Source organism: Pseudophryne corroboree, chromosome 7 (genome assembly GCF_028390025.1).
Source record: "Pseudophryne corroboree isolate aPseCor3 chromosome 7, aPseCor3.hap2, whole genome shotgun sequence".
NCBI lineage: Eukaryota > Metazoa > Chordata > Amphibia > Anura > Myobatrachidae > Pseudophryne > Pseudophryne corroboree.
Genome location: NC_086450.1, coordinates 311045548 through 311117636, shown reverse-complemented (window position 1 = coordinate 311117636; position 72089 = coordinate 311045548). Strand labels below are relative to the sequence as shown.

At 44.2% G+C, this 72089-nt stretch overlaps 3 pseudogenes; 1 reads left to right on the top strand and 2 right to left on the bottom strand.

The window, feature by feature from the left end:
- Positions 1-22264: 22264 nt before the first annotated feature.
- On the bottom strand, positions 22265-22382 carry LOC134946118 (5S ribosomal RNA; annotated as a pseudogene).
- A 157-nt stretch (positions 22383-22539) lies between these two features.
- On the bottom strand, positions 22540-22657 carry LOC134947210 (5S ribosomal RNA; annotated as a pseudogene).
- Positions 22658-45490: 22833 nt separating this feature from the next.
- On the top strand, positions 45491-45609 carry LOC134947001 (5S ribosomal RNA; annotated as a pseudogene).
- Positions 45610-72089: the final 26480 nt, after the last annotated feature.

The following is a 72089-nucleotide window of genomic DNA, read 5'->3' as shown; positions in this document are numbered from 1 at the left end:
AAAGCACCGCAAAGAACTGTGCGTTCTTTGAAATCCCAAATCCACAAGGAGAGTCCAATTGTGTCGGTTGCGATGCCTGACCTTCCCAACACTGGACGTGAAGAGCATGCGCCTTCCACTATTTGCATGCCCCCTGCAAGTGCTGGAAGGAGCACCCGCAGTCCAGTTCCTGATAGTCAGATTGAAGATGTCAGTGTTGAAGTACACCAGGATGAGGAGGATATGGGTGTTGCTGGCGCTGGGGAGGAAATTGACCAGAAGGATTCTGATGGTGAGGTGGTTTGTTTAAGTCAGGCACCCGGGGAGACACCTGTTGTCCGTGGGAGGAATATGGCCGTTGACATGCCAGGTGAAAATACCAAAAAAATCAGCTCTTCGGTGTGGAGGTATTTCACCAGAAATGCGGACAACAGGTGTCAAGCCGTGTGTTCCCTTTGTCAAGCTGTAATAAGTAGGGGTAAGGACGTTAACCACCTCGGAACATCCTCCCTTATACGTCACCTGCAGCGCATTCATAATAAGTCAGTGACAAGTTCAAAAACTTTGGGTGACAGCGGAAGCAGTCCACTGACCAGTAAATCCCTTCCTCTTGTAACCAAGCTCACGCAAACCACCCCACCAACTCCCTCAGTGTCAATTTCCTCCTTCCCCAGGAATGCCAATAGTCCTGCAGGCCATGTCACTGGCAAGTCTGACGAGTCCTCTCCTGCCTGGGATTCCTCCGATGCATCCTTGCGTGTAACGCCTACTGCTGCTGGCGCTGCTGTTGTTGCCGCTGGGAGTCGATGGTCATCCCAGAGGGGAAGTCGTAAGCCCACTTGTACTACTTCCAGTAAGCAATTGACTGTTCAACAGTCCTTTGCGAGGAAGATGAAATATCACAGCAGTCATCCTACTGCAAAGCGGATAACTGAGTCCTTGACAACTATGTTGGTGTTAGACGTGCGTCCGGTATCCGCCGTTAGTTCACAGGGAACTAGACAATTTATTGAGGCAGTGTGCCCCCGTTACCAAATACCATCTAGGTTCCACTTCTCTAGGCAGGCGATACCGAGAATGTACACGGACGTCAGAAAAAGACTCACCAGTGTCCTAAAAAATGCAGTTGTACCCAATGTCCACTTAACCACGGACATGTGGACAAGTGGAGCAGGGCAGGGTCAGGACTATATGACTGTGACAGCCCACTGGGTAGATGTATGGACTCCCGCCGCAAGAACAGCAGCGGCGGCACCAGTAGCAGCATCTCGCAAACGCCAACTCTTTCCTAGGCAGGCTACGCTTTGTATCACCGCTTTCCAGAATACGCACACAGCTGAAAACCTCTTACGGCAACTGAGGAAGATCATCGCGGAATGGCTTACCCCAATTGGACTCTCCTGTGGATTTGTGGCATCGGACAACGCCAGCAATATTGTGTGTGCATTAAATATGGGCAAATTCCAGCACGTCCCATGTTTTGCACATACCTTGAATTTGGTGGTGCAGAATTTTTTAAAAAACGACAGGGGCGTGCAAGAGATGCTGTCGGTGGCCAGAAAAATTGCGGGACACTTTCGGCGTACAGGCACCACGTACAGAAGACTGGAGCACCACCAAAAACTACTGAACCTGCCCTGCCATCATCTGAAGCAAGAAGTGGTAACGAGGTGGAATTCAACCCTCTATATGCTTCAGAGGTTGGAGGAGCAGCAAAAGGCCATTCAAGCCTATACAATTGAGCACGATATAGGAGATGGAATGCACCTGTCTCAAGTGCAGTGGAGAATGATTTCAACGTTGTGCAAGGTTCTGATGCCCTTTGAACTTGCCACACGTGAAGTCAGTTCAGACACTGCCAGCCTGAGTCAGGTCATTCCCCTCATCAGGCTTTTGCAGAAGAAGCTGGAGGCATTGAAGAAGGAGCTAACACGGAGCGATTCCGCTAGGCATGTGGGACTTGTGGATGCAGCCCTTAATTCGCTTAACAAGGATTCACGGGTGGTCAATCTGTTGAAATCAGAGCACTACATTTTGGCCACCGTGCTCGATCCTAGATTTAAAGCCTACCTTGGATCTCTCTTTCCGGCAGACACAGGTCTGCTGGGGTTGAAAGACCTGCTGGTGACAAAATTGTCAAGTCAAGCGGAACGCGACCTGTCAACATCTCCTCCTTCACATTCTCCCGCAACTGGGGGTGCGAGGAAAAGGCTCAGAATTCCGAGCCCACCCGCTGGCGGTGATGCAGGGCAGTCTGGAGCGACTGCTGATGCTGACATCTGGTCCGGACTGAAGGACCTGCCAACGATTACGGACATGTCGTCTACTGTCACTGCATATGATTCTCTCAACATTGATAGAATGGTGGAGGATTATATGAGTGACCGCATCCAAGTAGGCACGTCACACAGTCTGTACTTATACTGGCAGGAAAAAGAGGCAATTTGGAGGCCCTTGCACAAACTGGCTTTATTCTACCTAAGTTGCCCTCCCACAAGTGTGTACTCCGAAAGAGTGTTTAGTGCCGCCGCTCACCTTGTCAGCAATCGGCGTACGAGGTTACATCCAGAAAATGTGGAGAAGATGATGTTCATTAAAATGAATTATAATCAATTCCTCCGCGGAGACATTGACCAGCAGCAATTGCCTCCACAAAGTACACAGGGAGCTGAGATGGTGGATTCCAGTGGGGACGAATTGATAATCTGTGAGGAGGGGGATGTACACGGTGATATATCGGAGGGTGAAGATGAGGTGGACATCTTGCCTCTGTAGAGCCAGTTTGTGCAAGGAGAGATTAATTGCTTCTTTTTTGGGGGGGGTCCAAACCAACCCGTCATATCAGTCACAGTCGTGTGGCAGACCCTGTCACTGAAATGATGGGTTGGTTAAAGTGTGCATGTCCTGTTTTGTTTATACAACATAAGGGTGGGTGGGAGGGCCCAAGGATAATTCCATCTTGCACCTCTTTTTTCTTTTCTTTTTCTTTGCATCATGTGCTGATTGGGGAGGGTTTTTTGGAAGGGACATCCTGCGTGACACTGCAGTGCCACTCCTAGATGGGCCCGGTGTTTGTGTCGGCCACTAGGGTCGCTAATCTTACTCACACAGCTACCTCATTGCGCCTCTTTTTTTCTTTGCGTCATGTGCTGTTTGGGGAGGGTTTTTTGGAAGGGACATCCTGCGTGACACTGCAGTGCCACTCCTAGATGGGCCCGGTGTTTGTGTCGGCCACTAGGGTCGCTAATCTTACTCACACAGTCAGCTACCTCATTGCGCCTCTTTTTTTCTTTGCGTCATGTGCTGTTTGGGGAGGGTTTTTTGGAAGGGCCATCCTGCGTGACACTGCAGTGCCACTCCTAGATGGGCCCGGTGTTTGTGTCGGCCACTAGGGTCGCTAATCTTACTCACACAGCTACCTCATTGCGCCTCTTTTTTTCTTTGCGTCATGTGCTGTTTGGGGAGGGTTTTTTGGAAGGGCCATCCTGCGTGACACTGCAGTGCCACTCCTAGATGGGCCCGGTGTTTGTGTCGGCCACTAGGGTCGCTAATCTTACTCACACAGCTACCTCATTGCGCCTCTTTTTTTCTTTGCGTCATGTGCTGTTTGGGGAGGGTTTTTTGGAAGGGACATCCTGCGTGACACTGCAGTGCCACTCCTAGATGGGCCCGGTGTTTGTGTCGGCCACTAGGGTCGCTTATCTTACTCACACAGCGACCTCGGTGCAAATTTTAGGACTAAAAATAATATTGTGAGGTGTGAGGTATTCAGAATAGACTGAAAATGAGTGTAAATTATGGTTTTTGAGGTTAATAATACTTTGGGATCAAAATGACCCCCAAATTCTATGATTTAAGCTGTTTTTTAGTGTTTTTGGAAAAAAACACCCGAATCCAAAACACACCCGAATCCGACAAAAATAATTCGGTGAGGTTTTGCCAAAACGCGTTCGAACCCAAAACACGGCCGCGGAACCGAACCCAAAACCAAAACACAAAACCCGAAAAATTTCAGGCGCTCATCTCTAATATTCTCCCCATTGTAACAGTAATAATGGTAAGAATTTTTACTTATATTTGCAATCGTTAGATCTGCTGACAGTTCAGAACATTATGTTTATGTGTTAATAGTCAGTACATTATTACACTGTGCAGTTTCTCATGCATGTATTTCATGTTGTTTGCATACATTGCAATACATTATACAGTGCTGTATGGATTGCATGTTTTTATATTTGCATTGCATGAAGTGCATATTGTAGTCATATTTCATTGCTTATTTTACTAATTCAATTCATTTCATGAATCCTATTAGTACAATAGAAAGGCATTCTTCAGATTTTCACATCTAGTTTGGATTTATTGAAAAGTAGGATTAGTTATGCTGTCTGTGAACTTATAATCGACAGTTCAGCCAGTCTAGCTGCTGTCCGTGCCGCACACGGTGTTATTCTGACTATTAGCTGGTGGTCATAATAATGTGACTTGACCATGTATAATTTAATTTAAAACCCTACTTCCAGTGTTATTCCAGTGTCCATTGGCAAGTATTTTAAATTTAGTTTTAGTCTGTTTTTTTTAACTTTGTTTTAGTTAAGATTTATTCAGTGGATCTTCGTTTTCATTTTAGTCTTATTTTAGAAATAAACTGTGGTTGCTGAATAATTTTAGTAACATTTGTCGACAAAATTAACACTGCTATCTATCTATCTATCTATCTATCTATCTATCTATCTATCTATCTATCTATCTATCATTCCTGTATACTGATTTTGTACTCAAGATTAAAATAACCATTTAAGACCTGATTAAAGCTGGATACACACTAGATGATTTCAGCCTAAAAAAATAAACAACAACATAAATGTCATTATCATTTATTTTTAGGCTTATATCGTTCGGTGTGTGTGAGGGTATTATTGGTGAACGATGAAAGATGCACGCTCTCACAGCGATCACCAGTACTGAGCTGACATGCAGCTCACCCCATAATGTTGGGCTGAATTGCATGTCCGGGAATGCCGGCAGTGACGTCACTGATCGTTATCGTTGAACTGTAAAAATTCACTATGCTATACTTACATGCTGTAAAACAAAATCATTTTAAACAAACAATGCACACCATAGGGGTCCAGCAATGTCAGAAAAAACAAGTAGGTTTGAGCACATGTAATACCCCTTTCACATCACCAATATATCCCAGGTTATTGCCGTGTTGGCCCGGGTCATGGCTCAGTGTCAAAAGGTACCCGAAAAATAACCTGAGTCCAGTGACCCAGGAATCAAACCCGGTAAGCGAGCATGTTTGGTCACGGAGAGAAACCCGGGTAATGGGAAAATGCAAATGGGTATCCCAGATCATCAGGTGCAGGGCCCATTTACAGCACAGGAAAAGCCAAATCACCAGCACTTTGAGATAATGTCATCTTTAAGCACTGGCAGAACAGTTAACACTGCACCCATGTGCAATGTAACCAGGGCCGACCCAGGAATAGCCAGGTGTAAAGCCTCTTTGTAAACGGGGTCTGTCCTAGGTCTATGGTAGCAGCAGAAGATACACCTATTCTGAGGCATACCTTTAGATTCACTTTACACTAAATAGGCCATACAGTATCTCCAGAGTGCATGCTAGACTTAAATGTACATGTTCCTACTAACGTTTGCCAACTTCTGACTCATTTCTCCAGGTGCAGGTATCCACAAGTTAAAATTATGGAGCAGGACTTCCATCCTACCTCTAATCAGTTTACATTTACATAGTGGAATGTTTGTAACCAGTGGCAGATTTTACCTATAGGCTGCAGGACTGCAGCCCCACCCGGTAAAATCTGCCACTTAAGTGAGCTCTGCTTAGCCAGTTGCAGTCACAGACTGCATTGACTTCACAGTGACTGGCAGTAACTTCCTATTGGAAATCCTACCTGTCAGTCACCCGCAGGACAGGCAGTTCCATTGGAAGGTGTTTTCTAACTCTGGGACTATCAGACCTATCTGTGATTATCAAAGAGCATGCTTCCAGTAGGAAGCCACTCCCTGCCTGATCGTCAGTACTAGCTGGCTTCTATGGGCTGCAGCTGATGCAGTCATTAGAAGCTGGGGTTTTGCACATGCGCAGTCAAGCCGCCTCTAGTTCAAGTGGATGCAGTACCATTGCGCCGATAACCAGACGCAGGGTCGTAACTAGGTGTGTGCGAAAGGGGCACCGCATATAGCGCTGCAGGGTTGGGGGTGCTGTTGGCAGCACTTATCAATTATATGTTTTAATTATTTTCACTTGCAGCTTCCCCCTTTTTGAAGCCCAGCATCTCCTGACTGCCCCTGTCTCCTTTCCCAACCCTTCTGTCGCTAACACCTATACAACATTCATGAACTCAACTTGAGATTTCTTTGTTATTCAGTCACACTGTCCTTTATTCATTTCAAGATGCTGACATACCCGGGATCTGAACCCTTTGCCTGTGGCATTGCAGTCAGAATCTATTCATTGAGCTAATTACCCTTGCATAGAAAGATGGATAATTCTAAGATAGAAAATTCTAACTGTTTGAAGTTTACCTTGTACTTTGTGAAAAAATGATCAGCATTGCAGCTGAGCAGATCTATGTAGTGTGTAGCTGCAAGAGATTGGATGTGTGGCTACACACTACATAGATCTGCTCAACTGCAATGCTGATTATTATTTTTACAAAGTGCCAGTAGCTTCATATACAATAGTGTTCATAGTTTTTATACAGGATCAAATAGCTCAATGAATCATGTGTTTGATTAGAATTCAACAGGTTATAGATTTGATGACTGGGTATGGCAGTATATTGAAATGTGTTATTTAATAAAGGGTATTGTAACTAATAACAAGCTCTCAAGTTAAGTGCATGAATGTGGTATAAAGAGGATTTGTATCCAAATCCATTTTATTGCAGTGGTCTATGTGTGTGTGTGTGTGTGTGTGTGTGTGTGTGTGTGTGTGTTTAAATCCCTGTCAGTGCAATTAGACCAATTCCCAGCTGTGGCTGGGTAGGATCCAAAACTGGACCAGAGCCATGTGGTTGAGAGCCCACCCTTCTCTCCCTCAACCACACCTCAGAGCCCCATCCAGGCTTTGCACTGAACCAGGTTCTTTTACCTGGCTGCAAAGCACTTTCTCTGAGGCTGGATGGCTTTTCTTTAACCCTCTACAGGGAAGTTGTGACCAGGGAAATACTGCATCCCCTGGTTAAACTAACGCTGTCTCATCACAACCCCCCCCCCCTTTCGTTTCTCCACAAGTGGGGAAGTGCCTTGCTCCTTTTGTAGTTTATCGAGATGACTCTCCCAGTCAGCACTGTAAATTACAATATCGTCGAGATATGCGACAGCATACCCTGCGTGGGGTCTCAGAAGGCAGTCCATAGCCCACTGAAATATTGCCGATGCTCCATGAAGTCCAAATGGCAGTACCAGGCACTGTCCAATGGCAGTACCGCCACAGGTATCTGAAGTCATTGCAGAACCTCAATGTCCCATTGGGTTTGGGTACTAGGACTATCGAACTAGACCAGTCACTTTTCGATTCCTCGATTATACCCAACTTTAACATTTCTTGCCTCTGGGATGTGGTAGGGCCTTTGCTCTACCACTACCTCTTCAGGGGTGTGAATTTCATGTTCCACTAAGGTGGTCTGCCTAGAAATGGCTGAGAAGACAACTTGATTCTTTCGTACTAGGGCTTCGGCCTCCTACCTCTGAGTAGATGACAATGTCTCTGCTAATAGGAAGTCCGAACTACCTAATGCACTGGCGAGGAGGGTTGGAGTAGGTTCCTCCTGCCAAGGTTTCAGCAGATAAACATGATATATCTGTTCAGTGTGACGTCTCCCTGGTTGTCTAACTCAATAGCACACTGGGCCTACAGCCACCACGACTTCATACGGACCTCTCCAGTTAGCAAACAGCTTACTCTCCTGAGTGGGGACAAGAACTAATACTTTGTCCCCTGTTTGTAATTTTTGAATTTCCGCCGTGGCGTCATAGGCTCGCTTTTGTCTGGGTTGAGCTTTTATGAGTTTTTCGTGGACATTTGGGCCAATTTGGTGAAGTTGCTGGTAAAGTTTATTTACAAACTCCACAGAGTTGGATTCCTCGGACTGCTGCCATCCCCAGCCCTCATTTAATATGTCCAGAACTCCATGGGATTGTCTCCCATACAACAGCTCAAAGGGGCTGAAGCCAGGTGACGACTGAGGGACCTCTTGAATGGCAAACATCAGGTATGGAAGTACATAATCCCACTCCCACTTGCTGTCCAAGACGGCCCTTTGGATCATTGTTTTAAGAGTCCGATTAAAGCGCTCTACCAATCCATCCGTTTGTGGATGATAGACGGAGGTGTGGAGGCAAGAAATTCCTATCTAGCGGCAGAGTTCTGTAGAAATATGAAACATTAAGGGGGTCCCCTGGTCCACTAGGCTCTCCTTAGGAAACCCCAAATGAGTAAACAGCAACAACAGCTCTTTAGCAATAGTTGTGGTTTTTATGTTTCACAGTGGGATAGCCTCTGGGTAGCGAGTGCCATAATCCATTATGACTAGCGCATACTGGTTGCCCTTCTTTGACTTGTCCAGAGGCCTACCATATCCAAAGCAATCCTGTTGAAAGTTACCCCAATGACAGGCATTAGAACAAGGGGGGCCCTGAGGTGAGGCTTTGGACAGGTTCTCTGGCAAACTGAGCAATGTTGACAGAACCTTTTTACTTCAGCAGTTACCCCTGCCCAATAGAAAATCAGAAGTACCCTCTCATGGTTTTTCTCTTCTCTGAGGTGGGCACCCCAAGGATAAGTATGGGCAGCACGTAGGACCAATGGTACATGTACTTGAGGCACTAAAAGCTGTTCCAGCCTATGCCCTTATGTTTCCATCACCCTATACATTAGCTAATTTTTTTGAATGAAAAAAGGAGTCCCATCTGGAGGATAAGTGGATTTAGCGACCCCGTTCACCTCAACAACCTGTAATCGAATGTTAGCAAGGGCAGCGTCCTTTAATTGATCCCGACCAAAGTTTTGCAAATTGGTGTCAAACGGCAAATTCTCCCAGTCCCACTCAGGAGTGCTCTCAGGATCATGGCAATGCCCAGTAGAAGGACTCCCCACAAGAACTGTAGCTTTAGCTAGCGGGAGGGCCAACCCTTCAGATAGCAGTTTCAACAAATCCCCGAAGCCTGGGAAATCACGCCCCAATATTAAGGGGTATGGAAGTTTCGGGCCGACGGCTGCTATTACTTCATGACAGCTGCCCCTTAAGCCAATCCTGATCAAACTCTTGGAAACCTCTAGGTGGAACCATGGACGCACAATATTTCTACAGAGCATGGAACTGGGTAACACAGCATAAGACTCGTGTGTCATTTCACTGCCTGTATCTACTAGGGCAGGAAATTTGTGACCCCCTAATACAACTGGTTCCCACAACAGGGGAGGCTGCTTAGCCAGTTGAACCATGGTACAAAAAACTGGGTAAGCTGGCCTCAAACTGGCAGAGCTACAGTCCACTGGCTTAGCTTTTTTAGGACAATCTCATCTTACATGTCCCGGTTTGCCACATTCATAACAATTTATGGGGCTTTCTTTTATACCCATATACATGACTGAGCCATTCAAGAGGAGGCAAGCACCAGCAAGGTGCCAGCTTCACCATCTGTGGGGCCCTAGGCTCCTTTTTAGGGGTTCTAGCAATATTGACCACAGCTTCATACCCTTCTATAGAGAGGGCCAACGCATCCAGCGACTGGGGATTGTGGTGAAGTACCCAGCACTGCATCTCTCATTCCAGTGAACGTACACATTGATCTATGGCTATAATCTCTACCACCTGCATAGCAGTATGAGCTTCTGGCTGCATCCAGCTACTGCCATAGTGGGAGAGCTCAGCCAGCTGCTTCCAGACTGACACCCCTGGAAACAGTGTCCAGTCCCTGAAGCTCTGTGCTTTACCAGCTGCCATAAGACCACTACAGGCCAGAATGGCCCTTTTGACTTTCTCATAGTTAGCGGTTTCATTATTTGGCAAGTCTGCGTACGCTTTTTGTGACTCCCCAGTAAGGTAAGGTGCTAGTTTGTCTGCCCAGCAGGCTTACGGCCACTTTAAATATTGTGCAACTCATTTAAAAATAAGGAGATATGCCTCTGGGTCATCACCAACAGAGTTTTTATTTTTAACTGACCAGAGGTAGATTCCTCGTTTTTGTACTTAAGAAAACTTACCAATTGCTCCTGTGTGGTCTGGTTCGCAGCCAACAAGGAGGTTATTGTCCTGTTATATTTCTTCCATCTTGCTGTTAGAGGAGGTGTAGTGTATTGTGGCTGGTTTAATATATGCACAATGATAAGCCAGTATTTACAAGCTGCAAACACATCAACATCACTTGCGGTACTGTCACTTTAAAACATAAAAGTACAAAAGTTTCTCTGGCCCATCGGCCTACTCGCGGTTACCATTGTATTACCTGTCACCGTGAGGTTCCCACTATGCCAGCGGCATCTGGTGTAGTTCAAGCAGCGAAGTCCCCGTATGGCAGCCACCACATTGTAACAGGGTAGAATTTAGTCAGGATGCAGCAGGCAGTATACAGAGTTTGTGCAAGTATTTAATGGCATACAGGCAGCAAACAAACTTCAAATCAAACAAAAGAAATACATTTTCCAATCTGCATACCGTATGCATGTTCTCTCAGTGCCTCCAGGCACTGATGGTCCACGTCCCTAGCACTAGGGGAAACATTGCATGCTCGCTGGCCATTTATCAGCACCAGTGTGTTGAGCAGTAAACTTAGCAGGGTTTAAATCCTTGCCAGTACAATTAGACCATTCCCAGGTTAAAAAACCTGGAGCAGAGCTGTGTGGTTGAGAGCCCGGTTGAGAGCCCACCCTTCTCTCCCTCAACCACACCTCAGAGTCCCTATCCAGGATTTGCACTGAACCAGGTTCTTTTACCTGGCTGCAAAGCACTTTCTCTGAGGCTGGATGGCTTTTCTTTAACCCTCTACAGGGAAGTTGTGACCAGGCAAATACTGCATTCCCTGGTAAAACTAGAGATGTGCGGGTTCGGTTCCCAGAGAACCAAACCCCCCCATCCCCGAACTAACTGCTCCGAGCTAGGATCTGAGCCTGGCTCGGGACTTCCTGCCAGACTCGGAAACCAGAACGAGGCATAACATCATCCGGCTGTCGGATTCTCACGGGTTTTGGATTCCATATAAACAGTTGCACATCACCACCATTTTCACTCCAGACTTGGAGAGTGAGGGAGACAGACCTCTGTCTCTTTATGGGTGGTGGGGTCAGTGTGTTCTCTGTAGGGGTGCTGCTTCTGTCACTGTGGTGTACCTGTGCTGTTAGGGGTGTTGTCCTGGCTGTCCCTGGTGATTCATGTGCTGTTAGGGGTGCTGCAGCTGTACATAGGTGCAACAGATGGAAAATACCAAAAACGGTGCTCGGGCGCAATATGGGCTGTTGTTCTAATGCTGCTGCTATATAACAGGATTAGTCAATCCTGATACCTAAGCATACACAAAAAGAAAACCAATAATAGCAGCGCTGAATTCAATTAATACTAAAAATTAAAAAATTAGATGGATTGAATGAAAACAGATTAAAAAATGTATTAATAACTCTGATTAATAACCAATTAAAAGTCAATGTGACCACCGGCAGAATAAGTGAACCAGAAATGTCCGTTCCTTTTAAATAACTGGACACCAGTTTAGGCAGAATATACAGGCTTAGGAGCTGATTGTACATAGTATCCACCCTGAGGGACTGAATGACTCAGTGGAACTAAATACAGTTATTTGATACATCCTGTTTTTTCTATACTACATAATGATATAAAAGAATAAGGTAGAGAAATAAAGGGGTTCTTCTCCATTAGGCACTAAGTGCATAATAGGCCATGAGAGATCTTGACAGTTCTTTTTTAACCATCTGTGGGATAGCAATATCATCTTTAAGGGTAGGTTTAGGGGGGACATTCTCATCGTGGAATGAGTCTTAACCACTACCTTTAATAATATAAAAGCTATTCTTGAATTGCTTTTGTAGATTGAAGATATATGCATTTGTTTTTGTCTGTATTTGTATATAAATCACGAAACAGAGTTGCAATTATGTTACTAACTATGTATACATTAATTTATCTGTGTGCTATAAATTTCAGATGTGCTGTAGCATCATTAAGCCAAATGTAATTTTCTGACAAATTAAACATCTGTATATCAGTGCACTGTGTTACTAGGTAATAGGATGTAAATGTTCAGGGGAGCTGTTGTTAAAATAAAAGCATACTGGTCCTTTATGCTGTGAAAATATAGGGGTGCTGGCCCAGTCTTGTATGCAATAAAAATGATGGGGTGCTGCTGTTATTAAAATAATAGCACACTGGTCCTGCATACTGTAAAAATTCAGGGGTGCAGTTGTTAAAATAAAAGCACACTGGTCCTGTATGCTGTAAAACTACAGGGGTACTGCTGTTAAAATAAAAGCACACTGGTCCTGCATGCTGTTAAAATTCAGGGGTGCTGGCCCAGTCTTGTATGCTATAAAAATTATGGGGTGCTGCTGTTAAAATAAAAGCACACTGGCCCTTTATGTTGTAAAAATTCAGGGGTCCTGTTGTTCAGTTAAAAGCACACTGGTCCTGTAGGCTGTAAATATTCAGGGGTGCTGGTCCTGTCTTATATGCTGCAAAAATTCAGGGGTGCTGCTGTTAAAAAAAAAAGCACAACACTAGTCCAGTATGCTGTTAAAATACAGGGGTGCTGCTGTTAAAATAAAAGTACACTGGTCCTGTATGCTGTAAGAATACAGAGGTGCTGTCAAAATAAAGGGGCACTGTTCTGTGTACTGTAATAATACAGGGGTGCTGTCCTGTGAAATGGAGAACAACAATTTTGAGGAAAAAATATTGGAAGATCTGGAACCACTTCCAGTTCCTAGTACTAGTGCTGAAGCGGATGCTGCCACCAGTCGTGACATTGACGATGCAATTCCATCAATGTCATCTGCTAAGGCCGATGCCCAATGTCATAAACGGCATGTAAAATCCAAGAAGCAAAAATTAATATCAGGAAAAAAAAGAAATGATCTGATGAGAAACGAAAAAATTGGCAATATGCCATTCACGCCTTGGCCTGTGTTCATGACTGGTGGCTCAGCTTCTCATGAGTATGGAAGCCCTCTTCCCTCTCAAAAATAAAATAAAATAAGCTTGTTAAAGCACAAGAAAAAACAACTGCGTTCAGAGATATCACAAATCCCCAAGGAGAGTCCAAGTGTGACCGCGGTTGCAATATCTAGTCCTGACCTTCACAATACTATATGGAAGGAGGATAATCTTACCACCATATGCACACCCCCTGCAAGTGCTGGGAGGAGCACCGCCTGTCCAGTTGCTGATATTGAGATTGAGGATGTCACTGTAGATGTACACCAGGATGAGGAGGATATTGGCGTAGCTAGTGCTTACATGTCAGTATATGATTGCAGGTGACACGTTCCAACATCCCCACTCTGGACGCACTCTGTATATCAAGTACAGGTTGACATGTTCTTCTAAATATGTGGTTTATCAGGTGATATGCCCCTGTGGGCTGTCATACGTTGTTAAAACTGAACGCATGTTCAAGGAACGCATGGCAGCCCACAGATCAGCTAATAAAGCGGCAATCGCTAAAAGGGAAAGTGAGCAACGGGTGGCAAGGCATATCTGCCAGGCACACCACCCTTTGGTATCTCTTCCATACCGAATGATAAATAAGGCACAACTCCTACCTAGGGGTAGGGACCATGCAACACAATTACTCCAGTTAGTACCCAATCGAAAAATCCATTGGGTTTCTATGTATCTCAAAGGCCTTAATGACCACCTTGGTCTTAGCTGCTATCTTTGAGCACCTGAACCTTCTGTTGTGACGGATATCTGGGGTGTTTTTTTTATTGCCGCTTGGTATGTTATTTGGAAACCAATGCTATTAGTTAGGTGATATTTATCTCTTAGTGCTGTCGCGTGTGCTGCATTATGACTACGCGTGCGCTGCATTATGATTTCTGCATTATGACTGCGGGCGCTCTTCACACCGTCGCAAGGGGCTACGCCCCCTTAACCCTTGCACGCCTTTCTGGGTTTCAATATTTATATTATATGGAGTATTCCCTGCATTCATTTGTTAGTGGTTAAATATTGCACAATGAAGGGGCGTGCAATGGTGAAGGAGGCGCAGCCCCTTGCGACAGCGTGAACAGCGCTACAGGGCATGATGTACAGAATGTAGCGGGTGCGGGGGGACTGCGGATGGAGGAGGGTGTCTGTAGATGCTGCGGGTGGAGGGGGGGCTGACGTGGGGGGGGGGGCGGATGGGGAAGGGTCGGGAGGTGCTGCGGGTGGGGGAGGGGCAGAGGAGTGGGGCTGCAGATAGGGGGGTCCGGAGGCACTGCAGGTGGGGGAGGGGCAGGGGTGCCACGGGTGTGGGAGGGGCAGGTGCGGGGATGTTGCGGATGGGTGAAGGGTTCCGGAGGTGCTGTGAGATGGCAAGGGGCGGGGGTGCCAGGGGTGGGGTAGGGGGTCTGGAGGCACCACGTGTGGGGGAGGGGCAGGTGCGGGTGGTGCGGCAGATGGGGAAGGGGGTCTGGAGGCGCTGCAGGTGGTGGAGGGGCTGGTGCGGGGGTGCAGTGGGTGGGGGGGACCGCGGATGGGGGACGGTGTCTGCAGATGCTGCGGGTGGAGGGGGGCAGGTGTGGGGGGAGACATATATGGGGGGTGGATGGTGGAGGGGGTCTGGAGGGGCTAGGGAGTGGGAGCCGAGGGTGGTTTAGGGGGTCTGGAGGCACAGCGTGTGGGGGAGGGGTGGGGTGCCGCATGTGGTGGAGGGGAAGGTGCGGAGGTGTGGTGCATTGCGGAGGGGCCTGGAGGAGCTGCAGGTACTGTACCTGCCAAAAAGGTAGTTGGGGGGTACGCAGTAACAGGGCCAGGACAGGGGTGACAGGGTCAGAACAGGGGTGACGGGGCCAGGACAGGGGTGATGGGGCAAGGACACAGGTGACAGGGCAATGACAGGGGTGATGGGGCCAGGACAGAGGTGACGGGGCCAGGACAGGGGCGACGGGGCCAGGACAGAAATTACAGGGACAGGATAGGGGTGACAGGGTCAGGGTAGGGGCTGCAGGACAAGGACAGGGGTGACAGGGCCAGGATAGGGGTGAAAGGGCCAGGATAAGGGTGACAGGGCAAGGCCAGGGGTGACAGGGCAAGGCCAGGGGTGACAGGGACATGACAGAACACAGGGCACGGGAAAGATTGGTATTAGGGACAAAACAGTGGTGACAGACAGATGTGTCTAACCGGAGTCACTGTTGCTGGCTGCTGCTGTTCCACTCCAACTTGTTGGGATCTGCTGCTGCTGGAGACTTGGCATGGTTGACTCTCTCAGGCTGGAGTCCTGCTTCCTCTGCCTGCCCGCATCCCTCCCCCCACTCCTCAGTCACACAGCGTGGACCTCGTGCGGCTTCCGCGCACTCTGGTAAGGGGAGACTGGGAGTGACTGGTTAGCCCCCAGGAGAAGCTGTGGCTGGAGGGAGGAGGGGGTCATAGCATGCACGTGGCGTGGACCTTGCAGCTGCCAGGCACTGTATTACGGGGAGACTGTGAGTGACTGGTTAGCCCCCAGGAGACGCTGCGGCTGGAGGGAGGAGGGGGTCGGAGCCTGCAAGCAGTGCGGACTTCTGCAGCGCTGCCCACAGCTAAAGTGTGAGAAGGAGCTTGACGCACCTCACTGCGGGTGGCAGCGCTGCAGCTAGCGGTGGGGTTGCCGGGGCTGGAGATAACAGAGGCGGTACGGAATCTGCACATCGGCAGGTGCCCCACAAAACTGCAGCTAAGAAGTGTGGAGTGTGCCAGAAAGTGACGCTCCTACGCGCCAGAGAGCCCCTGCTGAATATGCTGATGTGGGGGGTCAAGCACACAGTGAGCCGGTGCCCATCTGTCTGTACGGTATACCCCCTCACACACACCCATACCTGCCCACTGTCTCCCGTTTTTTGGGGTCTTTCCCGCTGTCCCACCTGCGGGCCGCAGTGTCCCGCGCTGGGGGGGGGGGCAGTTGGGAGGTTCCTGTACTCGCTGTTTTGCTTAGCAGAGCAGCGGTGAATAGACGCTGTGCGCATGCGCACAGCATCTATTCAGTGGAGGCAGGAGAAGAGGGGGCATGGTCACAGCTCACAGAGCGCCTGGCATGCCCCATCACTGACGCAAATGGGGCGTGGCTCGCGATCTCGGTCCACCCGTGAAGACATGCCCCCTTTCCATTGGCAACAACCCCTTTTTGCCGCGCGTGTGCCCCTCCTTCTACCTGAAGAAAGTTGGGAGGTATGCACCCCTGTCTGCCTGAAGAAAGTTGGGAGGTATGCACCACTGCCTGTGCTATGCCCATACCAACTGCTTCTGCTCCTAGTCTCCTATAGATTTGCCCAGATCTGTGACTCATTTGACTAACTCCGCCCAGCGTTAGCAAATGAGGCACAAAGTCACAGATCTGGGCTAATATATAGGATATATATGTTCTTATTTAGCCTTAACTGTATTCCTGATACTAGCAATATACCCAGATCTGTCGCATGCAGATCACTGGTGCAGTACCAGTACGAGTGAGCGTAGAGCATAGAATTGCTGATATATGTCGTTATGTAAATATAACATTAGACGATTGTTGCCATTGCAGTTAGAAGCGTCTTGTTTCCATGGTGATGGGGAGCACCTGTATGATGTAGCGGTTGTATGCGTCACTGTTCATGCGCCAGCCGGAGCGGGCGGGTGACCTGCGTCCTGGAAGAGGTGAGTCACTTGGTGTTTGTGGTTGATATAAGGTAAGATGTCTGTTTTATTATTTTGACATGATGAAAATGCCACAATAAAGGCAATGAAACATTGTCTAATCATCTGCCGCATTTTGTGTGTTATTAGTCACAAGGAGTGCCGTACTACCCAAGCTTGCTGTAATTTGATTGTATAGGCACCCGGTGCTATTGCATTACAGTAATGGGAAAGCCGGACCAATAGGGACGTATGTATGGAGTTATTGAAACTGGCCCCTCATTTAACTCATGTCAAGGCTCCCCTGCTAATGTATACCTGGATACTTTAAGTGACTGATAATGCCGTTTTATATGCAGGAATGAAAAGCTATACCTTATACACACTTCAAATACACTTTACCATGAAGCCGCTAAACTTAATACACACCCTACGTACATTGTACACTGTTTGCGTACAGAGTCCCATACAGTGTACGGACTTTGCGTACACACGCCGCGCTGACGGTACAAAGTACACGCAGCGCGTACACACCCAGATATACATTTTAAACCTTTTAATGCAATGCAATGCGATAGTAATACACTTTAAACCTTAGCAGGGAAAGGAAGACACGACACCAGTTTGTAGTTAAACCACTGGGTTCCGACACCACAGCGTATTATTGCTGAAAGGGGGTTACAATATAAACAATACAACACAACAGAATAATGGCTACAATCAATGGTACATACGTGAGTGGATTCTCCGCGCTACCCAGTCTGGTCCTCCATCATCTGATAGATAACATTGTGAGTCTTGTGTCTGACCAGGCCTGCTGCAGGCTCTCTTTATACAATTCATCCAAAACATAACACAATGGATACTGTAATCTTTTTGTCCACTGGACACAGAGATGGTCATTTACAGTACAGGAGAGGTCATAGGTCGGTTTGAATAGGTGGGCGATGTCTGTTCCAACTGCTCTTGTGGATGGTCTCCTCTGGATTCCCGCCGCATACATAATGTACAGTATATACAGTTTATATCTATATTCTGCTCCTGCACATAACTATCCGCAGGAACATGCGATCTTTCTCAAACCAACACCGGAATGTTACCCTTAAAATACCCTTCAGCTGGATACCAAAACCACCTTATAACCTTGTTCTGTCCCCTCCTATCCTGTAAAGGTGAATCCCTTTGTTCTATTACCATTTAAACTGCTGTTACTTTCTGATGTGGTGCAGGGAGACTATGTGTACATTGTGCACTATTTGGATTAAATATGTCATGTGTTTTGATAGCCTTCCATGCGTTCACAAACTCTACCGTAAATACTCATACCACGCGCTAATATGCAGGACCGCGGGAGCGACCATACGCAAATTGTGAATATGCGCACGCAGAGCAAGTACGCGCACGGAGGCCATCTGTGCGTAGTTTGTACGTGATGTGTGTACTGCAATATTTTTCGCCTTTGACAGTCCACCCTTTGGCAGTCACCAATAACTGCCACTATCTAATCAGTAAACAGAAAAATATCCATACAATATCTACAGATGATCTTGGAGAGTTGTAGGTGGGAAATGTATGACCTAGTGGGATAGTAAAAAGCATGTATGTATGAATCCATGTCTGGGGGGCATGTATCTTCGTGCCGTATATGTTCTAAATAAGCTACGAGGTATTGCGAAGTATACATTAAATCCTTCTTATCCCGCATTAAGGGTCTGTAAGTGGGCCAACAAACACTACCGAGCTCTATTCGGCTTCTTGTTCCAACAAATGAGGTGCACATTTGGTTGATGATACATGAAGGGGGAAACATATGTGAGTGCTAGTATATGTGGGTATCACCTGTCGACTATGTGTGCCATTAACTGAAGGTTGCAGAGATGAAGATAAGACATATAAATAAAATACATTCACATAAACATTTTGGGTAGGGCTGATGTCTTTTCCGGATGGATGTATCTGGGCAGAGGGGGAAACAAAAGAAAAACGGGTGAACGAAACAGGCCATGAAATTCATTTGCAATCCTTATCATATCACAGTCTTTATGGATGGGTCGTAAATTAAATCTGCTGCTGTAACAGTACCCTTGCTCCTTAGACTCATCAATTTTGTGCCGTGCTTGCGCCGCGTCAGAATTCGAACACACCTAAATATCAAACCAATAATTATGACGACTCCCAGGATACAAATGAGAAACTTCCCTACACTCATGATGACATTTTGAGCCCACTCTCCTAAACCTGAGAACCAATTGCGTGGGTTCAACCATGAGACCCAGCTGGTCAGTTCATTACTCACAGTCGCTAAGGTAAGGTTGTGCTTCCTCCTGAACTCCCACTTCAACTGCAAGATATCGTCCATCTTTTGATCGATGATCTCCGTGGGGTCGTCAGTGCTGTTCATAATATACGTACAGCACTTCACACCATATTGAGTTGCTAGAGTAACACAGTACCCACCCGTCACGGCTGTGACATAATTAAAGGACCATTCTGTGCTGTATCAGTTCCTTCTTGTAGGCTTGTAACTCCCTCCCCGTATACCTGAAGGGGTCGTCATACATCTCAGTGATATTATCTATCAAGTTCCCTAGCGCATGGATATACCTATAATTTATAATTCCTCTGGCAGTACGGGTGATGTCTAATGCGAGAAAGAATTGAATCCCGGTGGATTTGTGGATCAAATCAGAGGCTGCGTGCTCTGTCCTATCTATAAGGTGTCTCTTGATGATGTGTTCATAGTGAGTATAAGTATAAGGAGCCTGAGCACTGCGGTGAACGTCTTTCATCTTATCATGGGTTATGGTCATGACCTCTGGCAGTACTCTCCCAATATAACACAATCCCTCTGAGCTCAGGGCAAGCCACTTGTACGCCTTCCTCCCACATATGAAATAGGCATCATCTGGGAGAACATGGGGGACAAAATATAACATCACCATATTACAAACTTTCCAAGTGAAGAAACCAATCCCTAGTTCTCCCATCTGCTCAGTACAAGTATCAGGCTGGATGATATGAGCACAATACCCTGGTGATACTTTTCCAACCCACATGGTCTTGCTTCCACGAGTATACCTATACCGAAAATACCTCCGACTGTTGGCTATTTGGCGTACAAGTTCAGAGTCTATGGGTATCCTATCAGCTCTGTGTGAAAAGGTCATTGTCTGGTTATTCCACGTCACTTCCCATTTTCCCGGTTTTCGGTAATTGGAAATATTAAAACACAATAAGGACCTGTCTACATGATACTGGTGGAGCTTCAAACTAGGGGGCTTAGAAATATTGAATTTCTTGTCCACCGGTCTCCCACCCCGTAATTCGAGTACCTTATCTATTGCTAAAGGGTACGGTACTAATCCTGACTTGCTCTGACCTTGAGGTACCTGTGAGCACACCCAGCATTCTGTCTGGTTTAAGGCCTTACCCACTAGTGAGTGGTCTTCACTCAACGGATGACGGTCCATGTCGATATTAAGGTTGGACTGACATCTCTGGATGCACCCATCCTCAACTATATTCTCACAATTCCTACAAATACAATATTCATCAGACAATAACCCCTCACAATGCCTCCGAGCTCCCTGACTACCAGAGCGCTTACTGATGCCAGCCTTTACTAAAGTGATGCGCTGATCCTGAGATCCTACAAATTCATACTTGCCATCAGAACCCATTCCAGATCCCTGCTCGACCTCTCTGGGACCCTCACCAAAACAAACTGTCCTTGATCAAAACCAGAATTACTAATAGAACCCTAAACGCAGTATCTTGTGATCGATCCATTTCGTTTAGGGAAAGGAGGAAAATAAGAAGGGGAAAAAACAGGAAAATGCAGGGGGAGGTGAAAAAAAAAGAATAATACTACAACCGTTCTAGATCTGTGCTCGGATGCCCTTCAACAGTCCTGCCTCTCAACCTTCCCGGAACAGACACTCCAGTGATACAAGGTTCTCTACACTCTGCTCTTTGTCACGAGTTCTCTCCGGGTCAGCGACCTTTCTGTAGGGAACACAAATCTTGCATTTCAATGTGTTTAACTGTTGTGTATTATCAGTTGTGTGAAATAAACCATCTGTGGAAAGTGAAAAGAGAAAGGAAATAATAAAAAGAACATTTTTCAGATTTGCATTCACCATCAGGCTGTCATGCCATCATGCATATCGGTGTCTATATACAGTATCCCTTCACCCGTATTCCCATTCTCCACCCTTTGTGCATGACCAGGCACACTGATACTGGTGTCCCTATGCTGGTGAGATATACTGGATTTGGGCAGAACTCTGAAAGACCAAGTAGGCCTGTGGCATCTGAACTGTAACCCTGTCTGTGAACGTAAGAGATGAAGAGGAAACTTTGAAGACAAATCACATAGAGTTTAGTAACAGATAAGTTGGTAGAGGCAAAGAAGATTTTACAAAGTTTGACATTTGGATTGGGCACTTCGGGAATGATTCTCTACTCGGTCTGCTCCCCCCAAAAAAATCTATGTGTGTTATATCTCTACTGGGACTATCCCAGCCATCAATCCAGTGTCCTGTCCATTCTAAGTTCATAGGGAACCCGGTATCTTTGAGATAATTTTCTCTACCTGTGATGGACATGCATCTAGAACAGCGAAATGTAACATTAGTAAGTTGCATTTATTCTGTTCTTCCCATTAGCCGAATCTGTGTTTTCTATATGGCTTATGATTCCTTACTATATGTCCCTTGGTCCCGTCTATGTGTTTAATAATGTGGCTTGTGTTTTCTGTCTAGGGGATCTATATTGACTATGTGTCCTACTACTCCTACAATCTCTGGCAAAATACCCTTCCTTCCTACAAGTGTAACATATTATTGACCATTAGGGATCTGGGGTTTGGACTGATGGGTCTTTCCTGTATGTGGTTAGGAAATATTTTTTGTGAATCGCACTAGTCTGAACAATTTTACTGAAGTTATAAATTGACAATAGACATAAGATACCAATATACAAGCAGTTATTGAATAATTCCTGAACTGCAAATGATTGGCGGTGCTCCCAGGAATTTTGTAGGTTAGACTACAATTGAAAAAGGAAAGAGAAAGACAAAAAACCCTTGTTTGGGAGCACTCATTTGTTAACATAAATCTGTGTATGATTAGAAATGTGAGAATAAAGTAAAACTTAACCTTTATTGTTTCTTGAATAAAAAATCGATAATTTGAAAGTCGTGTCAAACGACTGTTGTTCTTTGTGTGTAATTCTTGTTTAACCTTTTTAACAAATAAGGTACAAGAAATTTGAAAAGGTGAAAATATCAGGGGGTTGATTGAGGATACCAGCTGATAGCTTAAATTTGAGTCTATCCAAAAATTCACTGTGTATGCCTTTCAGTGTGATGTGGTTTATTCAAAATGAGCTCAAGGTAAATGCAGAGAAAATGTGGAAGTGGTGAAGGTCTCCTTAGAGAAAAAGGGGGCCCACTGTACCTGGTATTCTCAGGAAGTTTCCCTTCCTAGTACTGACCGGGCCAATCCTGCTTAGCTTCCGAGATCGGACAAGATCGGCCGTATTCAGTGTGGTATGACCGTGGGCCATTGGATGGAGAGGAGGAAAGGGAGGGGCCACTTCTATTATCTGTACTTTACATAAATCGGAACCACAAAGGGCCTGAAACAGTAGTTCCAGATGAGAGAGTGTGTGGAAAATTTAGAAGGTATGAAGCAAGAAGGAATAATTCTTGGAAAAAAGGGGCCCACTGCACCTAGTATTCTCAGGAGGTTTCCCTTCCTAGTACTGACCAAGCTATACCTGCTTAGCTTCCAAGATCGGACAAGATTGGGCGTATTCAGGATAGTATGGCCGTGGGCCGTTTTTGTGGAAGAAAAGGAAAAGGAAAGAGGAGACCACTTCTACTTTCCGTACTTTACATAAATCAGGACAGTAAGTTGTCCGAAATGGTTTTTCCAGATAAGAAGAGTATATTAAGAGTATATGGGAAAGATATGAAAATGTGAAAAATAAACAAATATGAATGCAAATATATGAATGCATACAATGCTTTATTCTGATATTGATTATTAGTCATAGGTTAAATGCCAAGAGTGGTTTGGAATTTGCTAAGTGGTACTGTGACGTAATGTATTCACAGGAATTAATTGGGGTACAGTTGACCCTTTGCAAGAAGGTTCAAGGATTATAATTGTACACAGGAAATCCCAAATTAGTAAACCAAAATGGCAAGACAAAGATAAACTGCAAAGCAAAAATAAATGAAAATACTCTCACAGAAATCCAGTAGTAGCAGATCAGACAAAAATAAATGAATAGTGTATCAAAAAATACTTAATAGATAACACGAGAAAAAAATTAATGGGTTTAGAGCTCAAGGCTGGCTCATATCTACTGCGTTAGGCCTTATCAAATAAATCTTGAGGAGCTATCATTGGTAAATAAGTGTACCACAGAATCACTAGCTATTATTAGCATAAACATAATCATATAGTAAATATCATTAATGAAATAGCAGGACATCAACTGATAATCTATTAGGCATAGATGTCATTAGTAAATAGTATGAATCAATTGATATTCATTAGGCATAAGCGGGGAATGAGGATGGTATGAATTGCTACACTCCTATGTAAAAGAATGCTGTAGACAGGAATCCTAAATGCACTGTTATGCTGAGGAGTGAGCAATTCTGGGTGAGGTAAAAAGGACAGTCAAACCCTGGTGATCCAGTGTGTGTTGCCGCAGCCGCGGTATGAATTAAAAGTTTCCATCCTGAAGTCCCCCGGAGTTTACCTGCTGACAGTGAAGATCGCGGCCGCCCGCTTCCGGACTGGGCGTTGCCGCAATGACGTCATCATGTGACGTGTCTCGACGTACGTTTCACCTGGTAGGCTTGGTCATGAGAGCCTCTCTCTACTGCTCTCCTGTGGCCAGTATAAGAGTACTGTGTTGACCTATCAAAACAGAAATCAAATGATGGGCGGATGCCTGGACGTGTCAGATCGTGACTTTGGAAGACTGGTGCGGACATGTTGTAAGAGGGAAAAGGGGGGAGACTGGGAACAGGGAAGGGGGTAGAGCTGGATGCTAAGTGAGTGGTAATGCTGGTATAACGGGGGAAAGAAGTGGGATATGTGAATGAGTCCTGTTGAATAAACCACATCACACTGAAAGGCATACACAGTGAATTTTTGGATACCCTCAAATTTAAGCTATCAGCTGGTATCCTCAATCAACCCCATGATATTTTCACCTTTTCAAATTTCTTGTACCTTATTTGTTAAAAAGGTTAAACAAGAATTACACACAAAGAACAACAGTCGTTTGACACGACTTTCAAATTATCGATTTTTTATTCAAGAAACAATAAAGGTTAAGTTTTACTTTATTCTCACATTTCTAATCATACACATATTTATGTTAACAAATGAGTGCTCCCAAACAAGGGTTTTTTGTCTTTCTCTTTCCTTTTTCAATTGTAGTCTTTCCTGTATGTGCCAGTATACTTACCGTCCTCAACCTCTCCACCTGTTGTTCTCTGCGCCTAACACTATTCTTATGGTGTTCAATCGTGCACTCTCTACGACAAGCTACTGTGGCCCCTCTCCAATCAGGCAAAAAATGTTTGTACCGTGTCCCTTACTGTCTGATTGAGTCCATCCATTAATACAGAAACAGCTACCTCCCTGTAATTTGCATTGTTCCCTGTATCTGATACCCCCATATATCTATCTATTATTTGCAGGTCCTGATGGAAATATTCAGATGTCATTTCATTTTCCCTATGTTTTATGGAGAAAATTTTTCTCCACTTAACAGTTGTGGGGAAATACAACTCTAGTTGCATGTTAATTTGCTCTAAGTTCTCCTGATTGTGTTTTGTCAGTCATAAGACTATCCGACTCTAATCTACAATCAGTGATACATTTTTGGGTGTCAATATTAGGAGGTAGGCACGCTTTCAAAAATATCCGCCAGTGTTTGTTTGTCGGTTCATACGCATTACCCAGATCTCTGAAAAATGTCTGACATCTGGCTAAATGCTTCTGAGGGTCGGGGAATTCTGAAATGATTGATCGCAGCTCATGTCTTGGCCACGGGCAATACATTGCATTATTCCTGGTGAGGATTATTCCCTGACTATCGGTTCCCCCATTTGGGGTTACTATTTCCAAGACAGGGAGTAATCCTACCATTCCATTCCTAATCTGTTTACTGTGAGGTGTTGTTGTCTCTGTGCAATGAACTGTCTCACACTTACCGGTAGCTGTGACCTCACTAGTTCTTTCATTGGGGAATATTGTTACTGCTCTACCTGTTTGGACAGGCCCCACCTGAGTTTCCTGCAGCAAGGTGACTGCTTGGAGGAGAGCTGCGATTTGGCTGGATATATTTGTTATTAAAAAAAAGATATAGATTCAATAAATATTACAAAGTACAGTATACCTATAGTGACAACTCATACAGTAAGCAGTAAAAACATACAGTTACATACAATTACAGTTACAGGCCAGCGATACAATTACCATTCCCTCCAATGCATCTTATGTCTCTCTCTCTCTCTGTAAATAAATACAGGAACTGATCTGCCAGCAAGTCCATCATCCTCTTGTGACCTATAACCTTGAAAAGACTTCAAAAACAGGACACATCTTGCAAAAAATAATTAGGGTTAATACATTGTTTTTACATACTACTATATTTTACGGATATACCATTGACTGTAGCCATCTTCTCCCCCGCAATATACGGTAGTGGAGGTGGTGCGGTCGCCATTATTTTCCCGCTAGGTTTGGAACCTGCTGCGCGAGCTAATTCTCTTTGTATATCCCCCTCCTGTTGCCATAAATTTAAACAATCTGTATGTCTAATCCTTTGTTTTCTGGGTTTAAGAAGACATATTTTACTGCCTACATTCTGCAGTGCCTCTGGTTCAAAGCTGCCCACCCTAGGGAATGGTTCCCTATCTTTGTTAGTCATACATACCCATTCATTGCAAAAAGCCTCCGTGTGTGAACCATACTTTTCACACATAACAATCCTCGCTGACACACTGGGCCGCGGCTATTCAACCTGAACCCTGGTTACTGAACGCCCACTGCTTGTGCAATTGGATCCCATCGCGGACTTTTTGCCAATAAACGCAATCCCCAATGCACACCGCAGATAAACGGTGAAAGACGCCTAGCGCTTTCACTCGCTCCTTCTCCACTGAGTACCATGACTCACTCCAATAGTGAACACTGCGTACCCAGCGAGGCCCTTTCAGTTTCTATTTACTGGAAGTGTTTAGGAGTGACTTACCTATTCCAGTAAATATAGACCGCTGGAGATTTTCCTGAGAGAGACCAGCGAAAACTCCCTATAACCTTATACACAAATCACACTTGCGTATGCTCTATACAGCACTAATGGTACTGCGATTTTATGCAAAAGCTCATAAAGGGGTATCCAGTTGCGCTATTTCTATCGCACCCACAAATGCGCGGTCGAATCGCACAGCATATAGGAACTTGTTACCTATCTGCCGTACAACCACGGGTCGTTGTACAAACTGCGACCCTCAGCCCAGAGCGTAATACAAAAACCTTTTTCGCAATACAATACACTATCACGCTCCTCTGCAAATCACCTCATGATTTGCGTATTTCAATCTATATTAACGTGAGTCAGCCACTTCACGCCACCAAGCCTCTACTTACTCGGTGTACCACGGGACCCGACTTCCGGAGTTCAATACGTTCACTCTTACGTTTGCTCACTCAAATATACTTTGTTTTTCTGTACAGAAAATTTGAATTCATTCAGGTTGGCAGCTTTACCCCCAGAGGCAATTTAAATAAAAATTATTTATACAAAATTTAGTTTTTATACAATTTTTTTTTAGAAATCGGGTAGTTTTGTGCTATTGTAGCGTGGCTACTGTCCCACCTTTAAACCAAACGAACTACTGTGTAATTTGTACTTAGCGCCCATACTCTTAAAAAATTTGCATAAACACGCGACCGTGCGTGTCTCTTACGCCGCGTGTGCAGTTCTGTACTTTGTCCGAGACACGTGTACAAAACCGTACGTCCGCAATAGCACAAATCATACAACTCTATAAATGTGAGCAATAAAACTACTATTGCCCACTAAACACAACACAGTTTCTTTCTGTATAAACCTTTACAACTAGGCCAGACTGTGTTTGTGCTTTACGCTTACTTCCTTAAATATTTATTTTAGTTTTTACTATATAGCAACAAATATCTCCAGTTTCACACAGGTCTAAATGAATCTAGCAATGATCAATAATTTAAATGATATGATTCAGATTGGATAGCCATCTTGCAGAACATACATTGATATAAACACACACATAATTATAATAATTATATATATGTACCATTCACTGGTCTCCTGAGACTCATTTACCCATTCAGTGCTTCTAATTTGCATATCAACAGAGGTTCATATGCCTGTTCAAGAGGGTAGTGGGACAGGTTAATTAACATTTCAATGGCTATCCTAAACTAGCAAGCAGATATTAACTAAATCCTAGAGGTAAAAGAGAAAAAAAAAACTTTTTTTTTCCTGTGTGTAATTCTTACATCAAGTATTCATCTCTTAACTCTCACTAGGCCCAATTGAAACTATTTGTAATTGACTATGGCATGGGTTAAATAAATGCATTGGTAACTCATAAATCGTGCTTGATGTGACCAAGGAAAGCTGATTATTCTGAGCAGACTGAAAATCAGCTATTCAGAAAATGACCCTCCCAAACTTACCGTTGCTCCTTCCCCTTCCACATCCATGAGGATTACACAAAATGGTGGACAGGCCATGTGGCTAGTCCAAAATGGAGGACAGACCATGCGGCTTTCTTTGTCACAAAAAAATCACACATCATACAAGCACCAGAAATTAATTTAGGCCTGAGTTAAAAAAAAAAACTATATCAAGGCTATGCAGCAACTTTTAAATATACTTTTAAACCTACTTAAACAGATAAACAATCCAATCTGAATCAAACACAATATGACTTATTTGAACCTTGTTTTGCAACAATAAAAATACATTTTAGCATCTTAAATATTATGAGAAACGCCTTGTCCCTTAAATTTCATATCAGCGGCTTACTGATAACACAATACATTAACGTGGATGTTATTTTCATCAGCTTTGCGATGCGTCCATCGGAGCCGGTCAATTACAGCTGCGTTTGTAATGTACAGTGCGTCATTAAGAACGTGATATCCCGGACGAACCGCCAATTGATAATGCCATTTTATATGCAGGAATGAAAAGCTATACCTTATACACACTTCAAATACACTTTACCATGAAGCCGCTGCGGCCGCTAAACGTAATACACACCCTACGTACATTGTACACTGTTTGCGTACAGAGTCCCGTACAGTGTATGGACTTTGCGTACACACGCCGCGCTGACGGTACAAAGTACACGCAGCGCGTACACACCCAGATATACATTTTAAACCTTTTACAGCAATGCAATGCGATAGTAATACACTTTAAACCTTAGCAGGGAAAGGAAGACACGACATTAGTTTGTAGTTAAACCACTGGGTTCCGACACCACAGCGTATTATTGCTGAAAGGGGGTTACAATATAAACAATACAATACAACAGAATAATGGCTACAATCAATGGTACATACGTGAGTGGATTCGCCGCGCTACCCAGTCTGGTCCTCCGTCATCTGATAGATAACGTTGTGAGTCTTGTGTCTGACCAGGCCTGCTGCAGGCTCTCTTTGTACAATTCATCCAAAACATAACACAATGGATACTGTAATATCTTTAGCAAGGAAAAGGAAAATACAACTCAGCACTGTAATATCTTTGTCCAATGGACACAGGGATGGTCATTTACAGTACAGGAGAGGTCATAGGTCGGTTTGAATAGGTGGGGGATGTCTGTTCCAACTGCTCTTGTGGGTGGTCTCCTCTGGATTCCCGCCGCATACATAATGTACAGTAAATACAGTTTATATCTATATTCTGCTCCTGCACATAACTATCCGCAGGAACATGCGATCTTTCTCAAACCAACACCGGAATGTTACCATTAAAATACCCTTCAGCTGGATACCAAACACCACCTTATAAGCTTGTTCTGTCCCCTCCTATCCTGTAAAGGTGAATCCCTTTGTTCTGTTACCATTTAAACTGCTGTTACTTTCTGATGTGGTGCAGGGAGACTATGTGTACATTGTGCACTATTTGGATTAAATATGTAATGTGGTTTGATAGCCTTCCATGCGTTCACAAACTCTACCATAAATACTCATACCACGCGCTAATACGCAGGACCGCGGGAGCGACGATATGCAAATTGCGAATATGCGCACGCACAGCAGAGCAAGTACCCGCACGGAGGCCATCTGTGCGTAGTTTGTACGTGATGTGTGTACTGCAATATTTTTCGACTTTGACATGACCTTTTCTGCTCCTTTGTTACATGCATCAACACTGCACTGATGCTAGTGAATTAACTGTTCTAAGTTTTAATGCAAGTTCTGCACTATTTTAGTATAACTGCTGCACGTGTTTTGCACTATTGGACGCACTTTAATAGAATTGATGCTGCTACTGCACATATCCATTGTTTATGCCCATTGATTAATCTTATAAATACTGCCTCCTGTGCTGTATCACGTTGGTGGTCAATATGGCTGAATCAACTGCTGCACAGGACCCGAGTAGCTTTGCGTTTATTCAATATCCACTGGGAGACACATAGTTATTCTGAGGCTGAAGCTGAGGATATATTGTATAGAGAGGCATTACAAGACCAGCTAGAGTCCACTTTACTTGAGAATGTATACCGGGAGTTATTGAGGCTTAAAAGAAAATAAATGTACTTTCTGTACCACTGCATATCCCTGTCAGATTACTATCGCGCAAAAAAGATCCCGAGGGGCTTGAGAGTAAGGAATTCACCCACTATAGGGTGCAATGACCCGAGCTTTTGCAAAAAGTGGGACGGCTTCCTAAACAAATACTTAATGGATTTTATGTTACTTATTATCGAGCAGTCTTCCAAGGAGATGAATACCATCAAAGAGAAGGTTGCGGACCTTGAGGTGGTACATAAGGTGATCCTAGAAACAGATACGTCACTTAACTGGTATGAGAAATTGAATGGTCAAATCCAAATCTAGAAAAGAGATCTCATTAAATTTAAGGCACAAATACGTGCTAAAGTAGACTAGGACTATGATAATTAAACGGTCTACAGATGGACGGATACATCAAATAGACGTGAATTTAAAAGACCATTCTTCCAGAGATGTACACAGCATACACAGGATCTAGAATCATCTAATGAATTCAACTCTACAGGGAGTGAGTCTGAGGCCACGAGCAATACTCAAGCTACACTACACCTTTTAGGGGTTACAACAAGGGCCAAGGGCCCCGGAGGAGGAGGCAGCGCCCGTATACGAGGAGGGGAAAGCAGTTCCAAAGGAAAAGGCAGGGTCAGCAGGCCCCCAAAGAAAAGGATAAAGTAGTGGTAAATTTATCAGACTATGAGTTGACACTCACTGAATTGAAGGTTCTTTCAAAAGGACTGTCACTTGTCCTCACTTGTCAACGTGATCCTCTTCAGTGGCAGGTGGAAAAATTTAAGCTACATAGGAGCTTAAAATTTAAGGAGCACTTTTCCAAGAATCCGTCGCAAATTCCATCCTCGGTTGAAATACCAGCGAAAGTGCAAGAAATCTTACCTAGGTCCACATTTTAACCAGTATCAACTAACGCTTCTGTCCGCACGTTTATGCGCTTATTGGAGCAGCAGAACGATGATTATTTAGCACAAAGACCATCAGTGCGTGACAACTTATCCAAATTGGAAAGACAAGCATTGCAGCATTTATCATCGCAAAGGAACATTATATTTAGACCTGCGGACAAGGTATGGGCCTTGGTGATACAGAACCTACAGCCAGGCCCGGCGCTACCCGCTCAGCAAGGTCCTGCAAAGCAGGTAGGCGCTGGGTCAGAGAGGTGCTCTCCCTGCTCTGCGACCTTGCTATGATGTGCGCTGTTGATGCCGGCTGCCAGCGCCTGTCACTCTGACAGACATCAGCAGCGGCGCCAGCAGCATAAACAGCAGCTCCCCTCTCCCTGCCTCTTCACTGATGGAGCCGCCCCTCTCCCTGCCTCCTCACTGATGGAGCCGCCCAGCGCTATGAAGGAGCCCGCAGCCGGTAGCAGTGTAGTGAGTCACACTGACTCATTACATGCTGCCGCCACTGAGCTACAAGTTCTAACAGAGAAAGCCCCCGGCGCCAGTGAGAGGGTGATCAGTCACATCACCCTTCATCTCTGCACCGCACTGCTGCTGCAGCTCTCAGCTTCCTGGTCTCTGTGTAGTGTGTTGGCCCTCCACTGCATGCTGGGACTTATGGGGGAGGGAGGAGGGGGAGTCACGGCAGCAGTGTGTGAGTGTATGTACAGAAGAATGAGGAGATGTCAGTGCACTCAGCCCCTGCAGTGAGGAGCCAGAGCCAGGAGGTGCAGAGTGTGGAAAAAGAAAACACATGTCAAGTAAAGAGTGTGTGTTTAGCTATGGGTGTGTGTGTTCCTGTATATACTGTATATGTATTTTCCTATGTCTGTTTAGGTGTGTGTGTGTGTGTGTGTGTGTGTGTGTGTGTGTGTTTAGCTATGTGTGTGTTTTTCTGTGTATACTGTATCATACCTCCCAACTGTCCAGATTTTCGCGGGACAGTCCCGCTGTTCCACCCGCGGGCCGCAGTGTCCCGCGGTGGGGGTGGGGGGCAGATGGGAGGCTCTGTCTCTCACTGCCCTGCTTAGCAGAGCAGCGGTGAATAGACGCTGTGCGCATGCGCACAGCGTCTATTCACTGGAGTCAGAGGGAGAGGGGGCATGCCAGCGGCTCACAGAGCGCTGTGCATGCCCCCTCAGTGACGAAAACGGGGGCATGGCTCGCGATCTTGGGTCCTCCCGTGAAGTCACGCCCCCTTCTCATAGGCCAGGCCCTTTTTCGGGCGCGCGTGCGGCTTCGCCGCGCGTGTCCCTCTTTATGAAACTGAAAAGTTCGGAGGTATGCTGTATATGTATTTTGCTATGTGTTTAGCTGTATGTATGTGTTTGTGTGTGTTTTCTGTGGGTCTGTCTGTGTATATGTGTTTTGCTGTGTGTGTGTTTTACTATGTGTGTGTATATCCATATCTTCAGATGTAGCCACACTCATCCATCCCGTGATGCGTACGTATCGTGGCATGGATCCATATCTATGGATGTAGCCACACTCATCCATCCCGTGATGCGCACGCATCGCGGCATGGATGACGCCACTAGTGTGCCCATGTCTATGAAGCGCGCATGTGTACTTCTATGGAGTGAACAGAGGCTGCAAATAGCCACAGCACGGCATTCACTACTGCTTGCCATGATGCGTATGCCGGTTCCTACACATTGCGGCAACAATGAGGCTGGCCACATCTCTATCTATCTATCTATCTATCTATCTATCTATCTATCTATCTATCTATCTATCTATCTATCTCACATTTCCGGTAGTAAATGTTGACGTGTGCATCTCTCTACTGTGTGGCGTAACGTGTATAAGCTTCTCTACTATAGGGGGTATTCAATTATGTGCCAAATTGGACCATGGGTATTCAATTGCAGGCGTTTTGAGCCCGATTTTGAATCCCTTTTTCGGACATGAATTTCCCCCCTTTTTTTGTTGAATCGGCATGGGTGAAAATGCCCCCAAATTCAAAAAAACTCGTAGATCGGCTGCAAATTCGCAGATTCACATGGTTTTTGCCAGTGCCTGACTTTTCAACAAGTCGAAAAATCGGCACAGGCATTGAATAGGGCGAATCTAAATCGCCCTAAAAACGGATGATTAATTGCCGATTTTTCAACTGGAAGAAAAATCTGGCAATAATTGAATACCCCCTATGTGTTATAACATGTATAATCTTCTCTATTGTGTGGCATACCCTGTATAAGGCTCTAAACTGTGGCGCAACATGTATAAGGCTCTCTACTGTGTGGAGTACCATGTATAAGCTACTCTACTGTCTGGCGTACCCTGTATAAGGCTCTCTACTGTATGGCGCAACGTGTATTATGCTCTCTACTGTGTGGCGTACTGTGTTTAAGCTTCTCTACTGTGTGGCATACGGTGTATAAGGCTCTCTACTGTGTAGTATAATGTGAATTGGGAGTACTATTGTGTGGCGACACTCCTTGTTAGTGAGACAAACCATATTTTGGGGGATGCCATTTCCCTATTTTTAATATGGGATGGGGCCCAATGCATATTGTTGCACCTGGGCCCACTATTCTCTAGTTCCGCCACTGCGTCTGTCTGCCCAAGAAGACCACCACACGTGTCCCTGCCCTCACCCTCCCTGTAAATCCCCCTCAGCATCCCTGCACTCACCCTCCTTGTAACTCTCCCCTCAGCGTCCCTGCCCTAACCCTCCCTGTAACTCTCCCTCAGCATCCCTGCCCTCACCCTCTCTCTAACTCCCCCTCAGCGTCCCTGCCCTCACCTGCCCTGTAACTCCTGACTTTCACTGTAGCTCTGTTAAAACGTAAAGCATTACCTATGGATTACATTATAGATAGAGCAAGCATTTCCAAATCTGTAAGACACTGGAGTAAATTCACAAAGCAGTGCATTTCAAAGCTGCCATGTTTTTGCCATTTTCAGATACTGGATTTAAAGGAGCAATATTATTGCATAAAAACATGCCTGATTTTATATTTCTTTTTATTGCGCCTTAAAATGCAGGTGACATGGAAGCTTTGAAAATTGCTGCTTAGTAAATTTATCCCAGCCACTGTCTGTATGATATCTAATACATGTAAAAAAAGATGCAGACCTTTAAGCTGTTGCAATACTAGAGGCCCTGCCACTATGTATGAAACAACCAATTCCCATTGTGCATTTTAACATATCACGAATGCAAGTCTGTCAGTCACTGTCTGCTAATTTAGCTAGGGATCTGTCTCTTAACATGCAGCCTGCTGCAGAGGGATGAATTAACAGAGCATGGTGGCATATTTAGTTACGTATAAAATTTACAGTTATTTTATGTCTATTATTTAGCTCAGTAATACACATACTGATGTATATTAAGTTCAAAATGTAGCTTTACATGATCTTCAAATTGGCCCTTTAATGTTTGCTGATTACAAGAATGTTATATTGGGATTTGTTTAATTGTATTATTCCTTCAAAATGTGTTTAGAACAATTTAATTACAGTGATGTTATAAAGTGTTTATTTAGATTAGAATGTTGAGCAAGGATTTAGATATTTCTATTAAATTTATAATATTGAACATTCTACATGCTTTTCTTATTTGGTTTTAAAGCTAGAATGAAAAAATATATAGCATTATTGTTCTACATCCCATGCAGATCAGGAATTAAGTATTAAAATTAGTGCTGGGCAACGATTAAAATTTTTAATCGCAATTAATCGCAGGATTTCATGCGATTAATAGCGATTAATCGTATTGTTATCCGACTAAAGACACTACACAGCAAAAACATTTGGTTTGCAGTTTTCCCTTAACACAGTAGCATTTAAAAAACTTTAAAAATTAAAATTAAAAATAATACTAAAAGTGCGCAATACACTACTTTTGAATTCATTATTGTCTTTAGTCGGATAACAATACGATTAATCGCTATTAATCGCATGAAATCCTGCGATTAATTGCGATTAAAAATTTTAATCGTTGCCCAGCACTAATTTTAATACTTAATTCCTGATCTGCATGGGATGTAGAACAATAATGCTATATATTTTTTCATTCTAGCTTTAAAACCAAATAAGAAAAGCATGTAGAATGTTCAATATTATAAATTTAATAGAAATATCTAAATCCTTGCTCAACATTCTAATCTAAATAAACACTTTATAACATCACTGTAATTAAATTGTTCTAAACACATTTTGAAGGAATAATACAATTAAACAAATCCCAATATAACATTCTTGTAATCAGCAAACATTAAAGGGCCAATTTGAAGATCATGTAAAGCTACATTTTGAACTTAATATACATCAGTATGTGTATTACTGAGCTAAATAATAGACATAAAATAACTGTAAATTTTATACGTAACTAAATATGCCACCATGCTCTGTTAATTCATCCCTCTGCAGCAGGCTGCATGTTAAGAGACAGATCCCTAGCTAAATTAGCAGACAGTGACTGACAGACTTGCATTCGTGATATGTTAAAATGCACAATGGGAATTGGTTGTTTCATACATAGTGGCAGGGCCTCTAGTATTGCATATCTGGTTGGAATATCTTGTATAAGCGACTCCTTATTTTGTCTATGTTGAAATTGTTGTTTTTGTAATTCTGCAGCACTTGCTGGACTGTGTTTAAAGTGGCCTACAACTTTTCTGCATTTGGCCAGGACATTGTCAAACGCACTGTTCTGCAGAGATACTGTGACAGAACGCTGGAGACTGTGCGCAGTGCAGGGGACATGTTCAAAAGGCAGGTGTCTTGCAGCAGCAATCATATTTCTTGCACTATCTGTGCTAAGTGTGCCGACTTTATCTGAAATGTTCCACTCCTGTGCAACATGAATAAAATGTTCAGCGCACGTTTCAGCAAAATGTCTCTCTTCTGTTTTCATTACAGTCAGAGCATGTGAATGTAGCTCCCAGTGTTCATCAATATAATGCACTGTAACTCCGAGGTAATTATGGTTACCCAGCGATGTCCAGTAATCTCCAGTGAGAGCAACATGTGGTACACATTGTAACGCCATCGCTTTTGTAGTACTCTCCTTTTCATACAAGTCATGTATTCTTCTTGTGATGGTGCGTCTTGAGGGAGGCTCATACGTGCTGTCATTCGTTGCGATCCTAAGAACATTCCTCAGACCGACATCTTCGACAATACTAATTGGCCTGCAGTTTGTAGCTATCCACTTCGCTATGTTATTTGTTAGCTTTTCTTGCTTTTGTTTATCTATACTTCTCCCATATGCTGTATCCAATGTAGTCTGCCGAAGCTTGCCTCCACTGTTTGTTTTAGTGGGTGAATTGCTGGCATCAACGGTGTGTATTGCATTTAAGTGATACTTCAGACTCGAAGTACTCCGGTGATAAGAAAATTCAGCTTTGCAGTGTTTACAAATAACTTTGGTTTTATCAACTGTGCCATCTGGTAGAGATTTAAAATGAAAATGTCCATGTAAGATTTCGGTTCCTTTCTCCATTTTCTGTGAAAACATTTTTAAATAAATAAAATAAAATTTATTAAAAAAAAGTAAAACAAACTGTATTTTTTGTTTATAGCAGATTAGGCACCCCAGCAATAAAAGGGAGTATAATAGCTCAGCAGGGAGACCTTAATGAACGAAGGAGGCCCAAACTTCCACTAACTCTCCTGTTAATATAAGCAATATCAGCCCCAATGTACATAAACCCATCACATCCAGTCCCACAGCGGCGTTGATAGAACTTGCGCGCACGCTGCGGAACCATTCTCATCCAGTCCCACAGCGGCACCCGCCAGAGAAGAGAAGGGCTGCCCTGCTCGCTGCAACCCACGCGACTGAGGTTTCTCCTCAGCCGCGTAACTAAGTTACCCAGTTCCGGCCAGCGTGCGCTACGGGATCCCACTCACCCAGTCCCACTGCTTGTGTTCTAGCTTAGAACTCTTAGAGCTTAGGCTCTGTATAAAAACCAGTACTCACAGAGATATTGTGAAGATGTCTCGGTCTCAAGAGGTTATGGCGGCTGGCGGCTTCCTCCTCTCCGGCGGCATCCGGTGGCTTCCTCTTCTCCGGCGGCATCCAGCGGCTTCTCCATCAAGGGGGTCAGATGAATAACTGCTTCCGGCGGCTTCTTCCGGCGCAGCAGCATTAACGGCGTTAACAATATTATCGCCGTTATTGCCTTATGGCGTTAACGCGTTAATAACGCGTTATCTTGCCCAGCACTAATTAAAATAACAGCTGCTAAGTATGAAAACACATAAACATATATATTGTTTTTTTTTAAAAAAACATACATATTATAAGATGATTTCTGTGAGTGAGCATAAAAATAATTTTTTTCATGCAAACATTTGCATTCCCAAAGCAAACCAGAGAAAATGCCCTTTGTAAATCTTTACATTGAGCGTTTAATAGTGTATGCCGAAGAGAAGATTGGACAATGGCTGTGCCAGAAATGGAAATTTTTCTATTCATTAGCCCTTTTGCAGTTTCTTCTCAGGGCTCAAACCCAATTACTTTTTTGTGTTATTTTAAAATGCTAGTACAACTTTTCACATGTATTTCTTAGGATTTTAATGAGCATAAGGAGCCCATTGTAGTTTTACCCACCTACGAGAGTGGTTTAATAAGTTAGGTAAGAAGAACTCTCACATAAGAATTGTTCTCTAATTTCCCATCTTGCCTGAGTAGGCTTCCCCTCATGGCCTCATTAGACTGCACCTCATATCAGTCATAATGTCAGTTGTACAGGTAAGATGGAGAGACTGGTGGAAATATGGTCAGACATTGAGTACATGACAAGATAGCAATGAATTTCACCTGGTGATGTGCCCTTTAGATGCAGAAATATGATCACACTATGCACCTCAGTGTTTGACCATGTTTCCACCAGCCCTGCATTTTTACAGCTGATGTCAGATAACATGACTGATATGAGATGCAGTATTAAAGCCATGAGGAGAAGCAGTGGTCTACCTGCTCTAGCCTGACAGGAAATTAGAATGAAATAGAAAACATTTCATACGTGAGAGGTCTTGTTACTTATTGAACCACCCTCATATAATGGATGCAGGGTCTGCAGTTCACATGGGCCACCGAGACTAGGGGGGCTGACACTGGACTTTCTGCAGCAATAGATGATACTTACCTGTCCACCACTGGAAAATGGTATTGAAAGAATTTTTCTGGAGATTTTCACGTGCACTCTGATGGCCCCATTCTCTCTTGAGCCGCCTCTGGTTTTACCTAATTTGTTTTCTGGGTTAAGTTCTGTAAACAGAAATGCAACATTTCAAAATAAACAATTCAAGCAATATACAGTACAGTACTATGCTTGGAAAATGCATTAAAAAAAATCCAATGGGGTAAGGCCATCTGAGGTTGTTCACTTCTGAAGCCAAGATCTGGTACAGAATGCTGAGAAATGGCTCTGGTGCTGATATAGGTAATGAGCATAAAACCTTTACCTGGGGTTTGAATATATGGACTATATTTTGTGTAAGTAACACTGAATTTTTTCCAAAGTCAGGTGGACAAAAACCTTATTGGCTATTAAGTATTAGAATGCCCATTGAGTAATTTCATTGAATGATAAATGTTTTCTATTGGTCAATTTCTACAGATAAAGTCAGACCCTAAGCAATGTGAAATTCAGAATTACAGTATTGTCATGGAGATTAGCCTCACAATAGCATAAGAAAAGAATTAGAACAATAAAAATTAAATTAAAAGTGTCATATACTGTAGTAAAAAACAATAAACTTACTGGATATGCATGCACAGCTCTCAATGGTGAGTAAGGTTTTATCCATCCATTGACCTGAGATTGGAAAGATTTCAGAGTTTCTGAAACAGTACATATACCATACAGTATATTCCAGTCTCAGTTACGAGCTCTATGTTCCTGCTGAAGAGCCATTACTCAGTACTTATCTATTTTAGGGGTATATTGAAAGACACTTTTCCATTGGCTGCAGATTAACGTGGGCACGAGCCTCAAGTTTTTATTTTATTTACATTTTAAAGTGCTGGTGTGCAGAACACATAGCTCTTCAACAGAGTCTCTGCATAAAGTCTGAAGTTCTATTAAAAGCACCATGGCAAGTCAGTTTTTGGCTTTAGATAACTGGGTGCCGTATATGTGTAGGGACATGCTTGATTGAAGTAGGATAGCCTGAAACCATGTAACAAAGGAATATCATAGATTATTTGCTTGGATAAACCTCAGAGCTGCTTTCTAAACAGCAAATTTCGGCTTAAAATGTCCTAAGTGTCTACAGTAATGTCTACCATGCCCTATCATCTGACATTAACTAGTTATATTCTAGGTCAATTTACCTAAATTACTTGAACAGTACATTCTGATAAAAATACTGGGCGCAATAAAACAAATGAAGAGTGATATGGCTTTCTTTTTTAATCGATTGTCATAAAACTAAATATCATAGATTCTGGATTGTGAAACACTCAGTTTCATTTGTGCTGCTGGAGTATGCCAAATAAATCATTTATGGCAGAGAAATATTATCCACTCTGGGAGTAGGTGACGCTGCCTTCCCCCAGGAGGGCAATGTCCCATTGAGCATTTTTTTATGGGTAGAGAACTATTCATAAAAAGAAACATTTATCAAATGATGACAAGGTGTAAGAAGAAAGCAAAAGTGTTTTGCCATGAGTTTTACAGCCTAAGAATAGCATTTCTCTTTCTGAAAAGTGAATACGGGAACACATTTCAAATCAAATGTAAACATATTAGTACAAATAAGTACTGTAAATGTTAAGGCATTCAGCTTGATTGATTCTTGAGTGCTCTACTTGTTATAAACCTTAGCCATTGATTTTACAATAACTAGAGAAGTTTTACGTCTGTGACCAGTCAGTATATTGCATTTTTTAATGCATCATTATTCCAGGGACTTTGTAACTATTTATAATTTTGTGCAATAACTCAAAAAGTATATATACAGTATATATTTTTTTAATAGAGATGTACGCATTCGCCTAAGTTTTGGTTTTGACTCTGAAACTATTTTTGTGGTTTGGCTTTGCCCAAAATTCCCTGTGTGTTGTGGTCTTTGTATTGGTTTTGGATTCCATTAACAATGGTCAAATACAAGTAAAATCATGTAACTTGTAGTTTTTTAGTTCCAATATTACACTATATCATTAGTGTTCATTTATAGGGGCCCATTTCTCAAAATCCACATAGCCTTCACTTGTTGGGGCACACTCTGCACATGCCCAGAAAAAAAAGTCCAACAACTTGTTCCGAAGCAGCTGTGTTAATATATCCAGCTACACTACTAAATTAAAAGATAATGGACATCCTCAAAACAAAAGCTCGCCTCATTCTTAGTCTGGCAGGTTTGAATGCAAATGCATTCAGGCCTTGCCAATCAGGAGGAATAATTTAAAACAAGGTGTCACCAGGGAGCCAATTACAGTGAGCTAATTACAGCTCCCCATGGGCCTGGGAACAGACTTATGATAGGTCAATCAGGGCCCACCATGTCACAGCCCTCCAACCTCCAACCAGCTTATCTATTTCCTGGTGCGAGGTGGCTGTAGGCGGCTGTAGTGATAAGTAGGGAGGCTGCACATACAGTAGTAAAGGGGTGCTGGGCACTAGGTCCTCATGTTAAAAGGAGGGTGGGTGCACATATTGGATGAGCATTAGACCCTCAAGCAAGTAGGGCGATCAGTCTATCTGTTGGGCACTAGGCTGGAGAGGAAGATACAGTAGTACAGATTCTTGGGCTCAAGCTGTACTATGCTTGTATGAAGGAGCTCTCTGGTTCCCATGCTATCTTTGTGGTGTGCAGAGGCTATCCTACTGCCACACTTTTCCCTAGCCCTTGTGCCTAGACCCCTATTCTGCACAATCAGTTTCATCTGTTCACAAAACAAAGAATAGTTTAAAATTAAAATTGCACTGGTGAGTCTTCAACTCACAAAAACTATGCTGTGGATAAAAATGCTGTACCTGGCAAATATACTACTTTAAAGTCTGACCAAAACTTTGTTATACATTTTAATTGCAAGAGAGAATCTTCTGACATTGATAAAGGTGTAAAGCTGAAGTTTACCTCTTCATTAAAAATGTACCTAATGGTTTAACTGCCTGGCAGATCAGACGTGGGCGAGGATAGCTCCAGCCCACTACCCATCGTTTAAGTACTTTGGATACTTAAAAGCATACTGTGTGGATTTCCCCATTCCTATAAGCAGGGGTCATCTAGACTGCAGGCTCTCCACTGCTTAGAATCCAGGGGCCCTCTCCAGAGCGCTTTTTGTGCCTCTTTCACATTTCATGGTGAGTAGACTGATACCTTCACAATTTGTCATCATATTGATCTGATGAGCAGCTTTTATGGAAACATGTGGCAACCTATGTTAGTGTAAGGGACTAAATGCTTCTATGTGACTACTGTTGAATTCTCACTGAATATTGGGATTCTCCAACTCTCTGCCCATCTGTACTAACTAACCATCTCTACCACTATCCTCACTCTCCATAGCTAGTTCCTGCTCATCATGTCATCCTTCAGGGTATATTTAGAATTACATTTTAACAATTGCATTCCCAAATTACTGAAACACGTAGAAACATTCCTCATTTTAAAGGCACCCCTTACCCCCCAACAAAACCTGTGTCTATATGACAATTGTTTCCTGTTTAGACCCAGCCCAGCTATAGGAAAGGACCACTTTCCCCTGACCATCTTCCTCATCTCCCAATACTTTCTACACGTTATCTCAATTCCTCCTCTTTTTAACCAGTTGTGTATTTTTTTTCTAATAATCTGGTGCTATGTTTCATTTAATCCACCATTAAGCCAAACATACTATTGACATCAAGATCCTCAACTTCCCTACCAAAAGAGTCATGGCTAACCACTATTTTAGATGGCATAAGCCCAATATAATAATGCTCCAGGAGACTCACCTTAAAACCCCTCATCTTTCCCTAGTATGTAAACAATACCCAATGTTTTCTATTCACCTGTGTCAGCTAAATGCAGAGGCACAGCTATGATTATCCATAATAATGCACCTATCGTTATTCATGATTCTATTTCTGATACTCAAGGTTGTCTTATTTTTCTTGCAGGCACATACAATCATGTCCTGAGTGAACTTGTTTCTGACTATGTCCTGAATGGGCAGCAGGGTTCCCTTTATTCTACCTTATTTAACTGTCTATCCCAATTGCGCCATAGCCTTACCATTATTGGGGCAACTTTAACACCACTCTAGAACCAAAGTTAGATAGATCATGCTCTTGTACAACTCTCATCACATGTGACAAAGTTTCCAAGATCCTACTCTTGCAACTAACTCTCTGCAAACTATACGATCCATGGTGTATCGCATACCCTCTGCGAAGGACTATTTCCATTATTCTCCACCCACAATCTTTACACACACATTGACTATTTTTTCACTGACCGTGATACTTCACAAACTCTCCTCAGGGCTCAGGCTCTTCTTATTACCTAATCTGACCATTCAGCTATTGAACTGGAATTTTTCACCACACATACTTCCAATTCATAACTGGGATCTCAATAAATCCTTACTCCTGAAGCAATACAATGTTAACAAAATTACTCAAGCACTAACTATCGTATTAAAACACTAATGCAGTTACTCCTTCCATTAATGTAAATTTCTCATTACACTGTCTATAACATAAGAAAGTTGAAACATGTCCCTCTTCTCTTACTCAGCTCCACCACTGCTACTCAAAGAAGTTAACATATTTTTTTTTAAATGTAGCAGTTAAGGGCCATCTTTCACAAATCCTCTCTAAAAAACTAGAGCTCTCTTATGGGTCCAACAGAGATTTTATAAAAAGTCTAATATGGCAGATACTCTACTAGACTGTAGACTGCATTTCAAATGCCCCATAACTGTACCGCTCATTAAATGCTCTGATGGCTCCAATAGCCATAATCTCCAAGAAATGGCCCAACACTTTCAGAAGTGTTATGCATCCCTATCCAATTTTCCACATAATACAGCTTTTACACCACCACCTGTAGACACTATTCACAAATATTCAGATTTCTGTTATCTCCATAAAAATTTTGTAGATAATATCACCTCCCTTAATGCTATTATTATGGAAGAGGAGAGTGTTGTGGCAGTTAAACAGCTGAACCTATCTATTGCCCCTAGCCCTGTCAGATTTACTGCTCTCTACTTTAAGAAATTCACAGAACTTTTGCTTCCCATGTTGTGTCTACTTTTTAATTCATTATTAAATGCCACTATTCGGACAAGATCCCAGCGGTCGGGATCCCAGCAGTTGAAATATCAATCCTGATACTACTCCGAATCCTGACACTGGCATCGCAAATAGGATCACCTTCCCAGCACTAGAATCCCGACCTCCGGAATCTCGAATGACCAAGTGCCAGAACTGTGGGGAGGGAGTTAGGTTCAGGCTATGGGAAGGGCAGCTTAGGTTTAGGCTACAGGAAAGGGGAGTTAAGTTTAGGATGCAGGAAGGGGTTGTAAGATTCAGGGGTCACCACGGAGGGTTAGGATTAGGCTACAGGGGGGGTTAGGTTTAGGCTGCAGGGAGGGAGGGTTAGTGTTAGAGGACCATGTGGGGAAGGTACCTTCCCCTGTCGGGAGTCTGATTGTCGGGATGCCGCGGTTGGTATTCTGATGCTGGCATCCCAACCGCTGGCATACCCTACCAAACCTGAGCCAACATCATTGTTATTCCATAGCCACAACTGTCATGATCCATGCCATATCTCCTTCCTGCCTCTAGGTGTCACTCTCTTCCTACTGGTCTGTCTAGCAGTTTCCACTCTGTGACCTTGCAGGGTTGATTACCTGGTTATGTGCAGCTGTGGTCTGCACCTGGGAAGCTGCTATTCATCCTCCTGCTCAGAGGTACTCCTATGCCAGATCATTAAGGCTACCTTTGTGACTGCAACGCTGTGGTTTCCCTGTGCAAGACTTAGTCTGTGCCTCCTGCTTCTCCTGAGTCCTCTAACCGGTGATTATACAGCTCTTGTGACAAACTACCAGTTCCAGGACATCATCTGTCTGTTTACAGATTCTGGTCCTTGGCTCCCTGCAACTCTGCTAAAATTGTAAGAGCATCTGATCATCTTCGTTAATATAACTTCAGTGCCTGTCTGTATTCCGCTCCAGCATTGCCTTGTTATCTGGAAGTCCTGGTATGTTTTTATATTTGTGACAGTGTGAATCTGGACTCTCCTGGTTGTAACAAAACACAGGGCGATCGGGCACAGGTAGCATTAAATGTAATAACAATGTATAGAGAAAATACCAAAGTTGGACAGTGAGTAACCCTTTTTAGTGGGAAGGAAAAAGTGAGTATTCCAATTTTTAGTATGCTGTCCTAGTTGGTGGTGCGCCCAGAGCCAGAAAGTACACAGACTTACAATGGAAGAAAAAAGAAGGCTCTTGTGTGGGCGCACTCTTAGAAAGAAGTTGATACAATATGTGAATTGGAAAATGCTTAAAACATAACTTTTATTGATATTATTAAACCAAAATTTCCCATCCCAGGGATCAGTGAGAGAATAAAGATTTTGTAAAAAATGTTAAAATGTTCTGGTCTCTTTATTTCAAAGAGTATTCGGAAAGGTTGTAGACATTGGATTGTCATACCCCCATTTCCCCTGACCAGTACAGGGTTTCTGTATTGATGGGACCGGGGTGTGGTCAAAACAGAATATTTAAGAGAGTCCAAATAGACTTAACTTAGATTTAGTAGAATGGTAATCAATGGTCACCACACTAAGGATTAAATACCTGAATGTACAAATACAATCTTTATACGCGTTTCGCCCGTAGGGCTTGTTCACTTCCGGGTTCCGTGAACCCGGAAGTGAACAAGCCCTACGGGCGAAACGCGTTTTCTGCGCGGGGGGGGGGGGGTCCGCTCACACTGTCCTCTAATGGCACCTCTGTACCTGAGGCAAATTTGACCTGCTTACCTGGCCTGTTGGAGTGATTGGAGAATCGTAAGCCCCTTCTATCTTGTGGTCTTGTCCCACAGATAGCAACACTTTAATCAGGGAAATTATTTAACCCTATCTGCACTTACTATATAACAGTGTGATTTTTGTGTATAAGGGGTTTCTCCCACATATGGGCCAAATCCCAGTTTCTTAACTGAGGCCAGGTCAGCATTATTTTCTATACCACTTATGTCTCATTATTGTCTGCAGATAATTATGGCATCAAAAATAATGTAGACAGAATACTCTATTCCGAACACAGGCATTTCTTTCAGCATCTTTCCCACTTTGATATTGGGACAAACGTTTTTTGTTATTTTGATATCAGTATACTCTTCTATTGTACAATTAATTTGCACTATACTGCTGTTGATCCAAAATAACCTATATCTAATCATGATGTTTCAAGCATGCTCTCCCTGATATTGTGGGAATCTGTTTACAATCTGAATTCTGTTATTCTAATCAATATTTTTTATGCATGGTGATATACCTCTTTCTGAATCCTATTCTCTTCTGTGAGATATAAGCTATCTTCTATTTACATTAGAGTAAAAGGGGGAGACGCCAGGGAGGTCTTCCCCGTATCATTAGGACTTGTTAGTCCCTTGTGTTAATAAATATTTGTAGTGGTTAAACCGCCCCACTACCCTATTGAAGTTATCAGCTTGCCATACAGTCCCTCTGAGAGGAACTGTCTATCTTATATATCTCTCTATTCACTCATTTCGTGGACTCTCATCCACGATTCTCGGTGCACTGTACCACATTTGTGGGAATCTCTGAACCGTGTCTAACGTGGAAAGCAGATCCACATATTTTCACCCTCTCTATCTAGTCATTTCTCTCTCCTATATCTCCTCTTGATTTCCTACTCCTCAATTTCTTATATAGGTGCACTCTCATTGGTGTACACATAAATCTCTACTACCATACCCCGCTGCCAGCGCCCAATCTCGTTCGATCTTGGAAGCAAAACAGCGCTGGGCCGGGTCAGTATCAGGAGAGGAGACTGCCTGCGAATACCTGGTGTTGTAGAGCGGGAATTAATTTCCCTTTCCATGTGATACGAGACACCAACAGCAGTATCACCACTAATTCTATCCAGTATTTCTCTATTAGTGTCTTTATATTCTTTATTGCAATTGAATGCCTCCAATTCTGTCTATAAAGATTGTATTTGTACATAATTCAGGTATTTAATCCTTAGTGTGGTGACCATTGATTACCATTCTACTAAATCTAAGTTTAGTCTATTTGGACTCTCTTAAAAATTCTGTTTTGACCACCCCCCGGTCCCATCAATACAGAAACCCTGTACTGGTCAGGGGAAATGGGGGTATGACAATCCAATGTCTGCAACCTTTCCGAACACTCTGTGAAATAAAGAGACCAGAACATTTTATAATTTTTGACAAAATCTTTATTCTCTCACTGATCCCTGGGATGGGAAATTTTGGTTTAATAATATCAATAAAAGTTATGTTTTAAGCATTTTCCAATTCACATATTGTATCAACTTCTTTCTAAGAGTGCGCCCACACAAGAGCCTTCTTTTTTCTCCCATTGTAAGTCTCTCCTGGTTGTATTCAGAACTGTGTTAATCATCCTTTCAGCATTGTCTACACTCTGGACTTTTATATGGTTGTTTATATCACCAATTGCAAGATTCTGAAACTATATTGCTGAGTAAATTCTGCCTAGGACTTTTGCAATCTTTTATGTGCGTTTCCATGTTCCTGCTATGATTTCAGTTCTGTTCAGCAATATCTAGTCTGCTATCCTGGTGCATCCTGATAAGTACTCATCCTTCTACTGCTTCACTTGCATACATCACCTGAATTCAAGCACAGCTGTACTCACCTTGCCTGGGTCCAGTAACTCAGTCTATGTATCTGCCTGTTTCAATACTCATCTTACCACTGACTGTCAATTCACATTATCCTGTAATCTAGTCATCAGTGGTTATAATATGCACTTGTCTTCACCTGTGTTCAAGATTGTTAATACAATACGTGAGCCTGTATTTTGCCATTCAAGTGACTGTTACCTGCATTTACAAGCGTTTGTATGATCACCTTGTATTCCATCATCTTACCTATTGAGAGACAATAAAACTTTATATACTTCTTCTGGCCTCAGTATAACTTCATTTTATGTACTTTCTGCATGCGCACACACAGGGAAGCATAGTAGTCATGACAACAACATGACCATCAGGATATGGGTAACTACAGGCCAATCTCACTTTTAAATGTTGAAATAAAGCTTTTGGCTAAAATACTTGCCAACTGCCTAGCACATATATCCAGATCAGATCAGTTTTATTCCTAATAGACAAGTGGACAATGGTGGTCATACCGAGTTGTTCGCTCGCTGCCGATTTTCGCAGTGCAGCGATTAAGTAAAAAAAACTGCAAAAATGCGCATGGTATGCAGCGCGCATGCGCTAAGTACTTTCACACAAAACTTTGTAGATTTACACAAGGTTGAGCGACTTTTTTCATCGCTCGAGTGATCGTAGTGTGATTGACAGGAAGTCGGTGTTTCTGGGCGGTAACTGCCCGTTTTCAGGGAGTGTGCTAAAAAACGCAGGCGTGCCAGATAAAAATGCAGGAGTGGCTGGAGAAACTGGGGAGTGGCTGGCCGAACGCAGGGCGTGTTTGTGACATCTAACCAGGAACTAAACGGACTGAGGTGATCGCAGTCTAGGAGTAGGTCTGGAGCTACTCAGAAACTGCAGCAAATTATTTAGTAGCAGTTCTGCTAATCTTTCATTCGCTATTTTGCTAAGCTAAGATACACTCCCAGAGGGCGGCGGCCTAGCGTTTGCAATGCTGCTAAAAGCAGTTAGCGAGCGAACAACTCGGAATGATCACCAATGTTACAAGGTGACTTGTCACTAATCACCTCACAGCAGAAAGGTCTTTATTGGATCTGGTGGTGGCTCTCAAGGACTCAGTTTACCGTAATCAATTCTTGTGAATGACACCCATCCATGCTGCCCTATTCCCCCTCTCCTATTTTCTCTAGTGTTGAATCCATGCACTGTGAGGATTTGACTTAGTAGTATTGCTATCATTTGTAGAGCTATTTGCTGCATATGGGTCTTTTTTCAGGTACTCTTAGGCCTCCACATGTGGTCTTTGGCTTGATATTATTGTTACTCAACCTACAGTTGAACCTTTGGAGTTTGACTTTTGACATTTCCGTCTGCTTCATGACTTTACTTTCCTGAGGCCTACTGACCACCATTGCAGTGGAAGCCTTAGTTTCTTAGCCTTAGACTCTTCAACCATTCCTCCTGCACCCCAGCAGCCAGATTGGATGCAGTTGCAACAGTTGGCATCATTCAGCAAGAATTATCAGCATGCTTTAGGCCGTGTTAATGTGGGTCCCTTGTATGTACTCACTCAAGTGGAACCCGTGGCAAACCTCTCTCAAGTTGATTCAGATGAGGCCTGTCACAATCCTGACTGAATTTCTTATGTTCTGCGACTTACCTCAGCATATTCTGCAAACATGCATCTGCTTCAAATACTAACTGCAGTCTTGTTTACTTACTGATTAGCACCTGAGTAGGAATCCCTCTGTGTGAGTAACGGCCTAGATCCAGTGTTCAGCAACAGGGCTCTCTGTTCATCACACCCAGCTGGCAGTAAAGTCTGTACATGCTGCTCCTGCATAGCTCTCTCAGCATAATTTGTATACAGTCTAAGTGTGTCTATTCTTATTGTCTGCTTCCTAGTGTTTGGGCCTACTAGGCCTCAATCCACATCAGAGCATAAGCCTGGAGTACTGCTGTAACAAGTCCTTATCACCTGACTGCAGCACAGCATATTGTGTGACTTTCTGAGCTTCCCTGCACCACCTGATTCCATTCAGCCTATCCCAGTTAACCCAGGGGTTTATCTTCCAGCCTCTGACTCTCAGAAATTGTCAGTACAACAGTCTCTATCCAGGAAGTAACAGCTCTGTGCTGAGGTCCTTCATTTCAGTGACTCTGTATGATCCAATACGTTCAATTTCCACTCCGGTTACAATTGTTATATGTACTTTGTCTTTCTTCAGTGTTTCCAGTGTTAATATTCCAGATCAAGCCCGGTGAGCACTCCAGTCCGTTCCGGTTCCATTCCAAATGCAATTGTTATTTGAACTGTGTCTTTCTTCAATACTGCCAGTGTTAAGATTTCGTATGAAGCCCGGTCAGCACTTTAGTCGAATCCAGTTTCATTCCAGATATTGGGGCTAATTCAGGTTGAATTGCAAATCGCGATCCAACCGGAATTGTTATGTTGGCCCCGCGGGTGCATGCGCAGCACCCATCCTGCGCATGCGCCCACACTTTCTGTGGGGGGGGGGGCGCAGAAAAAGTGATTGCCTCTGCCTGTCGATCAGGCAGAGGCGGTCGCGGGGCGGGGGCTCAATGCTCCATTTCCTGGGAGGAGACGGAGCATTGCAGCGGCGGGGAGACACGAATGGTGGGCGGAGGTGGACAAAAGGAGGCGTGTCGGGGGCGTGGTCGCAGTGCCTGCATGGCATCAAACGCAGCAACCGCGACAGGTAAAATGGCACCAGGACTCCTGCGGCTGCAGCTAAGCTGCGCACGCAGGAGTCGTCTTTAGTTTCTGCTCACAAGCAGAAATTGTGAAACAATCACAAATTCTGCTTGTCGAAGGGGGGGAGGCACCGGTCAGTATGCTGGGCGGCCTTGCCCAGCACTGGGCGGCCTCCAGCATACGAGAAAAAGGATAGCAAATTCTGCTGATTAGCAGAATTTGCTATCCTTACTGAATTAGCCCCATTATTGTTATTTGAAGTTTGTCTTCTTTAGTCCAATCCAGTTTCATTCCAGGCATCATTTCTGTGGCTAACCTGGTATCTTCTGTTAGCATACAGTAACTGCAGTGAATCATGGATGTTGTTCTTTAATAAAAGTTTTGTTCTTTATTATATCTGCCTCCGGGCTTGTCACTGCTAGAACACCAATGATTCTTTCAAGTCTATGCACCATACGTGGTGAAAGCCTTCTCAATTCATTTATATTCCCTCTGTGTCAGCTCCATCTGCAAACGCTTGTCCAAACCTAACCCTCTGGTGTGACAAGGCCCAAACTCCTTCTATCTTTTCATTTTCTATGGCCAATTGGCTGGAACTGAGATGGATTGGTTACCAGTTGATTGATGAGGTGGGTTGACTTGTCTATTGAAATTAATTGAAATACTTTAATGACATTGGTTCTGATTCTGTATTGCATGGTATTGCACTGTTGCAAGGAAGTGGCTGTACAATACTGTACAACTAAAATGCTAATGCTGCAGGAGACATCTATGGGAAAATGATGCCTCTTGCTAGTATCTGCCATCTGAGTGCTCCGTCTGAAGATGCAGCATTAGATCACAATTGCAACCATGGTTGCATCCCCTTGCCATGTGCATAAGCTGAAGATTACTCAGACAGGCTGTTGGAACTAGTCATCTGGGTCCAGGAAGTCTGCTTCTAATGATATTGACCCTGGGCTTGGCATGTTTACAAAATAGAGATGATGAGCCTCAGTTTTCAAGAACAGTCCCAGTCGCTGATCCCCACTCCGCCCTACAAATGTTACAGCAAGTAGAGTACAGACATCATGGGAGACCTCTATACACTTGTGCAGATTCATTCTAACAATAATTGATAAAAAAATGTTTTTTGATGTTTGAATTAATATATCTAAACTCTTTTGGAAGCCAGTAAAGAGAACCCATGTGCTCTTTTCTTTCCTCAAACAACTTTTGACATAGATTTCCTCAATAGAGTGCAGTTTAGTTCCAATAATATTTTCAACTGATCTCACAACCCCTGAGGCTGTCATGTTTGTTAGGTAATCAAGTCATAATGGAATGACTTGCTTCATACCTACGGGTGTAGTATGGTATGCCGGCGGCAAGGCTCCCGGCGACCAGCATACCGGCGCCGGGAGCCCTGACCGCCGGCATTCCGACAGCATGGCGAGTGCAAATGAGCCGCCACGCTATTTTATTCTCCAGGAGGTCGTGGACACCCACGAGGGAGAAAAAGTGTCGGTATGCCGGCTGTCAGGATTCCGGCGCCGGTATACTATGCGCCGGGATCCCGACAGTCGGCATACTGAAGACCACCCATACCTACATATCAGGTTGGATGACATGGCAGTGTATCTAGAGTCAAGAGTGCATAGATGTTGAGATGACATTGGCTAGTGACTCTCGCATTTCACATTGACACTGCTATGTCATCAACCTTGGCTGGTTTGCAGTGCAGGATATTTAGGCTTTAGACTGCAAGGACTAAATGTAATAGGGTCCAGGTTCTGTAAACGTGCAAATTTAGCACTAAACTCATACTTAGAAGTCGGCCAATCAAATAAGGGGGCTAATTCAGGTCTGATCTCTGCTGTGCATTTTCGCACAGTGTGTAATCAGATCTGAACTGCGCATCCATCTGAGCAGCACTGCGTGTGCACGATGGACATCTGCTACAGGGATCGGTGTCCTGCGATGGGATGGTTCAAATGATCAGTTCGCAAGAAGATTGACAAGAAGTGGCCATTTGTGGGTGACAACTGACCATTTTCCGTGAGTCTCCTGAAAAACGCAGATGGGCTCAGGCATTTTGAGGGAGGGTGTCTGACGTCAGCTATGGCCCCGATCAGGAGGATTCAGTAGCAGCGGCTGAGTAAGTTCTGGGCTGAGCAGAGACTGCACAAACTTATTTTTGTGCAGCTCTGCTAACGAAGCGATCACACAGTTGCACAGGCTTTTCCCTTCCCCCTGTAGGCGGCAACTATCTGATCACAGGGCAGCAAAAAACGCAGCCCAGCGATCAGATCTGAATTACCCCCAAGGTGTGAGAACATGCAAAATCTCATGTTTCTCACATTCCTGCAACTTGTAATGGGCAGATTCGCATCCAGATTTTTTTCCATTTTCAACATAAAAGTTGCCCAGTGTAATAGTGTGCTAGTTGCAAACTCACACCAAAAACTTTACCAAAAACTAGGCAAAAATGTCAACTGTGTGGATGTAGCATTTGAACTGAGGTCTTATTAGCTGTATTTGTGTGAGGAGAAGGAGGAGGGCACAGGAGCATCATCAGAACCAGGCCTCTATTAGGGTACATGCCAGATACTCCTATAGAGCGAGGATGGGCCTGGACTCATTGTCTGATCAAGAGGTCTTTCATCATTTTATGTTTCACTGCACACAGAGGTATAGCTAGGTGCCATGGTGCCCGGAGCAAGGGTATGTTTTGGTGCCCCCTCTTCTGTACTGAAATGGGTGCATGATAATTTGAAAATACATTTTTTTTTTTAAATCCTAAATTGGTGACAGGACCGATTCTAGACCTTGTGGATCTCAGAGCAAAAGTTTTCTTATGGCGCCCCCAATGCTTTAAACAGGACAGTGCACGCCAAAGTCGTGCAACAAAAATATGGGGGTGTGGCTTCATGTGGAAGGAACATTGGCACAGAATAGTACCAATTCAGATTACACCGCACAGTATTGTCTGTTATTCACATTACACTGCACAGTATTGTCCGTTATTCACATTAACCCACACAGTAGTACCCTTATACACTCTACGGAACACAGTAGAGCCCCTTATACACATTACACCACACAGTAGAACCCCTTATACACGTTACAAAACACAGTGGAACCGCTCATACATGTTTTGCCACTGTAGAGCCATTTTTACACCTTACACTACAGTTGAGCCGTTTATACACGTTACACCACAGTAAATCCACTTATACATGTTATTCCATAGTAGAGCCGCTTATATATGTTACTGTGCAGCTTCTAATGCAGAGAGAGGTGCTATAGCAGCCAGGGCAGAGAGTGGTGTAGCAGGACAGAAGTTACCCTGCTGCATAGCTACAAGCAGACAGTGAGACATATAAAGAAGGCGGCACAGGTTTAGCATTTGCCGGCTGTCAGTGTCTACTGCTGTTGCCTCTGCCCTGCTCACTACCTAGTCTCTGTGTTGATCAGTGCGTCTCCTCCTTCTGCTCTGTGGCTGCCTGTACAGCGGCCCGTGGTATAGCCCGTGGCGGGTGTGTGTGTGGGGGGGTGTTGGCAAGCAGCTTCTTGCCCTCTAACTTTTCCGGCGCCTGGAGCTTGTGCTCCACCGGAGCCACCCTCGCTACACCCTTGACTGCACAAACCTCCTAAACACATATGAGCAGGTGAGAGATGATTTGGGACCTTTTTTATGCTGTTGCAGGTGTGTGTGAGTTTCTGACTTACAAACAAACGTGCTTAGTATTTGCTATAGTATTTTGCACAAATTTAAAACAACAATATTTAGTATTAGTAATATTTATACTGTATGTGCTTGTGGTATAATCTTTTACCCCCACAAAAAACCCTTTTAATATGCAACTTCAATTTGCTTCCAAGTATATATGCTTCTATTCCTTTAGGTGTAGCCTTAAAATTGTGTGCTGTAATAGGTGTTATTGTAGAAATTGTTGTTTGGTATGATGTAATTTTTTATTTTTTTTCTCTCAAAAACTACAGGTGATTCAGGATATGGGTGTCAAACTTTGCTCATGACACCTCTGTTCAGACCACAAAGCATTCCCCAACTCCAGTACAATAACACACACTTTGTCACACACAGTGTGATAGAGCAAACCTTTGGTGTGTTGAAGAGCAGGTTCCGTTGTTTGGACCGGTCGCAGGGCCGGCGCTACCAATAGGCAGCTTTAGGCAGCTGCCTATGGGCGCCGGCACTTTAAGGGCGGTGCTGAGTTAAAAAAAAAAAAATGTAAGGCCACCGCGTCCCGGCTCACCAGTGTCTTTCCTCTTGCTCCTTCACTGCTGCGCCTGCGTCGCTAACTCCCCCTCCCTTATCATACCCGCCCCGATGTCCGGGGGCGGCACATTCACCCAGGGAGGAAAGGCACATCCGACACCGCCCACCCCCGCTATTGCCGCCCGTTACTATAGCGCCGCACCGCGCTGGCGCACTATGCTGCCTCCGTCATGTGTGTGCTGGTGCTGGGAGCCGGGAGCGTGACCGCAGTGACAGCGTCACGCTCCCGGAGCTGTACACAGGCAAGCGGGCTCGGCTCCTCTTCACTTCACGGGGATAGGCAGAGTTGCACAGCGGCTGATCCAGGAGTCCAGGACAGTATAAGTCTGAAGAGTCTGTCCTGGACTCCTGGATCAGCCGCTGCGCAACTCTGCCTATCCCCGTTAATCTCCCGCATTGCCTCCTCCTGCCTTCTGCGTCTCCTCCCGCTTATTTTATATCCCCCCCCATGGCCGCATAATGTTTTGCTGGGCTGCGGGGTCCAGAAGCATTTGAGCAGTGCAAATACCGGATTGCCCAGCATGTGACACCACAGAGCTGCCTCCCCACCTGAAGGTACAGTCTGGATGTGTAACTGCTGTCCAGAGCACCTCTCCTCTGCTGAAATCTCTACCCATTGCCTCTCTCCCTTGCGCTCTCTCCCCCCATATGCCTCTTTCTCCTCATGCCAAGCCCCCCTCCTCTTTCCCTCTTAATGCCCCATCTCTCTTCAGGCCTAGAATGTGAATTTCAGTTCACACTGTGTCCTACAAGGTGAATTTCGGCTCATTCAGTGTGCTACAATGTGAATGTCGGCTCATTCAGTGTGCTACAATGTGAATTTTGGCTCATTCAGTGTGCTACAAGGTGAATGTCGGCTCATTCAGTGTGCTACAAGGTGAATGTCTGCTCATTCAGTGTGTTACAAGGTGAAAGGGGCACCAGTACTAGAGAGTATAAGGGGTATTACTACACCGAGGGACATGTCCCCTGTTTAGTGGCCACGGCCCCTCTTCCGGAGCGCGTGCGCATGATTTTAACCTTCGCTTTTTTTGGGGGGGGGGGGGGGGGGGGGGCATTAATGATATTGCCCTGGGCTCCAAAATCCCTAGTTACGCCTCTGATATATATATATATATATATATATATAATTATTATTATTAATATTTTTTTTTTGGGGGGGGGGGTTGCTGATGATTTGCCTAGGGTGCTGGGAAACCTTGCACCGGCCCTGACCGGTCGGTTGGGATCTTTCTTTATGATACCCATAAAGTAGGTGACATAGGCCCTCATTCAGCAGTGATTGCGTTAGCAAAGCTGCATGCACGCAGCTATGCAAATGCGATCACTAAAAATGCAAGTGCAGTAGCAGGTGTTAAACACCTCCTTGCTGCATTTGCGATCCCAGTGCTGCATCTGGAGTTGCAGGCTAGGATCAACATCGTGACTGATGGTCGCGATGTTTCCTGCAAATAGCCAGCTGTGTAAGCCTCAGCTTACACAGGGTGGCCGTCACAGGGGGCCTTGCGAAGCCAAGAAATCTGCATCTTTAGATGCAGACCTTGGCCTCGCCACTCCTGGAAAACAGGGGCAACACTCCCCCATTGCTGGAAATGTTAGCCATCCTTCCCTGCACCGCCTGCCAAATGCCTCATCCTGTGAATCAGGCAGAGGTTTATGAAGGGCTGCCTGCGATCATGCAGGAACTGTTCTGCACATGAACATAACGGGGCATGTACAGTTTTGCAATAATCAGGAAACTGCGCATGGGATCGCTTGTGCGATCTTTACTGATTGAGAGGCATAGTCGAAACATGCTGCATGATCCATGACATTGCCTTGGGTCAAGAACATGCTGACATTGGGGACACTGAAGCAGATATAGGGGAGCCTGAGCCTGAACCATCAGCGGACGTAGGGAATACGGGAGAAATTAAATGTGTCAGATAATTATTCCCCAGTATTTCTCATGTAAGTGTGTGGGTTGAAAAATGTAAATATATGGGGATATGTCACACATTTATAGTTTAAATAATTTAAAAAAATGTATTTTCTTTATAGAGGGAAATGACATGGAATCTTTTGATGGGACGTTATGTACAGTATATTGTGGTAATTGATGCAAAATTGCTCACAAAACAAACAAGCTATGTGTTGTTTTCATTAATATATAAAAACACTACTTTGTTTAGTTTTTTTCTTACCATGTGCACATTTAAAACACTGTAACCATCTGTACCTTTGTTTAATGAAAAAAAAAAGAAATCAAATGTACAGTATGTTAATATTTTTATGACTACTCTTACTTTAAAAATAAACACACAAACAACATACGGTAATGACGTCAGATACCCGCCCAGCAAACGCCGGTCAAGCCTGTGTTTTTCTAAACACTCCTAGAAAACGATCAGTTGCCACCCAGGAACTCCCACTTCCTGTTAATCTTCTTGCGTTCGGCTGTGCGATTGGAATCGTCGCTAGAACCAGTGCAAAACCACAAAGGACTTTGTACCAGTACGACACGCGTGCGCATTGCGGTGCTTATACATGCGCAGATTAGCCAGTTTTTTCACTGATCACTACGCAGCGAACAACGGCAGCTAGCGATCAACTTGGAATGACCCCCCCTAGCCCTTAAGCTGCACCACCATTTGTGCATAAGCTGCACCTGGGAGGAGTGGTAGGTGAAACCACTTACAATGGACACTGAAGGAGCATCCAATGTAGCCCTTTGCCCTACTACCTTCCTTTGGAGGCTAATAAGGGCCTCGGTTTGGGCCCTTATTGCCCGAGTGAGCTCAAGCTAGAATATATCAATATTCTGGGTCATTCTTGTTCTAGCTGATAGCTGATGCTATTCATTTGTTTGTTTTGTTTTTCACAAATGTATGGCACTTGCATTTCTCTGAAATTTTCAAGTGCCATCTCCTCAACAATTGGGATGTGTTGAGGTGCGGTTGTAGGCTGTTGTGCTGTCTGGTGCTGTTTGCTGTATGTCCAGAATTACCACTGGTAATATGTTTTCTGCAGGCAGGACTGAATCCACTGCCATAATTATGATCTCCTGCCTATCTGGATCATCTTCAAGGTTAACTGGTCTCGGTGGCAGTGGACATGATGGACCTGAAAAATGAAATATAGTTTAAGTACATTTTGCACGCGTTTCTTAATGAAATTGTGGATGGGAAGATTGCAATAACTATGTACTTTATTGCAAAGGATGATACAGCGCCACTTCAAGGGGTGAAGAAGTCTGATGTGACGAAACGTATTGGGTTCCCTGCAGTGACCCCCTTGCCTATTTTAAAAGCTAAGTCCTTACCTTTATACCTTTTTACCTGATCTTGGATATTTTATGACTTTTTTGGAAATTTTATGTATCTTATTTATATGTGCTATTAAAACTGTTTGTTCAATTTTATATTTTTTGGCTCATAAATCATAAGTTTCAATACTAGTCTTTGCACATTTACACAACAGAAGTCGCCGGTACCCTTATCCCCCCCATTATATAACTATGTACTGTAGGTTACAGTGGCATAGCATCAGCCCCAGTAGACCCTGCTGTGGCTTGAGGGTGCCAGCACTATTGCTCCCAACAATGTTTATGCAGATTTTATGTGGTCTTACTGTCCACATGGAAACAGCTGAAAATGTTACTCCAAAAATGGCCACTGACTAGGAGGAGAGAGATGCTAGAGGTCCTACTTGACCTCTAGCATCTGTCAGAAAAGCACAGCAGAATAGTTTTACCCAGAAGTGCCAGGAATGCTAGCACCGCCATAAGAATATGCAGAAAGATGCATCTTCTACTGTGAAACCCCTGGCAATGAGCATGAAACCCCTGGTAATGAGCATGGAATCCAGAGCATGAAACCCCTAACTGAGCATGGTACCCAGATCATGAAATCCCTAACAATGAGCATGGAACCCAAAGCATGAAACCCCTGGCAATGAAAATGGAACCTAGAGCATGAAACCTCTGACAATGAGCATGGAACCCAGAGGATGAAAACCCTGGCAACGAGCATGAAACCACTGCCAATTAAAATGGAACCCAGAGCATGAAACCCCTGACAACAAGAATGGAACCCAGAGCATGAAACCCCCTGACAACTGGGATGAAACTCCTGACAATAAGCAGGTCATTTGAAGTAATTAGAAGCCTTACTGTGGGGCAAAATTTGTATGTGACATTGCGTGATGGGCATAAAATGGGCACAGGGGCATAACTGTGCATGCATAATGTGTAATGGACATTGCAGTGTGTGGCATAATGTGTAATGAGCATTCTGGTGTGTGGCATAATTTGTAATGGGCTTTATGGTGTGTGTGTGTGTGTGTGTGTGTGTGTGTGTGTGTGTGTGTGTGTGTGTGTGTGTGGCATATTGTGTAATGGGCATTAATGTGTGTGGCATAATTGTCATGGGCATTATGGTGTGACATAATTTGTAATGGGCATTATGGTTTGTGGCATAATGTGTAATGGGCATTATGGTGCGTGACATAATATGTAATGGTCATTACGATATGTGGCATAATGTGTAAGGGGCATTAGTAAAGATAGTAAAAATTATAAATAATATAAGGGGCATGAATCGGCTATTATTTTCCCTGTGGTGGCCAATGTCTGGGTGTATAGGTTGCAAAACTAAGGTATAAGGTAGTCTTTTCATGCAAAGACACATCTCTTGCAGTGAGGCCTCACGCTTGCAGCAAGGCCACATACCCTTGATTTTTAAAATGTCTATGGGGGGGGCGCATTTTTAACTGTTTACACTGGTAGCCAAATTGCATAGAAAAGACCGTATTGATTTTACCATAATGCCATGGGGTGGTGTCAGAAACATTTTTGGCACGGGGAAGCAACATTTATAGTTACAACACTGGTAGGTTACATATCAGTGAGTTATACTTTTTATTTTGAAATACTTATTTGTACATTACTAATATTTATTTATTTATTTATTAACAGTTTCTTATATAGCGCAGCATATTCCGTTGCGCTTTACAATTAGAACAACAGTAATAGAACAAAACTGGGTAAAAACAGACAGACATAGAGGTAGGAAGGCCCTGCTCGCAAGCTTACAATCTATAGATGATTTATGACTTATTACATGGTTTAATGGGTGTGTGGCTAAATGTCATTAATGTTTTGTGACATTCAGGGGCATTTTAAGAGAGGAGGGGACCCACGTGCAGCCTACGTTGCAGACCCCCTCCTTTCTGGCAGCAAGTAGACTCTGGCATAGTGCCAGTGTCCACTGCACATGCGCAGGTCTACGGGAACATGGCACCCGCACCTTGTTCCCGGGGACATCTTCAGTGCGCATGCGCAATTCGCTCGTAAATGGCCGTGGCAGCCATTCTCCAAGTGATTTGTGCCCCCAGGACCCAGGAGTCCATGAGCACCACACACACTGCACCCATTAAAGAAACATCTATGGCGACATTATAGATGTGTTCCTGAGTCCTGGTGGCCATTTCGTAATTATTATTTTTTAAATATTAAATTGTTTCAGGACTCGCCAACTCCCTCCTCTTCCATTTGTGGATGTGTCCTTTTGACAGGAGCATTCTTCCTCTGCTGTGTTGCTAACATCATACATACAGTACATGTTTCCTTTTATATCTAGCCTCAATACTCCATGTAGCACAAGATACCTGTTGGGAGTGAGCCACCAGGTCGTGTCCGACTCTGCTAAATTCAGAATTATTATTTTTTTGCTGAAAATGCATCTCAGTCACAATGCAATGCCAACATAGATGCATGAGGAGACTGTGCTGATTTGCATTGCAATTTAAGATGCATTTTAGGGGTGTATTACATATGTGACTGCAGCCCTGTAGGTTTTTTTTCTTTAGTGAAGTGCTGTCCCACTGAAACCTAACAGAGCATCCAGGTGACCGTGGTAATTTCCCTGAGTAGACCAGCAACACAAATCCCCAGGAAAATGTCACCCCCACAACTGATTAGAGCACGGGTTGCATGATAAAGGAACCTGGGGGCTGGTTGTCACCATGAGACCCCAGGCCAGTAAGGTGACAGAACCCCAGAGGAGAGGCAGAACACCCAGCAGGAGAAGGTTAAGAGGGGCAGCTGAGGAGCAGTAGGGAGCGGAGACAGATGGGAATGTACCTGTAATGTAGTCTCACCGTGTAGCAGCCAGGAGTGCAGCACGGTCTGATTGGAGTGAGGAGATTCCCAGAGGCCAGGAATATGGAGATGGCAGGAAAGGTCTGGGGTCAGCGGCTGTGGCATCGACACAGAGAACTGCCACAGTGACAGAATCCCGTATTCATTGAGCCGGTGCTAAGACCAACAGAAGACCCGGGCAGTGAGTACTCCAGAAGTTTCACGATGAGTACCCCTGCTGGAAGACTAAGAGACATAGATTTGGCAGTATAAAAACTTGTTAACTATTTATTAATAACATACCAAGAATATTTAAATATGCTTAGTTAAACTAAAGTATGGTGGCAGAGAAAGGACGGCTGTACTCAGCCCACTCAAACATTGGGACAAACACAAACAACCTGCAGTGCCTCCTGATATCTTCAAGGGTGTAGACAAACCAATAAATCTCAGCAGCTACCAACAACAGGTATCCACTCAACCCTCTAATATGACTACTCACCTGGTACGGTGATGACGCTGTCCCCGTCAGGTTGGTTCAGCAACCAAACAATTCAACAAAGTTGAGCACACCCAAAACCATAAACTTGATCAACTTAACCAAATCTGCACCCGAAGTGGTGACCTGCCTTTCTTTCCCGCAAAAGCGAAGGTCTGACTACAGAAGCTTCGCACCGCCACCATACAACTATGAAAGCACTGAAGCAATGCACTGAAACAGATCCTCCACAAAAATCAAAAGTCCCTCTTCAGACTAATGGACCCCATCATACATATACAGATATGAATAATGAATCTTAATCCTAGGATGTAACACCCCACTACCACCATTGGCCAACACAAATTTCGCCACTGCCGTGTTCACCTTCTTCCAGGCTTCATCAACTGCCTTGAAATCATCACCTCCATGCCAATTAAGTTGTGGCACAATAAATGACCAAATTTCCTTACAGGAGGGCCATGCTGACAAAATACAGGCAATATCATTCACTATGGAGACCCTCAATTCCAAACCTGTAACCTTACCCAGATCGTTACCACCTCGATGCAAAATCAAGACCTTCAGAACACAAAAACGCTGTGCAAACTCCAATAGCTTAGAACACAAGGCCCGCCACAACATACCACATACACCAATCCACCGAAGACAGTTGTAATAGCACCCCTGTGATGGTGTAGAGTCGTACCTGTTTTCCCCAGAGGATGCTTGCTGGTTCAGGACCATTAACGGCTTCTTCCACAGGAGCCTGTGGCAGGAGAATGGACAACCCAAGGAAGACCCCACAGATAAAAGAAAGCACAAATTGATGGTGACAACAAGTTTATTGTGCAGGAGGTAGCTGGTCACCGCTGTAAGGCCAATCAAGATTAAGTTGAAACACATGCATTAAATATCAGCACAACAAACGATAGCAATAATGCATTCAATAGCAGCAATCACTAATCACGTAAAATAGCAAAACATTCACATATAATAATCACAAGCAAATACGCTTGATATAAGAAATCTCATATCACTAAACTGGTATAATATAAACTGTCCACAAGGTGGTACTGTGCACCAGGTAAGAATGTACAGTCCCTGTGGTTAGGGTTCCGCAGTAGTATCAGTATCTTCCTCTATTAGATCCTGTGCATTAATGTCCTCCAGAGGGAACTGTGACGTGAAGCAAGACTGTGCACATCATTTGTATTCCAATAGAGGTTCTATAGGAAAGTGACTAACAATGCATTGCATGAGCTTCCAATAGAGGATGCTGTGGAGCATATGACATGCAACTCAGTGTATGCTTCCAATAGAGGGTGCTGTAGAGCAGATACTTCTAGCACAGTGTATGCTTCCAATAGAGGGTGCTGTAGAGCAGGTACTTCTAGCACAGTGTATTCTTCCAATAGGTAGTGCTATTTAACATATGGATGAGTGCACTGTACTGGAGGTAACCTTCCAATAAAGGGTGCAGTTAGTTAAACTGATGTCAGCACAGAGTGGGACACAGAGCAAATAACACAATCCTGGCACACATGTAGTGCTGCAGTTCAAGCAGCAAGGGATAAATGGCACTGTCCATCTTTTCCTTGCAATTAAAGTGGTAAAGGGGAACAGGGGATGCACACAACCCTATCCCTAAAGGCTTACTGGTAAATTGGCTGGCAGCCCAAATAAATCACACGTGTCCCTCTCCTTGTAAATAGAGCCCTGCTGTGATCTGTCCCAAGAGGGGCTGTGACTTGGAAAGTTGGCAGGGTGGTCCCTGTTGGCCTGTGTGCCCAAAGGTGGGGCTGTCTGGGGTGAGCTAGAGTACCTGTATTGTCTGCTGCTGTTGCCGTCTCCTGCCGGTCACTTCTCCACACAATGCTGCTTTGCTGGGTGACAGCCTCCCGATATGCGGCATATCCCCCCTCCTGCGGTACACACTGCTGCTCCTGTTCAGCTGTGTCCTGTCTCATGAAAGCTCCTGCTGGTTTACTTTCCTGCTGCTCCTGTGCAGCTGTGTTCCATCTCAGGCCAGCTCCTGCTGGTTTACTGCATCTTGGCACCGCCGGACTTCTCTCTAACGGGGCTCACTCTCCTCTCTCAGTAGCTCTCCTTCCTGCTTCTCCCCACACTTGACCATGGCCAATCGGAGCACTCTCAGCTTCCTGCTCTGCCAGGGATCCTGCTGGAAACCCCTGGATCCTAGTGCTGCACATATCTCCTGGGTGACATGGTTGCCTAGCAACCAGATGAAAAGGGTTTAAACCATTACAGTGTCTGGCTGCAGGTGGTTTAAACTAGGAGAGTGGGTTATCACACAATCCAACCAACGAAAAGAAGGAGCATTACTGGAAGCCATAAACCTAGCTGCCCAAAACACATATGAGTGACCAACAACCCACACTTTAAAAAAGTCAAACTCAACACCTACAAAGAGGGAGAAAGAAACAAAAACAATTATTAAAATTATTGATTTGACATTATAAAGCAATGGAGGATCTGACAAAAGAAAAAAATATTATCTCTCTATTAAATGCCCACTAGCCGAATTAAAACACGCTTCAGTGCCAATTCGAAGCAAAATAAAGACACAGAAGGGTAAACTAGGAACCAGGTGTGTAGGAATGGCGGGGAAAGGAGGGGGGGATTTAGGTATGTGGGAAAGCGAGGGTAACACAAGTAAAAACTCGACCAGAGGTAAAACCCGAAACCTGCTGAGGGACTGCCAAATTGTAATTAATATGCCCAATTAGCCAAATTACATCTATCAGTTCAGGCAAAAAAGGCCAAAACCCTCCAGACTCTGCTGTCCAACCGCAAGAGTAGCTAATCCCCAAGTAGGGTAGACAATATAGAGACGAGACATTAGACCATAACAAAATGAACAGCACAGCAGAAAAATGCAGCAACAAACAAAAACATAGAACATTTAACGTGAAGGCCTAATATATCTCTTGTAATTAGCCGATTTCCATCAGCCCAAGGCTTTGAACTCATCCACAGAAAAACCTGCTGAAGCGGCGGAGGTGGCAGCCACAATCTGAAAAGAATGTGTACCGAAATCCTGAGGGGAAAGACCGATATGAGTAACACAATGCTTCAAAACCAGCTAAATTGATATTTGGTCAAAGATGAACCATCACTATGTAATGACCAGGAACCTGCCACAGCATGCCTGACCCCTAGATATTTTTTGGCTAGAGCCACCAGAAAAATCTGCTAGTCCTGTGAAGGAACCAACGAAATCCACCGGCTTCTTCCCAGCTGTTCGGTCGTGGAATGTTTAAGTCTGAATAGCAACATCCTCTCCCTCATTAGGACAACTGGCCAAAGCAAAGTAGCCATTTGGAGGAGGCAACCAACTCCGAAATTTGGAAGGCTCCATGAAAAGCTATCACAAAAGCCAATTGCAGCAACAACACCTCGAATACCGACTCTGCCACCTCTGCAACAGCCGCATGAAGAGACAAAATAAGTGTGACATCAATGGGATGTCTCTTGTCAGGAGCAACTGGAGCCAAACACATCCAACATTTCAAGGCCTTCTGAATTAGAAAACTCTTTGTACGGACAGGCAATATTTTCACTGAAAGAAAAACGAAATACCGTACCTGCTAGGTATCTTATAACTACCGCTCTGGATCGACCAGAGACATAAAGGTGCCAAACAAAAGAAAGCATCAATTGATGCCTGCTCTTACATCTATCCCTGCGGCTATGGGAAAAAGCTTCTTACTCTTCCCAAACTTGGCGATAAACCCGGAGGGTGCCCAGGGCAATAGATCTTTCTGCTAATCCCTCCATGCCAGCTCGATGACCTGCCAAACATAAGAGGGACAGAGCACCCCGCCAGTATCAGCCTCAGGAGCTGAAGACCGAAATCTAGACCACTGAAGCTGAGACAATGTATCTGCAATCCCATTATCCACCCTCAGAACGTGTTGCACCTTGAACACAATGCTTAGTCACCAGCAAGTTAAGACTAACTGTGCCAGCACTTGCAAGACAAACAGAGATTTAGCTCGTTGTTGATTTATCGCATACACCACACCCAGGTTATTGCACCTCAGCATTATACTGCGATTCTACAGCTGCTCGTCCCAAACTTCCATTGCCACTGTGATTGGGAAAAATTCAAGTAGCAATAAATCCCTGTTGAGAACTAAGTGCTTCCATTCCTCAGGCCAAGGTGCTGTGCACCAGGATCCATTGAGGTTTCAACTGAACCCCACAGACCCAGCTGCATCGGCGAGGAGCTACAACTAGAAATTGTCGACGACTGGAGCCAACCAAATCAGAACACCATTTAAATCTACAAAAAAAAGACCCAAACTCTCAGGTCTCGCTTAATTTCAGATGTCAAGCGTATAAAATGGTGTGGTTTGGATGTACCAGTTGTCACCCTTTCCAGATTCTGACAGAAAACCCTGCTGATGAGAACAACCCTGCAGCAAAGTTCAACAGACCCAGAGAGACTGGGCCTGGTGAAGAGTAATCTTTTGCACCGCCACATACATGGCAATAGTGTCACGCAACTTTCACACCTTGTCCTGAGTCAGCCTGCAAGATTCTGCCACTGTATTTGTTTTGATCACTAGAAAAGACAAGCAAGTAAGGGTCCCAGATAAAACAAATATTTGAAAAGTGCTGATATTTAGCACAAAAGCAGTATACTTTTATGTAGAGATGGGCGGCTTTGGTTCTCTGAGAACCGAACCCCCCAAACTTCACATCCCGAGCCTGGATCCGAGCCCAGCTCTGTACTTCCCGCCAGACTCAGAAACCAGAACGAGGCAAAAAGTCATTATCCCGCTGTCGGATTCTCGCGGGTTTTGGATTCCATATAAGGTGTCGCCGCCATTTTCACTTCAGTCCTGGAGAGTGAAGCAAGAGGATGTGTCTCTCTCCTCAGTGTTTGTCCGTGTGGGAAAGTGGTGTGGCAAGTCGACCTGCTCTTATGTGTCATTCCAGTGCTGCCTTGTGCTGCATCAGTCCAGTGGTGGTGTCTTGTGCTGCATCAGTCCAGTCACAGTGGTGTGTCTAGTGCTGTTGTATAAGTCCAGTGCAGTGGTGCTGTGTTGTGCTGCATCAGTCGAGTTGTGGTATCCTGTGCTGCCATAAGTCCAGTGGTACTGCCGTGTAAATCCAGTGGCACTGCCATATAAGTCCAGTGATATTGCCGTATAAGTCCAGTGGTACTGCTGTATAAGTCCAGTCCAGTGGTACTGCCATAAAAGTCCAGTGATACTGCCGTAAAAGTCCAGTCCAGTTGTACTGCGATATAAGTCCAGTCCAGTGGTACTGCCGTATAAGTCCAGTGGTACTGCCATATAAGTCCAGTGGTACTGCTGTGTTAGTCCAGTGGTACTGCCGTGTAAGTCCAGTCCAGTGATACTGCCGTAAAAGTCCAGTCCAGTTGTACTGCGATATAAATCCAGTCCAGTGGTGCTGCCTTATAAGTCCAGTAATACTGCCATATAAGTCCAGTCCAGTGGTACTGCCATATAAGTCCAGTCCAGTGGTACTGCCGAATATGTCCAGTGCTACTGCCATAAAAGTCCAGTGGTGCTGTCCTGTGCTGTATATTTTTTACTCCAAATAAAGGGGTTATTAACATTTAATCCAAATAATTTTTACAGGGTTTGCCCTGTGTGGTGTAGGGGTATGCTCTCCTGTGCTGCATATCATTATATAACTCCAAAAAAATAACGGAAAACAAAAATATGGAGGATAAAATAGGGAAAGATCAAGATCCACTTCCTCCTAGTGCTGAAGCTGCTGCCACTAGTCAAGGCCAAGGCCGATGCCCAATGTGATAGCAGAGGGCATGTAAAATCCAAAAAGCCAAATATAAGTAAAAAGAAACAAAAAAAGAAATTTAAATGGTCTGAGCAGAAACGTAAACTTGCCAATATGCCATTTGCTACACGGAGTTCATGACTAGTGATTCAGCTTCACATTACGATGGAAGCCCTCATCCTCCTGCTAGAAAAATTATAAGAATTAAGCTGGCAAAAGCACAGCAAAGAACTGTGCGTTCTAAGATGGTAACACAAATCCCCAAGGAGCGTCCAAGTGTGTCGGTGGTTGCGATGCATGATCATCCCAACACTGGACGGGAAGAGATGGCTCCTTCCACCATTTGCATGCCCTCAGCAAGTGCTTGAAGGAGCACCCACAGTCCAGTTTCTGATATTCAAATTGAAGATGTCACTGTTGAAGTACACCAGGATGAGGATATGGGTGTTGCTGGTGCTGAGGAAAAAGTTGACGATGAGCATTCTGATGGTGATGTGGTTTGTTTAAATCAGGCACCGGGGGAGACAGTTGTTGTCTGTAGGATGAATAAGCCCATTTTAAGTGTGGGCAAAATACCAAAAAAGCCATCTCTTCAGTGTGGAATTATTTCTCCACAATTCCGGACAACAGGTGTCAAGCCGTGTGTTGCCTTTGTGAATCCATAATAAGTAGGGGTAAGGATGTTAACCACCTAGGAATATCCTCCCTTATACGTCATCTGCAGCGCATTCATCAGAAGTCATTGTCAAGTTGTGAAACTTTGGGTAAGAGTGTAAGCAGTCCACTGACACCTAAATCCCTTATTCCTCTTATACCCAAGCTCCTGCAAACCACACCACCAACTCCCTCAATGTCAATTTCCTCCTCAGTCAGGAACGTCAGTAGTCCTGCAGGCCATGTCACTGGCATGACTGACGAGTCCTCTCCTAACCGGTATTTCTCTGGAGGATACTTGAAGTGTACGCCTACTGCTGCTGCTGCTGCCGCTGCTGTTGTTGCTGCTGGAAGTCGATCGTCATCCCAGAGCGGAAGTCGGAAGACCACTTATACTACTTCAACATACAATTGACTGTCCAACAGTCCTTTGCGAGGAAGATGCAATATGACAGCAGTCATCCTGTTGCAAAGCGGATAACTGAGGTCTTGACAGCTATGTTGGTGTTAAACGTGCATATGGTATCTGCCATTGGTGTGGTGGGATTTAGACAATTGGTAAAGGTAGTGTGTCCCTGGTACCAAATCTCATCTAGATTCCACTTCACTAGGAAAGCGATTCCCGGACTGTACAGAGACATTAAGAAAAGTGTCCTCCGAGTCCTGAAAAATGCGGCTGTACCCACTGTCCACTTAACTATGGACAAGTGGAGCAGGGCAAACTATGGACTACATGACTGTGACAGCCCACTGGGTTGTTGTATTGCATCTCGCAGCAACAACAGTAGCGGCACCAGTAACAGCATCTCACAAATGCCAGCTCGTTCTTAGGCAGGATACGCTGTGTATCACCGCTTTCAGTAAGAAGCACACCACTGACAATCTCTTACGGAAACTGAGGTACATAATCGCACAAGGGCTTACCCCACTTAGACTCTCCTGGGGATTTGTGATATCGGACAACGCCTCCAATATTGTGCATGCATTAAATCTGGGCAAATTCCAGCACATAATTTGGTGGTACAGAATTTTTTGAAAAATGACAGAGGCATGCAGGAAATGCTGTCGGTGACCCGAAAAATTGCTGACCACTTTTGACATTGAGCCACCACGTGCCGAAGACTGGAGCGCCAGCAAACACTCCTGAACCTGCCCCGCCATCAACTGAAGCCAGAGGTGGCAACGAGGTGGAATTCAACACTTTATATGCTTCAGAGGATGGAGGAGCAACAAAAGGCCATTCAAGCCTATACATCCACCTATGATATAGGCAAAAGAGGGGGAATGCACCTGACTCAAGCGCAGTGGAGAATGATTTCCGTCTTGTGCAAGGTTATCCAACCCTTCAAATTTGAGGTTACTTCCACAAAAAGATGGGCCATGTGTTTGTGCCACCCATTTGGGTCGCTTAGCTTAGTCATCCAGTGACCTTGTTGCAACCTTTTGGCCTAAAAACAATATTGTGAGGTGTGAGTTTTTCAGAATAGACTGGAAATGAGTGTTATTGAGGTTAATAATACCGTAGGATCAAAATTACCCCCAAATTCTGTGATTTTAGCTGTTTTTGTGTTTTTTCAAAAATCATCCAGATCCAAAACCAAAACCCAAAAGGGTGGTTTTGGCAAAACCAATCCAGATCCGAAAACACGAGCAGGTTTCCAGATTCGAAACCAAAACACAAAAAGTGCCCGCCGCACATCTCTACTTTTATGTACTAAATCTTGAATCTGAGGTAGCCGCCGATGCTGTAGATGGGGAAACATGTCATCAATTCACCATACCACTGAGTACCAGTGAGTGTGTGCCCTGCAGGTGCTGGCTGTACATACTGCAGAGCTGAGGCTAGTCACCGCATATGGAGCAGTGAGCGGAGACAGTCGGCTGTGTGGTGCAGAGATGGAGGCAGTCCACGGTGTGCCGCGGGAGACGCAGCCACCATACCTGTCTCTGTACAGCAGCGAAAGCAAGTCCTTGTGAGCTCTGTGCTGTTGACAGAGCTAACCCGCTGTGTGCATGCTGTGCATGGCGGGAACATAGGCAGCCCATTTACACACCATTGGGCAGCGGTGCAAAAGAACTCCTGAGAGTTGGATTTTTCATGGACGGAATGAGCCTTGTACAACAGTGATTACTACTGAGAGCTCCAAATTGAGGATTGGCGGACATCCTCCCTGATACGGAGGAAAGCGCCTCAGTAGCAACCATTTTCAAGACAAGGCCATCCTGCACACCAGCAATAGTGGCCAGACGATTGTGGAGCGACTCAAAATTAAGGGTAATCCATCTATATGTATTTGCTCAGTTGCCTCTCTGAAAACATATCTACAAGCACATCAGTGCAGTTTTGGATTAGGGCAATAAAATAATATAAAAATAATTGTATACATTGTTGTGATTTTATAAATAATCACTGGCCAGTGAATCTTTTTTTATACATGTTATATACATTTACAGTATTGTGAAAACAGTTTGAATTAAATAAAACTTTAGTACATAAAAGTATACTGCTATTGTGATAAATATCAGTGCTTTTCAAATATTTGTTTTGTATGGATTCTCTTTTTCGGGATGAGAATACCCGTCGAAAAGCAGCATGTATTCAGCCACTAATAGACACTGGGCCCTTTGTTTTTTTCTTATTTAAGTGAGGGGCCCCCCTGTCTTGTTGTGCGCAACAGGCACTCCTTAAGTGATAAAACAACACTTGCATGGAAAACAACAGAAAAGCACAGTGATTACAATCAAAAGGGCCTGTGCAAAGAAACTCATTGAGATAGTGCGCTATCCCGTAACCCCTGCAAGAAGACTTCACGCACCAATGAAGGAAGGTGCAAATTTTTTTTTTTAAAGTACAAGAAACAGTGCATTTCATAGGCAAGCACTTGTCTATGAATATTCCCTTCCAATGCGAAAACCCATGTACCGAGTGAGTCTAGATGCAAGGGCATTAGCCTAAAATCCAACTCAACATCAATTTTAGCCATGAGGTCACCCCGACCATAACTCCTTACCATATCCAGAGCATCATTAAATGACTGATACATCACTGAACAAAATTAAGGAGGTATAGAATCATTCACCAATGAGCCAGGTGAATAAGATAGATGATGAATGAGCCTAAATTTGCCAGGAGCCTTCTTGGGAATGACGCCCTTGAGGGAAAGAATCAGATCCCCCAAGGGTGGCTCTATAAATGCACCTGCCATACACCTGAGGCTATCCTCCTTGTGCACCTTATTCCAAAGTACACCCGGCAATTCTCGTGCTGACCGTAAATTCCTATGCACACCAACCGAAACCTCCCCTTCAATGGGCAACTTAAAACCAAACTCAAACCCTGAAAACAAGAAATGCGCATCCACCACATTTGGATACCATCCCAATCACTTTGCAATGGCATCCACATGCATGGGAGATGACACCCTATTTAGCACTGCTGTTCCCAGCTGTTCTGGGCTGCTGCTGCTCTGCCAGCCCTGCACAGGTAGAGACCAGGTGAGCTCCGTTGCATCGCAAACAGAGATGTCGAAAATGACACTGCTGACCCTGCGTACTGGTTGAATAAAGGCAGATGTTTCCCTTTCAATAATTCAGAGTCTGCACAGTAAAATGACCTGTTCCTCTTGGGTGATGACTAGGAACAGCATCAGCCTGTGGATGCGATGTCTGCGTACCTTCAAGCATCAACTCCACATCCTTGGACTCAAATGGCATAACCAGCTCCCTGTCATGCTTACGACTAAGTTCCTTATCATAAACACACCAAGCCTGTCCCCACAAACTGTGCTGCAAGCTATTAATATGATAATGTGCAAGTGCTCCCCCAGACAGGACTTTAAATAGCATGTGGCAAACACAAGGATTTAAAAGCGTCAACGCCAATGCCCCCCTTGCCTTTCACAGCCTTAAACTCTTTCTTTGCCTTCCCTGTGATGACAAAAACGTCCATGTAATCACCCTTAGCGATTTTAGTCTTAAAACATGTCCGCAGGCCACATAAGACTGCCTTATCATCGCAATGAACTCCATGAGACCACTTTGACTGAGAGTGCCCTTCTTACGCATATGGGGGCTTTAGATGACTTATCTCACCTATCTGCCTATCGCTACACATATCTAGCTGCTTGCGTGTGCATGTTACTGACATCAGACACCAGAGACGAAGAAGAAGAGGTGCCATTCTCCTCACCAGAGTCAAACCCACCTGATAATCTCAGCAGAAGACACGGTAGAAGATGTGTGGAAAAGATAGGCAGGGACTCACTCCCTCACCTGCCGTAGACTTTTTAATCCAGAGTTTTGACTATAAAAATGATTAGAATAATACAAATAGGATATTTCTAATATATTCTTTGTATTTTTCATATACTTTAGACTCTGGTGCAAACGTTAGTGTAACAGGAAAGGAAGGCTCTGTCTCACCTACCTCACCCAAATTCATGTCACTGACAAACTTGTACCTTCAAAATGTGTGAAATAGTGCGAGTTTGACTTGAACATAAAACTTGCACCTTATTACATTTAGCTCTAAGTGTTATATCCAGGTTTGCTGGCTATGGGGATCATTCCGAGTTGATCGTAGCTGTGCTAAATTTAGCACAGCTACGATCGTAAACTCAGACATGCGGGGGGATGCCCAGCACAGGGCTAGCCCGCCCTGCATGTCAGTGCCGCCCCCCCTGCACAAATACAAAAGCATCGCACAGAGGCGATGCCTTTGTAATTGAGGAGTAACTCCCGGCCAGCGCAGCTCCTGCCGCTGGCCGGGAGTTGCTCGTCGCTCCCGCTGGCCGCAGCAGATGCGTGAGATGTAATGCAGCCGCTGTGGCCCGCCCCGCCCCCCCCAATGGTCCGGCCACACCTACATTGGCCGGACCGCTCCCCCTAAACGGCGGCTTAACGCCGCCGTTCAGCCCCCTCCCGCCTAGCGACCGCCTCTGTCTCAGAGGCGATCGCTAGGTAACGAAAGCTGCCATTCATCGGCACACTGCAGTGCATGCACAGTTCCGACCCGATCACTGCGCTGCGACAAACTGCAGCGAGCGATCGGGTCGGAATGACCCCCCATGTTCACAATTTATCCTCAGGCTTCAGCTGCAGTTATTTGTGGGGGCCTTGAGGGATTTCACCTTTTTTCCTTTATGGTAACCCAATTTAGACTTGTGTTGGGGTAACTTTTGATACTGTAGGTTGTTGCTGGTTGCCATGTGCATTGGTGTTCCTTTTCTTTTATTACTGCAATTTGGGAATAACAACTTTAGCATTTGGATGTCTTCTGTCTTTCGAATAGCCATAATATGTGATTTGGAAAGTTTTGTATGGGCATGGCTCTGGCATGGTCAGAAATTGTACCGCTGAGGCTTTGATGCTATGAGGAATAAAGTTAATACTACTGATATATACATTTTGTGTCCAGTAAAGGCAGTTTCAGGACCTATCATGGTCTAACATTCCATAGTAATACCCACTTGATCCAGCCTTACAAGGTCAGTTGACAGATGATAGCATATCACACTTTATCGGGGATTTATTTAGGGTTTAGCTGAGTGAGTTGTAATGTGTGTACTGTATATATTTATATATATATATATATATATATATATATATATCAAAGAACCGAACCCCCCCCCCAAA